This window comes from Engystomops pustulosus, chromosome 5, assembly GCF_040894005.1.
Source record: "Engystomops pustulosus chromosome 5, aEngPut4.maternal, whole genome shotgun sequence".
NCBI classification, from domain to species: domain Eukaryota; kingdom Metazoa; phylum Chordata; class Amphibia; order Anura; family Leptodactylidae; genus Engystomops; species Engystomops pustulosus.
In genome coordinates this window covers 64,200,024-64,257,131 of record NC_092415.1, presented here as the reverse complement: position 1 = coordinate 64,257,131, position 57,108 = coordinate 64,200,024, and the positions used below count along the sequence as shown (strand labels likewise).

Sequence of the window (57,108 nt, the reverse complement as noted above, 5' to 3'; positions counted from 1 at the left end):
CCTGAGCTGGTGCTCGCTACTTACTGCTTACCCCTGCCATTCTAAATGGTAGGTTTCCTTTAATTGTTAATATAGAATAAACAAAAATGGTTAATCATCAAAACTGGTGAGCCAATCTGTATTGCTGAGAGCACTTTCACATTGGCGTTGGTGCTCAGCTTCCGTTGTGCATCCGTTGTGTTTTTGTCTCCGTTGTGTCTCCGTTTTGTCTCTGTTAAGGTTTAAAGGGGTTGTCCACTTTCAGCAAATAATTGAAATTGTTTCTGTAGGGAAGAGGTATACAATTCTCCAATATACTTTCTGTATTGATTCCTCATGATTTTCTAGATCCGTGCTTGCTGCCCTGCTATAGAAAGCTTTTATGTTTACTTCCAGTGGATAGAGATCTGACCATGGTCACACAGGTGCTCGGCTCGTTACTATCATAGAGAGTTATCAGAGCTGTGTGTTATAACGAGACGTGCACCTGCGTGTACATCACAGACCATGGACAGATTTCTGCCAACTGGAAGTAACCATATTAGCTTTTATAGCAGGACAGCAAGCAGAGATCTAAAAAACATGAGGAATCGATACAGAACGTATATTGGAAAATTGTATAATTTTTCCTTATGCAAACAATATCAATTATTTGCTGAAAGTGGACAACCCCTTTAACATTGCTTTGAAAACATCACACCTGGTGTTTCAGCCTCATCAGTGAATAAAAAAAGGGATGTTTTATCCGTTTTTTTTTGCAGACCCATAGACTTCTATTGCCTTTTGTGATCTGCATCTGTGAAAAAATAGGACATGTTATATAATTTTTTCCACAGATAATTGATCAGTGGAAATAGAAGCCAGTGTGAAAACATCCATATAAATATTTATCAGTGCTCCAATAAAATCCCTTTTTTTGTATATGTTAACTGTATATGGGGTTTTATAGTTATAGTTTATACAGTTTTTATAGTTATAGTTTATAGTTTTTGTTTTGTTATCTGTTATGTTTCAGGCCTGGATCAAGTCTAACCATTTATGTTAGATTAACCATTAAACATCACATTTTTAAAGATTAAGAATCAGGAAAAATATCAGACCTGGGACCAACAGAGGTTCGGACCCATCTAACAACTATGCAGAACATGTGCCACTGCACTTTAATTGCATTACAATCCTTATTGTTATTATTATCAGTATGTGTGAATTATTATTTGTGAATTAACCTATGAGATACCACACTGGACTCTAAGTCACTACTAAATGGGTTAGTCTTTTTCCAGAACCTTTTTTACGGTCCAATTTAATAGTCGGGGTACTACTCTGTGGACCAGTCTGTCATGGGTGTCCCCATGACCCACGTTCCCGGGTCGTGGGCACACCCGTGCCTTGCTCTGGTTCCCAGCTCTCCTCCATGCTTCCTTAAATCTCCAACCTCCTGCTCTGAATCCAACAGCCTGGCGCGCACTGGCGCTCGAAGATTTAAAGGGCCACCGCACCGCTAATTGGTGCTGGCCATTCCCAGTAATTTGATAAAAGCCCGCCTCTTCCTGCATTCCCCATTGGATCTTTGTGCTACATGCCTCAGAGAAAGCTTGTTTCGTTGGCTAGTCTGCTGATTTCCCGTTGTGACCCCAGTTCCATTCCTGACTTTGACTCCAAGCTGCCTATCCTAAACCCCTACTTTATTCTTGATGTTGACAATTATTCAAGCCCATTTAGAAGTCACATGGGGACAGACGTCATGGGGACATACAATGGGGAAGCATCTTGGGGACATATAATGGGATCAGGTTTCAACTGGAATCATAAAACTGCCCATGTCCCTATCCTTGACAATGTGGCTTGCAGTCTTATTTCTCCTATCTCTCAGAGATACTAAAGCTGATTCAAAGCCAATTCATCCATTAGCATGCCTTTGGTCTATGTGTATAAACTCCGAAAACTGAAGAAAACCCTTACAAAGATGAGAATGAAAAACTATAAAAAAAAACCAAGCTACATGAAAACACTGGGGGAGATTTATCAGTGCTTGTACGACAGTTTTCTGCGCACTGCAAGACTATGTCCTCTCCACACCATGTGGGCACGGAGAGGTGCAATCAATGGCAGAGGTTTATTCGCAATGACCGATGAGTATCATACACCGGCACATGAATGCTGGGGTATGATAAATTCTCCCCACTGTCTTTATAGCAGCTTAGTTCTAGTAGTTCTTATTAGATGAACAAAAATTGAGAACTATAATAACTAACAGTTATTATACTATTCAGAGTACAGCCGTTAGCCAAGATTCTAAGTTATTTGATTAATTGGTGATGTCATGTTCCCTCTCTCATCTTATTATATAAGAAATATCAGATATGACAGCCATGTATGAAGCGCCAAAATCTTGACAAATAAATAAACAGTCTTGAAGTCTAATCAGAAAGAAATTCTTTCACTATTTATTTTAAAAGGCTGAAGTATGAAGCCATTCTCCAAAATGAACACAAAAGATGAAATTGTTATTGTTAAACTTGTCAAAGTTTGATTTGGGCTGTCAGGAGATTTTATTCATATATAACTTAACCATTTCAAGGCTAACAATTACTGAGAATAAAGACTGCCACCAGGTGGCATTATACAATTTTTTTAGTTTAATCAAAATACTTAGAATTCCTAGACAATTCCCAAAAAGAGAATGGAACCAGTCTTCAGTAAGGTCTTTTTTACCTGAAGACAGGCTCCAATAGTTAATGTCATGTTCATTTAAAAAAAACCTGTATATTCTTCTCCTCCCCTTTCCCCTGTCCCCTTTCTGTCCCTGTACCCCACCTGTTTTATTGTTTTGAATGATACAGTAGCTGGCTAATGTATGAATAAATTAAGTGCTTTTTAATCAATTATTTTATATTACCTGGCTCCCTGCCAGTAGCATGTGGTCAGTCCCGGGGGCAGTTCAAATGGCGCAACTTGTTTTCTCCTCAATCTCCCTTCCATTACTCTTTACTTAAGACCTCCCCCCACTCCCTCCCTCAGCCCCTAAGTAAGGAGGAAGGATTAAGGAGAAGACGACAGGGAGCCAGGTAATGTAAAATAATTGATTGAAAAGCAATGAATTTGTTTACATTGCTGACAAAGGTAATTTTGACATAAACAAGAAGATGACAGACCAGTTTAATGCAGATCACTTCCAAATTAGAAGCGACAGTGACTGTTCTCTGTATATCCATTATATTGTTACTCAATATTTTAATCACTTTAAGCTACAGAACTTTAATTACATATTACCATGCACAATGGGGCACATTTACAGAAGACTGGCTGCACAGGTATTTAAGAAGTGCCTGCGCCACAATTGTGTTGCATGCTACCCTTTTGTGGCGTGGCTGAACTACTCATTATGCAACACAAATTAAGGGCCGTTCCAGCCCTCATGAATCTGGTGCCCCTGCACTGCTCAGGAAGTGTGCATCATTTTTTTGTGCACTTGTTCATGCAGCAGAATTGTGGCGCAGCTTTAGGTGCACATTTTTTCTGTCTTGTCGGACACAGTGCAGCCGCAACACAAAACTGGTGCAGACACTTTATAAATACATGTACAAACGGTTTCCACGTTGTTTCAAGTGCAAAGTCAGAGAGAAAACTGGTGCAAAACTTGACGTTTATGATATCTTCTCAGTAGGTGGCACAATAGAGGCATATTCCTTGATTCAAAAGGAGGTTTTTTTCATATACGTTACTTTTCCAGAGGATTTAATGTATTCATCATAGGTCAACTTTTACCCTGCTTTGCACTGATCAGAGGCAAAAAACTTTGTACATGTTAGACACTACATTGCATACCTCTCTGTATTTCTCTTCCTTCGGGGAATTTCATTTTTATCTGCACTTGGAGAGTTGGTCCTACCATAGATGTGAAAAAGATAGACTGATGTCTATCTCACACTACAGAATATGTTAATTTTATAAGTAACATACCTGAAAATAAAGCGATAACTGTAATTGGAGTCCAGTGTTTGGTTACACCAGGATTACCGTAAACCCTCAAAATGAAAGAGTTAATGTCGTTTCTGCTGTGCACAAATAATGAGTCCCACTGGCAGCTTGACTAAGTTCTCTTGTTGAGATTATGCTAATAAATATTTCCTTGGGCTTTTGATACATGTGAGTGGGAGAATGATGAGGGGCAGAGGTTAATGTTCCTCTGGGGCCCAGAGCAATATACATCCTTGATCTTGTGTTTCCATATACACAATAAAGTCTGACAAAATTATTTCCATGCAGTAGAGTTGTTGCACTGATCATTTCTTCATTCATTTATATCGCAGCCTTCTCTGTGAAAAGGTGACGGCTGTTATATACTGTATGTATTGGTTATATTATGAGTTCCATAGTATATGTAGTACTATTCTGTATAATATTTGCAATATTATTAGGTCTAGTGTGTAAATTGTACAGAACACAGATACTGTGATCTATGTAGGTTAAAGGGATTGTCCGGGAATTGCAAATTTTTATGGGCTTCATGTGGTTAAAAAATTATAAAGATCTAATACTTACCTCTATCTCCGAATATAAGCAAGAAAACTAACTATAGTTTCTATCCAGTTTTTAACTTAAACATTCTGTTTTCAGTATTTTGTTGATGTTTTTAATTAACCATGTTATGAATTAGATTTAAGAATCAAGAATTCCACTAAGCCTAAAATAGTGTCAAACTTCATGTTTCTTGGAGAAAGACGATTCAGACTCTGACTCCAGAACTTGATGTAGCATTCAATAATTATCTAAGTCTCCTAGGTCTCTTAGAAAGGTTTTCCACCAGATTTCACATATCTAAATGTCCTCTCTCTTCAGAATTTCTTTCTACAAAACCACTCTTGATAGTTGCTCTACCTTACGGGCTGTCTCATGAAGACAATCCTTCTCCACGTGGGAGCATATACTTGAGGGCTACTTGAGACCCTCCTTTAATAGCAAAGTGGTGCACTGCTAACAATGAGTGATTCCATCCATGTATTACTGTAATCCAATGCCCAATTTCTTGCACATTTGCACCATATAATAGTTTACCAGATGATCTTCCATGATGCTCCTGCAAGGGCAAAATGGATGCTGCCAAAGGCAAGTGTGAATTCACTACTGTCCACAACTTATTCCCCTTATAGTATCACTAAGCACTTTATGCTGTGCCAGACACTAGTAAGGTACGCCTTCATATATCATTTATATACTGTCATGTACATTTAGGTAGAAAGAGTGTGTCTTATTTACTACCTTTAGATTGTAAACTCTTATGAATAGGGCCTTTTATTTGCTGATTTATAAGAACTTACTAGCTGTAGATCCCAGTGTTGCCCCAGATAGTAAATAACTGCTCTTAGCTGCAAAAATTGAATTAGTTAACAAAAAATATATTATATCTATCTATGTATTTATCTCTCCCAGTGTGTCTCTCTCTCCCTTCCTGTCTCTCACTCTCTCTGCTTGTCTTTCACTCACTCTCTCTACCTGTCTATCACACTCCCTGACTGTCTCTCACTCACTCTCCCTGACGTCTCTCTGTCTATCACCACTCTCTCTGTCTGCCTGTCTCTCACTCTCCCTGCCTGTCTCTCATTTACCCTCCCTGCCTGTCTCTCACTCACTCTTCCTGCCTTCCTCTCCCTGCCTGTCCCTCTGTCACTCATTTATGCTTCCTGCCTGTCTCTCTGTCACTCATTCTTACTTACTGCCTGTCTCTCTGTCACTCATTCTCGCTTCCTGCCTGTAATTCTGAGTGACTCTCCTGCCTGTCTCTCTGTCACTCACTCTCCCTACCTGTCTCTCTGTCACTCACTTCCCTCTCTCTTGTAAGAGTACATAATGCACTCAAAACGAGTAGGCAAAGAACCATAGCCCTCGCTGTGGACGCAGTGCTTGAGCGCATGTGATTGTATATCTGTTACCATTGGAGCCAATAAAAAGTGCTTGAGATTTTTTCACCATCCCGCGCTGGATCGTTGTATCTTTTTTGGATCTTTTCTCTGTCACTCACTCACTTTCCATGCTGTCTCTCTGTCACTCACTCTCCCTGCCTTTCTCTCGCTCTCCCAGCTCTTCTCTCTGTCACTCGCTCATGCTCCCTACCTGTCTGTTTCTATCCCTATCTATCTTACCTCACACATAAGCTGTGTTTTGCTTATTGCCTATTATAACTAATCAAAGCTCACAGCTCACAATAATGACCTGTGGCAAAATGTTAACCAATCACAGTTCAGTATCTAACTGCTACAGCAGCAGACAATGGCTCCTGTATATGGTGTTTAATAAGTGTATTTTGGAAAGCACGGGTGAAAATTTTGATTGAAAATCTAGTCTATGATGATTTTCTGAGTCAGAGAGAGCAGACGTACACTCAGCTTTATATATTAGATTTTGTTGTGTGTTAGGTAATATGCATAGAGTTTATCCTTGTGGTAGAATGTAGACACAGTGAGGGGCATTTATTAATTTTAGTGCAGGGTGTCGCTGGAACCGTGCTATATTTTTCAGTGGGATGTAAGTTTACGGCACAAGGTATTAATGAATTGGTGCACGTACTAAAAGTTTAGAACTCCCTAGACTTGCTTTTAGCTGCTCTCTTTTTGTGCCACAAATTGCACCCCAAAAGCACCAGAAAGCTGGTGGATACACAAGCAGGGCCACAATATTGTGTTTAAGAATAGAATAAGAAGAGAGTTTTGGAAAACAACTACCGTATATACTCGAATATCAGCAGAGTATAAGCCGAGACCTCTTATTTTACCACCAAAAACTGGGAAAACCTATTGACTTGAGTATAAACCGAAGGTAGGAAATACATTGGTCACAATCTCCCAGTAAGAAAAAAAACTTACATACTCACCCTCCGGCACCCCGATGGTCGTCGAGGCTCCTGATTATCATCGCAGCTCCTCTTTGGTCTTCCCTCCTTCGGTCTTCGGTCTGCGATCTGGCGGGCCCAGCACAAACTATGACGTCATCAGCGGTGACACCGCCCATCGTAAGGACGCGTCTCTGTCAGCTAATAGAGCAGAGAGATCGAAGAGGAGCCGTATCGAGCAGGGTACGGCAGGGTGAGTATGTAAGTTTCTTTTTTTTATTGACTCGTGTAGAAGCCGAGGTGAGGTTTTTCAGCACATTTTTTGTTCTTAAAAACTCAGCTTATACACGAGTATATATGGTATATTGTGTTCCCGACACTTCATAAATTAAGGCGCAAAAGGCACAGAAAGTTAAAAAACGTGCTGCTAGTTTTCTGTTTAAAAGGCAATAATAAATGATCCCTGGTCTGCTCAATGCATCATGACCTTGCATAATGGAAGTCAAAAATGGACATGAGCTGGCCATAGTTTGACCAAGACATGACCAAGAAAAACTATTGTGTACACATAGAACTTGAACATGTTATTTATAATTTAATATGAACAATTAATGTTTGCAATATTCTCCATATAAACTAAATGTATATGTTTATAGTCAAAAGCAGAAGAGCCTTAAAGGTCAAAAATCAAGCATGATTAACCAGGGGGACTTACTCATACATTCAGGCACCTATACTGTGGTGATCTTCTTATATTTGTTATCCATGGCTTACGTCCTTCTGAAAATTCAAATTTCAAACTGTAATAATGTGCCTGTCATTAATTATTATTATTTATATATACTTCACCAGAACAAAGCTTAGTATATAATTATAGCACCAGTATGGAGTTCAATACATAAGCAGCCCCCCCCCACAGTATATAGGTAGTGCCAGCACACTGAAGTCCCCCTCAGTATATAGGTAGCCAGCAAATTGCACCCCCCTCAGTAAATAGGGAGCCAGCACACTGCAGGCCCCCTCCACCATAGTATATAGGTATAGTATAATTCAGCCTCCCCACAGTATAGGTAGCCCTTTCAAACTGCAGCTACTCCCCAAAATATAGGTAGACCCAGCACACTGCAGTCACCTCCCCCTCAGTATAGTGGTAGCCCAGCACAATGCAGTTACCCCCCTTCATTATATAGGTTGTCCGAGCACACTGCAGGCACCTCCCCCCTTCAGTATATAAGTAGCCCGAGCACACTGCAGTCATCCTCCCTTCAGTATACAGGTAGCCCCAACGCATTGCCCCCAGCACATAAAAAAAAGTACTCACCTTCCAGCACTCACGGCTAATAGTGTGAGGACCCAGTGCACGTAACTGGGTCGTGCTACTGCTGAAGATAGTAGAGGGGCTGCAAGGAGCGCAGGAAGGTGAGTACTTTTCTTTTTTCTTTACTGGCCCAGTGGAGGGCTGCAGGTGCCTCTTGTTTCTTCCACTGTGTTGCGCTCGGGGCCATCGTCCGCCATGCCCAGTGGAGGAAACAGCCTTGCTCCTAATGTCCTATAGAAGTTTGCTTTAAGTGCCTGACTATTATTTTTCCATACAGCACAGAAACATAATGTGGAGCTCATTTTCATGCATTTCTAGGTTAAAGCTCCAGAAGAAAGTGATTACTGCTTATTGTAAAGGAGCATTGAATTCTGAATGGCAGCTAGCAAAGCACATGTGCAGAGAAATACAGGGGTGGTCTTGAAGGTCACTAGGTAGGGCTAATGCTGAACAGATTTCATGAATGAAGAATCAGCGACAGAGGGTCCATAAGGTATGCATATAAGACTTTTAAAGTGGAAAACAATGTATACTTCAAACAGCTGGGGTATAAATATAAACCTATGGTCAACATTTGGATTTCTTCATTACACTGGTTTTATGATTACATTGAAATGTGTAAATGTATTAACCAACTGTGTTTCATTATTATTGGGTTAAAAAGAAAACCCTAGGTCAGGTTGAACTTTTATTTTTTTTTTCTAGCAGAAGAAAGGCTGACATATTGCTAGTTGGAAAAATACCAGATTGAACCAGATTCCCAAGTGGCAACACAATTATGCATCCAAAAACACTTTGTGAGTGTCGGAAAAGCACCAATATTGTGTTCATAAATAAGGCGCAAAAAAAAATTCTGACTATTGATTGAAAATCAATAATAAATGCCCCCCAGTGTAAAATAACATAAAATGACACTTGTAGGAAAGAGGCCTACAACAAACAACTAGTCAGCTTATCTGTGAATCTATCTGGAAATGTTACTCCAACTGTTACACAACCTCCTTAATGGATTGAAATTGCAACACCTTCCACTTTTCAATACTTAAGTGAGTGGTAAAATAGCATTAGGTGAAACAATCTAAAAGGAAAACGTCTTTCTACAACAAACAGTTAAATTTTAGAGCAGAGTATGTCTAAAATCTACTCTTTGGTTCCTATGAGAGTGGGAGGACAAGTAGCTGTGCACCATGATATACAGGGAAATATAATTTGTAGCAAAGTCTAAAACACAGTACATAGGTAGGTAGTGATAAGGGGGTTGTAAGAACAAAATGAAACTTATGTGGAGTAAGCACACACAATTATTTTACAGGATGATGACATTTGACATTACTCTAGATGTACAGCAGGTATAATAATTTTCTAGTGGGACTGCTGGATCTGTGATGATATTATGTGAGAATAAGGGGATGTGGGGATGCAGACAGTTTGAGAAGGAAGTAGGCATGGAGGTACAGCTTGTCTGCAAAGGTAGATTCACTAAAGGGTAAAGTGAGAGATAATTTTTTTGTATTCTCAATTATATCTCAATTAAAAAGGTTCAATACAGTGCTTAATACTTTACAGAGAAAAAAATTCATGTTGACACTTATACACACGATCAAACAGCCTTGCCTGCCTGAACTTCAGCCTCTTATAATTTCTATAGTGGTAGATAGCTGGTCGAATAGGAAACAGTGGACAATACGGTCTGTTAGATACTTAGGCGCTGGCCATCACACTATTTCCAGCTGCTTAACTTGATCATTACTCACTGACTGGTTCTTTGCTAGCACTAAGGGTGAAGTCATACGGTGCTTTCTTGATCCGCTTTTGGTGTATTTTTAAACGCACTGAAAATGCATGCGTTTTGCACATTTACCATGAAGGCACAGCTTGTTGGGAAGGTGGGGGACATGGGTGTGCATACTATGAGAGAAGGAAGGAGGGTGGCCCGGATGTGCAGGCTATGTCAGCAGAAGTAGAACATGAAGGTGCAGGCTGTGTGAAAATGAGGTTGAGAAGGGGAAGCAGACTACCTGAAAAATATAGAATAAAGGGGTACAGAGGAGATGGATTTGGGGGTGCTGGCTGTGTGATAGGAAAAGGGAGATGGGATAATGGCTGTGTCAGAAGGAGGCGTGGGACATGATAGTTTCCTATACACCCACACTATCCATCCCTCCTCCACAGGCTCCTATTACTTTTGTAGGTCTGGGTCATTGGATTGGAAGGTTGTTTCCTTGAAAATGATGTATCTGACGTTATTGATCTTTAGACACTGATGTTTGGGAATGATTTTTCAGATGCTCCAGGGACAAGAGTCTGCAGTGATTCCATGTACAGCTAACTAGCCACGAGCAATGCTGTCCAGGGATATGCTATAATACTAGATTCAGTGGATCACCATCAATAAAGTCATATTTACAATGTTGTAGATGTTACATTGTCGCATTTATATGACAATGAAATAAAATAAAGTCATAAAGTTATTTTACAAATTAAGGTAAGTATATTTAGTGTTTATGACTAATGAATTGACTATATGTGTGTAGTTTATATCAATCAACTATATCTTTACTTATTAGTATGACTGTGGCCTGAAGGATTCCCAGTACTAGTGTATCTGAAGTATCACTGAGAAAACATCAGCATCAAGTTATCTGAGCTCTGGTGTAGAACAGATCACAAGGCTGAGATGTCAGACAACCCTCCCCCTATACGCCCCCTCCATTTATATAGCAGTGAATAGGAAGGAGCTCAACCAGTGAGTAGAGACAAGCTCATCCCTGCAATAGTCTGCACACAGAAGGGAGTAAGACGCATACAGCCAGTGTATGGGTGGCTGGGAGTGATTCGCACTGAGCACTGGACACTAATTTCGCTCACCAAGGTGATACAATTGCTGGATTATAATCTGCATGCTTGGATTATAAAGTGTACAAGGTTCAGTGAATGTGAGAAGCCATGGAGATCCCATGCCTGTGCCTTGCAGCGATCGCCTGTTTACTCCCAATGCTCATCGCCTCCGGTATGTGTGTGTAATCCTGGCTGCTACAACATTACCTTGTCTTATCTTTTTGTGCATTAGAAATATTGTCTGTTTAATATCCTAAAAATGAACTAGAGAATATATTCAGATGAAAAATATATGCTGGCAGCACTAGAGACCACCATAGATTAAATTAGTAATGCACTGTGTAGCCATCACATTAATATGTATTACTATGTAATTGACACAATTATTCATATTATGACCACATTGCAATCCCTATTATGTATTGCAATATTATAATAAAGCATTGATAGATTTCATATATCGTACCAGATGATTGTATACTTGTTGTCTCTGAGGTTCTAGTCCATTTACACTAAACCCTTAAGAATTGTAGATTTTGGCTATAACATTACTCTTACAATTAATTATTAGTATAACCAAAATCAGAAGTTTTTAAAAAGTAATAATGTGCACATAGTGGATAGTTAAGAATGATAGAAAGATAGTTGCATCTGGGAAAACTATCTCTCTAGTTGTATCCATTATCCATTGCCAAGAATGATATGAAAATACTCCAATTACAGCAGATTTCTCTACAGAATAGATAATAATTGGGACAACTGGGAGTAGTATACTAGTGAAGAAGAGATATTTCTAGAATTGTTACATCTGACCATGCATTGATTTATTCTGTCTGTAAATGTACGTCATGGTCTATAAAGCAGAATATGATGACGCTATATAAGTAAAGATGAATTACTAGATTTATTATTAAATGTTCACCCTTCTATCTTTCCTCTGCCCTCACTGACTTATTTCTCTAGAATGACCTTTTACGACCATCATTAGATCATTGCTGCATGTGCTGCTATTTCAGATTATCAGATCTCTTGAAAGATGATCCATCTGTCAGTGTTCTTAGTACGTTTTACTTGAAATAGATTATACTAGTTATATTAGGATTACTCATGCTGCGGTCATTGGCGCAGGAATGCTTCTTTGAAGTTTCATTTCCAACATATTGGGAATAAGTTGTACTGGATTTAATCATGTACAGGTATAATGGACTGAAATGGTCTCCAACTATTGTTAACATTATTGAACTGAAACAAAATAATATAACCAAGAATGATGGAAAGATAGATAGATATTATGACAATGATTATTATCAGGACCAATAATGATGTGACAAAGAAACACTATGGGGGAGCTTGAGGTAAAACTGTTCTAGTTGCTTATGGCAACCAATCAGAGTTCAGCTTTTATTTTAAAAACTGCTGTGGGAAAATGAAAGCTGAGCTCTGATTGGTTCCTATGAGGAACTAGAACACTTCTGATAAATCTGCTCCATGACCTTAGTCTATGCTTCATTAACTGGTCAAGTAAACATTAAAGAGGTCATCCCATAATGATCATCGATAGTCCCTCCACTCACCCACCAGTTATAAGAACAGGGCCATCATAACCCCCATTGAATTTAAGTTGAACAGTGACACTCCATTCAGTGGGGGACAAAGGGCCCACATTTTAGATGATGTTGTTTGATTAGTAGGTCATTTATTTGGTAAGTATAATTAACCTTCTCTCTACATAATCTAACTTTGAAACATGTAAAACTACCGCTTGTATGACTTTGCAATGTCTTTTTTGTATTATGTCTCAGTTGCTGACATCAGTACTTGGAAGACAGAGTATAAAGATATATTTCATAAAATGTCATCAGGTATCATAAGTGAATGACAAACCTTCACATACATGTCCATAAAGATTTACATATGATTTCAGAACTGGATATAAGTTCAGTGTATCCTTCAGTAATTGTATATTAACAAGACTTGCCACTAAGCCATCTACCTGATTTCTTTCTTGAAAGCTTGATCCAGACTACACTTGCCTGATGAATTGGTATTCCTTATATAAGAGGAGGCTTAGAGACCCTTAACAATGTTTTCTTAGGAATCCCTGAGCTGAGCCGCTGCGATGCTCCCATTGTCCCTCTTCAATTACTTATTTTCCCTCAGTATTTAGTGGGGTGAAAGAAATTTTGTCTCCGTATCTCACAAAACAAGTCAAGCATTTCTCACATAAGTCCAAATGTAAAGTTCCTTGTGTCAGTTTGTTTGCGTTCTTTGCTTTGTAGTCATTGGGTTCAGTCAACACATATTTAGCAGTGTTTGAATGAAGAATATGATTCCAGTGTGAGCCATGAGAATCGCTGCTTGCCAGGAGCGCACTGTTTGACTTCACTTGTGCATTAATCCTGGCTGTTTATTCTCTCCTTTGTGATATCCAATCAATCTCGCTGTAACCTGTTTGCCAGAGACCAGTTCCAAATCTTTTCTGAACTTTGTGAAGTTTTCGGCTGAGGGCTTAGCTTATTCAGGTCACACCATTTGTTTTTCTTTTCCTCTTATGAAAAGTTTTTTTTTTTAAACTGTCTAGAAAGTTGTGTGAAAAAGATCACAGGTGTTTCAAGAAATTGTCAGATTTTTAATTGGGTAATGTCTGCTATGTCCTTGTGCATTAATCTCAGTAGAAGGGCAGCTACTATTATAGGGGAGCTTCGTGCTTAGGGCCAGAAGGGGATATCTGCCTGACTGCTGTACATTCTACAGGTGTCTAATGTGGTTTTTAAAGGAACCTGTTTCCTGTACTGTTGCAATATCGTCCTTCAGAAGTTTGATTGCAGTAAAATGTTCAATTTTATATACACTGTTAAAAAAATTAAAGGGAACACTCAAATAACACACCCTACACCTGAATGAATGAAATAATCTCATTAAATACTATGTTCTGTACAAAGTTTGAAAGTGCTAACAACAAAATTAACAAAAAAATCATCAATGGAAATCAAATTTATGAACCTATGGAGGGCTAGATTTTGAGTCACCCAAAAAAATCAAAGTGGAAAAACACACTACAGGCTGAGTATTGTGTTTGGCCTCCACGTGCCTGTATGATCTCCCTACAACGCCTCAGCATGCTCCTAATGAGGTTGTGGGTGGTCTCATGAGGGATCTCCTCCGAGACCTGGACTAAAGCAGGTGACTTTGGTGGATGGAACACGTAAGGCTACCTTTGGAGTGTATATGGAGGACTGTGCAGTCCTCCAAAAAAAATGCCACCCCACATCATTACTGCCCCGCTGCCACACCGGTTATGCTGGAAGATGTTGCAGGAAGCAGATCGCTCTACGCAGCCTCTACAGACTCTGGGTGCTAGTGGCGAATTAGCCAATCCTGGTGTTCTCTGGCAAATGCAAGGTGTCTTGTGCTGTGCTGTACTGGCCTGCCTCCTGGTAGCCCCTCCGGCCTCAAGACCCTACATTGACAGGCACAGCAAACCTTCTTGCCACAGCTCGCAGTGATGTGCCATTCTGGATGAGCTGCACTACCTGAGCCGCTTGTGTGGGTTGCCAAGGCATTGTAGGGAGGTCATTAAGGCACGTGGAGGCCACACACAACACTGAGCCTCATTTTGTCTTGTTTTACAAACATTACATCAAAGTTGGATCAGCCTGTAGTGTGTTTCTTTCATTTTGGTTCATTTTGGTCCATTGGTTAATAAATGTGATTTCCATTGATGATTTATGTTTTTGATTTTGTTGTCGGCACATTCAACTTTCTAAAGAACAAAGTATTCAATGAGAATATTTCATTTATTCATATCTAGGATGTGTTATTTGAGTGTTCCCTTTATTTTTTTGAGCATATTTGCACTACGGGTGTGTCTACAAGGTCCATTGCACCCTATCTTAAACTGGTACACTTAATTGTGAGTGCCCTGCTATCCTATGAACTACCCCGGAGGTGGTGCACTATATGTTGTAGCCATTCCCATAGTGCACCGAAATGCTTATCTGCATATAAATTATAGAAATCAAGATTTCATTGCAGTCAGGTAATGGATTTTCTCAAGAAAAGTGTGCATATAACACAGAGAATCTGCAAGACGGTATAGATTACCGTATATTAAATCTTGCATGCTGAATTTAGTCTTTAAATAGCATCTACCACCGGAAATACTGATGGTAGAGTCCTATAATGTACTTTCTCATCAAGATGTCCTCTGTCCAATAATGTTTTTATTAAATCTTTGGACATGGCGATTTCCCTAAACAATTGTTTTATAAAATATGCTCATGAGTCGGAGGCGCTCAGGCTTACATCACCTGAGCGTCTTCTTGCTCCGAAGGCTGATAATATATTCACACCCCTATTCTTCTAAACATAACCGGGTGACGTCTTCTGATCACTTGGACTGCTGGTGACTTTTTAAATTTAACTGAAAGAGTAAAAATACAATTTTTTATCATATTCCAGTGTATCCTTATATCACTGTCCATCTCACACTAGACTGAAAGGGTTGTAATAATTTGTGTTTGGGTATCCATAACATATGCCAGACTTAGGCTACATTCACACGAATGTATGGAGGACGTATATACGGCCGACGTATATACGGCCAATATACGTCCCCCATACACTCCTATGGGCGCACGGCACCCTACGGGAGCGGTACGGTGCAGCACACGTGCGGCACCGTACCGTTCCGTACCCGGGAAAAAGATAGGACATGTCCTATCTTTTCCCGTAATACGGCGCCGTGCGCCATAGGTTGCTTTGGAGAGGGGCGGGGGTGAGCTGCGCTCACCTCCTCCTCCTCTCCCCGTACACTGCCGTTGCCCGCTACGGTACGGTACGGGCGGGCAACGGCAGTGTGAATATAGCCTTAATGATTCACCAACTTTTGTTTTGGTGCATGCAGCACAATTCTGTCACACACTGCATGATAAATGCGGCGCACGGCCCAACTGTGCACGGGAACGACCCTTTCAGTGCACAATTTTGTGTCACATTGGGCATAGTTCAGCCAGGACACATTGTCAGACAAAAAACTGGTGCAGGCGCAATAATGCATTCATCAATATTCATTCAACACATGCTACAGAGACTGCGTGGACACTGTTGTTAGAAGAAAACTAACAGGAAATATTAAGTGGCACTTAGTCATACAGAACAGCATATTAAATCCATATTATATTGTATGTTAAATTGACACGTTTTCGTCTGTAAAGAAATAGTAGTCATTAGAAAGGAAGTGATCATCCCACAACCATAGTCCATGTTCCTCTTACTGCTCATCAGATAATTGTAAGGAATATGCACCTTGAAGTGGTTAGTGGGCCTATACAATTTGATCAACTTGTAATCAAGAACCTCCAATTTGATTTGTTAAAATCAAAATTATGCTAATGAGCCTGAAGGACCCCTCAGTGCTTCAGATTCACAGGCTGTTACAATGTTCAGAACATGTCACCCCACCCCCTGTATTCTCTCCCCTCTCTCTTCCTGTGTAATCAAGCAGCAGCAGGAAGTACAGGGGGCAGGAAGACATATCTGCTCTTGTAGCAGCCTGTAAAACTACTGCACTGTGGGGTCCAGGAAACAGAGCGCTTAAGAATTATTGGCGTAATTATAAAAGTTGATTTTAGAAGGAAGTAGGCCATGGATAACAAATATAAGAGGATTACCACAGTCACAGTGCCTGCCTCTTTGGGTACGTGTCCCTGGTTTATCACGCTTGATTTTGACGGTAGATTTCTTTTAAAATACAACTGTATAAAAACTTTTGCCTAGCTGTACACTAAGCTAAAATAATAAAATAAGCAATTATCTAATTAACACTATCTAGCTATCTTCAGCTCTTTGGCAGCTAGTAGGGGTGTTACCTTGTCCTTCTGGCTATCTTTGTTTAGTTGGTTGTAATGGGAATTCGTTTCTAGACAATGTAGAGAGGAGGGTCGGTGGATGTTGTTGGGAGGAGCACCAGCAGAATATCAGTCCAGGCAGCATGTAAAAAAACTCTAGGACCTTGAGTGATGTCATAAGCATGTGACTAATCAGGTCGTCCTTCATTTCATCCAATTACATACCAGGAATGGTGTGTAGCAGAGCTGTTTGTGTTTGAAAGTTTGAATATAGTAGAAATGTGTATGTGTGAAAGTTTAAATGCAAACATAAATACAGAGCTCAGGCTCCCCATCAGTTCTAGTGAATGGATCAGATCCTGCACACACAGCACAGTATATATACAGTGCAACCTACTTGAACAGAACTCTTTGCACAGAAAGGGGTGGTAGGTAGGCTCCATAGAGTATAATGGAAAAAAATGGAAAAAAAAATCAGTGATTGAAAACATTCCTTCATGGAGGGGTCTTCTGAAGAGGGTTCACCTTCTATCCATCCAGATAGATAGATAGATAGATAGATGTACACATACTGTGATGGGCTATTAGTAGATTACTGTATGATGCAGAGATCCAGTGCTCAGTCTTTCCTGCCTTTTTTCTGCACTAGATCTCTGCACCATCAGTAACACTGATTCTGTGTCCTGATTGGCTGGGCTTGTGCTCGTTCACATAGATGCCCTCAATGCTCTGGCACCACTGTCGTTATCTGATGTCACAACCAGGAAGTCCCGCCAACTTCAGGAAAAGCTGAGAGGATATTACAGACAGCCTCATATATCTATTAGCCCTTTATAATAGCATAGGAAGAAGCATTATATAGGTTTGTTGTCAAAGCTGTGCTCCAGCTCTTTCCAGCTGTGCTAAAACTCTTTTTTGTCAAGTAATTTTACAGTTATGCTTTAAGGCTGGTATATGTTTATGTCTGTTTTTTTGATGCTGATATATATTTATGCTTTCGTATATATCTATATGTGAGGCATAGTAGGGGTTATCCATGTGTTTGGTATATTCATTGTGATACAGGCAGACTTAAGAACATGGTAATTTACTGAATTTTGGCCTGAGGCTCTAATGTCAAATATAAGGCCCCTTTCACATAAGCGTTTTTCATGTGCCAGTTATGCATTGTATTCAATGAGTTTTGTCAGACACCACACAAGTCTTTGGAGAAGCAACAAAAAGGCACATTTACAAAAAATAGTGCAAACTTCAATATGTGCAGTTTGGCATGTGTAGTGTGCAGAGGGCGCCGGGTTCATGAATTGTGGAGCACGTTCTTCATCTGGCGTCCTCTGCACTGCTCCAACTTTTTTTTTGGTGCACCTTTAACATGGGCGAGCAACACAATTCTGTCGGACACTGCATGATAAATACGACTGTAATCCGGAACACCCATTTCAGTGATGAAATTTGTGTTGCATGAAGAATAGTGCAGCCGCAACATAAAAGGGTAGCGAGCGCTTCTTAAATACATGTGCAATCAATTTGCAAATCAATGAATGTGGCCCACCGTGTATAGAAGTGCAATGCTTTTTTCTACTGATCAATTGCCAGAGCATAATTATGAGTCTTGGAAATGCATTGCAGACACCAAAAAAAACATAAATTTTGCACTCTGACGTGATATGCAATGCAAGTGTGAAAAAGGCCATAGAGTTATGAAAGGTATCTGCACTTAAGATATATTTTGAATCCTTGTTTCCATGATAGCCCAAAATTATGAAAATCCTATTCTATCCTATTGTCTCAAGGATGAAAAAGTACTTTTGAGTAGAACTTACAAAATAAATCTATTCTGACTTGCATATAAACTCAAAGGTTTTGCTACTATTCTTAGACATGTCTCTACATGAATAAGTACCTTTAGCCTTTCCCTATTCTCACCATAGTGTCCTGTGCATATATACAAAACTTCCAGTTTCTCAATCCTTCAGTCCATCCCAATGGTGTCACCCACTGTGCCTCTTTTTCTTAGAGTCCGACTCACTGACAGACCCGGGGAGGAGCGAGAGCAGGACGAGTCACAACTCTCCAGCTTCAGCTCCTCCTATTCATCAGTGTTGTAAACAAAAAGATCCATTGAGAGTTTGCAAACAGTACAAAAGTAAGTAGCAGGATTGCTGAATCACATTCAGGGATTATTATTAAGGCAGTAAAGGTGCATGGGCAAGTTATGTAAAAAAGTGGTCAACCCCTTAACGATTTGGCCCTTTTTTCTTTTTGTGTTACCATTTTCACTCCGCACCTTCAAATGTCCATGTACACAGCTGTGCGTGGGCTTGTTTTCTGTGCAACAAATTGTACTTAATAGTGACTGTAATTAATATTCCATGCCAAGTACTGGTAAAATACATTCTAAATGCAATGAAATAACACATGTGCGCCATTTTCTTGTGGGCTTGGTTTTTACGGCTTTCACTGTGTGCCTCAAATTACACATCTCCTTTATTCTTTGGGATGGTACGATCACTGGGATACCAAATTTATATAGATTCTATTGTGTTTTAATACATACATTTAAAAAAAATGAAAATCTTGTTTTTTCCATCTTCTGGCACTAATAACTTTTTCATACTTTGGTGTACAGAGCTGTGTGAGGTGTCATTTTTTGTGGCATGAGCTGTCATTTTCATATTTTGAAAGGTTGGGACTTTTGGGATGTGGCTATCCGAACATGTTTCTTTATTTTTACTGTTTATTTTTATATTAGTTCTAGGAAAAGGGAGGTAAGTTGAATGTTTAGGTTTTTTTAACATTTTAATTTTTTTACTATATTTCAGAATCCCTAGGGTACTTTAACCCTAGGCTGTGTGATCGATCCTACCATATACTGCCATAATACAGTTGTTGATGGGCTTACGATCAAACATTTCATGTATATATTTATTGTGTAGTATTTTTGCTGGGGGGACATATTTTTCTATTTGCACTATATTTATTGCTGTGAGGTCTAATTGTAAATGATCCAATAGCAGTTTTAGACCTCATGCACATAACCATTATGGGGGAAGTCATCTGGCTGCAAAATTGGTGGCTTGATCACAGCTCTTATAGAGGTCTATGACATCGGGTCACGGTGCGGTGAGCACTCTATGCCCAACTGCACCATGACCTGGCCAGGCATGTCCTGCATTTTGCTGTTTTGCAGTATGGGCTGTTCTCCTCTCCTGCACCTGGCCGCATACTCACCCATGCCTTACATTTATTTCTTATGATTTTTAATTGGGTGGAGCGATTTAATTTTTCCACTCATAGTGGACTCTAATTCTACCATGTTTTTGCTTCACTTTTACAGCTGGTGGGTGCAACTTTGCTTGTCTGCCGATGGCATCAAAATCTCTTAGTATAGCCCTGGTCCTGACCAACATCATCAGTTCTTTGCAAATTTGATCCGATACTCACATTGTAATTCTAAATCTAGAATGTTTTACCTAGTGACACTGTTTGCCAGTGTGCATGTTTAATGATCTTTAATCGATGCACATTTACTAGTTAAATGTACACCCTTGTAGAGCATAGCCTTCATCAGATAGATAGATGACCTGATTTAATGCGATAAGTCCTAGTCTATACATAGATCCGTTTATCATTTGGAGTGACTACACTCGCTGAAAAAAAAAATTCTGAATAATTAGAATATTTACCAGTTAGAGCAGAAACACAGTAGTCTAGTCTCACCTAGAACTTATTTTCAGTTTTCCAACAGTAAAATAAAGGTTGAAAAGTAAACAAACCAAGTTTTATGGAGTATTACATGTAAAGAGCATCAGTAAGTATTATTCAAGTAGTCAACATTGTGTTACATTTTGATGAATTTGACACTCATATGGTACTTGCAACATTTTCGTCAGCAAGACTGGCTTAAAATTACTGCCCACCATGAATGTTTTGGTATCTGATTTTTATAATTCCCTTTAAATAGAACCTGTCATTGCTATGACCCTTATGGAACACCTTTGACACATTTGACATTGCTCTTCTTAAATTATGGGGTTCAGTTTTTGTTCTATTTTCAGATGTCCTTAAATAGGCTGAAACCTGCTTCCTATACTGGGCATGGAGCTCTCATTGAGACAATGTGGATGTGAGGTCACAGCAAGATGCTGTATTCATTAGTTATCATGCACCATGCTGCTTCAATCCTGTACTTCTCACTCTTGTGTTGGTAGACTGATGTTGATTTTCCTGTCCGACATGCATGTAGTCTCTGCATAGGTGCTGTCTGTCTCACAGGAACAAAGTGTAGTTGCCCCTCCCCCCACCCCCTCATCAGACTGCAGTGTCTACTCCCCTCCCAGAAGTTTTCAAATTTCTTCCCTAGATAATAATAATTCCTTTGTTTATATAGCCTAAACAGAGCTACACAAAGCTTGCCAAATCGGTCCCTTTCCCCAATGGGGCTCACAATCTGATCAACCTACCAGTATGTTTTGGAGCGTGAGAGGAAATCGGAGGACGCAGAGGAAACCCACGCAAACACGGAGAAAGCTCTTTGCAGATGTTGACCCTGAGACTTGAATCCAGGTCCCTCTCTTGTTTAATATGCTAAGAACACCTTGGAGGTGGGTCCAGAAACTTTAGAAGCAAAGGGTTGGAGTTAGATGAATTTATAAGAGATGTAGCCAGGAGATGTGTATCCTATCCACCTACCTAGGAAGTACATTATCTATCTGGTTTGTACTGTCATCATGAGCACCACAGGTCATAACTGCAGTGTAATAGTAATAAATAATGTAGCAACATCTAATCTGACTTATGTCACTCAAGTGAAAGCTGCAGATTGCTTAATCAGTCATTGATCGACTTTCAAGATGCCTAGGTACCTCTGTGATCAAGATGAAGAGTCTGTGGTTGGAGGGTATAAGGAATAATTATAGTTCTGCTCGCATAGACCCATCTGCTAAGAATTACAGAGAAGTTTTAATCCTCAGCATAACCTTGAGACAATTCGGAGCCCGCAGATAGATCAAAACAACAGCTGCCAAATAGATGACATGGGGAAACTATTCAACATTCAGCTAAAATATCTGTTCAAAAGGCATACACTGCCATGGCTGCCTTGTCTGGGATGGTTTCTTCTTTCTGACAAGCACTGATGCAGCTCTTATCATTTTTGTATGCGTTTCATCCAGCCAATGTTCTTAAAGATGGATCTTGGCGTGCATTGCTGCCTGGCATGTAATCTAATCTTATGTTCCACAACACTAGATTATACCCTGATGGAAATGGGACAAAATTCATTCACTTTGAGGCAAGGCATGTAATATCATCAAGCTGTCACATGTGCAGAACATCACATCCAAGGAACATCTGCACCCAGTTCACCTCCAGATAAACATTTTCGTAGTGAATAAGGTCTTAACTCTGAAGTATATTTGCCCAGTGATTTGTGGTATGTTTTTGTTTCCCATCAAATCTCAGCTAAAAGACCAGGACTAGCTTTGGGAATTGGGATATTTTAATGTGGTAGAACTCTACTGTTCTGGAGGCTCTGGGACACCGCACCAAGGAGAGTATACAAATGTAACACCTGCACCATAGTTAATGGTTGTATAAACCTCTATATGAGCACCAGAGGATAATGATTGAATAGACTTGCCTTTACATCCTGATATAGAATATTACATCTTAAAAGGGAAACTGTCAGCAATTCTGACCATGCAACGATACATTGCAAGTATAAGCCCCCAAGGTCTATGTAATCATATCTTTCTGTATGTTGTTAGCAGTAGCAGGACTATGGAAAATTGATGTTTACTTCAGAATGGTAGTTTCTCCGAGTGAATTATGATCATGTCCTTACACTGCTGTGTTTTAGTTGTCTGCATACATTTCTTCAATTGCGTGTTATTAAAATAAATGACCTGTGTGAAGAGAATTTCCCAGAAATGTAGCCATTTGGTCCCTAAGAAACGAGATGGCTGTCCATTGATATGACCAACTCTGCACCCTGGCAGAGGCCCAGACATGCACTTTAGACACATGCCTGATCACCTGGATTCAACATTCACCTGTGGGACATGCAGTAAATAATTTGTTTCTTTGTGCAATAACTTCAGCAGAGGAGGTTGTATCCAAGGACAGCAAACTCATTTCTAAAGGACAAAATGGCTACATTTATGGAAAATTATCTGCACACAGGTGCATTTTTAATGACATTTATCTTTTTCTTATTCTTCTCTCATGCAGAATTCTGCATAAAGTCATGGAGGCTTGAAGCACAACCAGACACACAAGCTCCTTCAACCTCCTTCCATCATGCCAATGCTCATCTTCACTTGCCAGTGTCGACTTCAAAGGTGCACGATGCATGTGCAAGACATTGGAAGATGAGGAGAGTGATGCAGACAGTGAAGGGTCATGTTATGCATGCAGAGTGTCCATGGAGATGCGGAGCTAGCTTGGCTGCATGGTTATTAATCTGCTCAGCTTCTCCTGCTCTATAAAACACTGCCTGTAGATTAGATAAACTTGTCACAGCATGAACATGTTACTTTATTAAGAAGCCATTCTTATCAGGTATACAATTGTGCTTACAGAAAGATAGCTTATTTTTCCCTCCAATACAATAATTTTAGTCCACAAAGCCCACCCAAAAAGTTGGCCTGAGAAGTAAAACAATGATAACTTTTCCTGACCTTTCACTTACATTAGCTATGCCAGCAGGAATTGTTCAGGCTATCCAGACATCTTCAGGGCATGTCTTTATTTTATTAAGTAAACTTACTGTATGTGTTCATACCATGAAATGTAGACCAAGAACACTTGATTGGAAGCAGCTCTCCCCGATCCATGAACCTACCTTTTATGAAAAGCAAACCTCTGTACAATAATGCAGACATCCCCTTAATGTTGAACAAGGTCTCCTTTGGGGAAATGTTTCAAGTAAAAATATTGTAGAGTCTGCATCATGTCAGAAAACTTCAGCTGGAACGTGTCCATTATCACCCATTTCCATTCCTTATGTGAAATTCTATCTCAAAACTCAACCATGAAAATCATTTTTGCTATTTTCCCTGTTGTGCATTTTCATACATTATGTAACACTAGTTAGATATTCGTGCAAGGGTCTTCTTTTGAACATCGCATAACTGCAAGGTCATGTCTATGAATGAAGACTATGAAACTCTATTTCCATTATATGTATCAATGTAATTAGAATAGCTCTCTAATATTATTGTGTCATTCCTATTAAGCCTCTGCTATAGAGAGCCTGGAGCCAGATATGTCAGTAGTGGGGCAGTAAGCTTGACCTAATATTTCTCATTAGCATAATATTAGAAGTTTATTTTAGAATGAAGTCGCCCATGAATAACAAATATGGGAAGATTACCACAGTCACATCAGTCTATGTGTAAATGGCCCTGGTTTATCATGCTATATTTTGATGGTAGATTTTCTTTAAAGATATTATTCTCAGCTCCCAAAATGGATACTGGTTCTGTTTGCTATAGAACCAGAGATTTGCACCTCTCATTACTAACTATGGGGAGATTTATCAGAAATGTATGAGAGCATACAACATGGCAACCAACCAGAGCTCAGCTTTCATTTTCCCACAGCTGTTTATAAAATTAAAGCTGTCATCTGATTGGTTGCCTTGGGCAACTAAAACAGTTTTACCTCGGACACTTCTGATATATCTCCCCCATTATGTGCTTAACTGCCACTATCTATAAGATGCAGAACTACAATTAAGCTCAGTTTACCTCAGACAATTTACCTCAGACACTTCTGATAAATCTCCCCCATTATGTTCTTAACGTCCTGTATTAGAGATGAGCGAGCACTAAAATGCTCGAGTGCTCGTTATTCGAGACAAACTTTTCCAGATGCTCGAGTGCTCGTCTCGAATAACGAGCCCCATTGAAGTCAATGGGAGACTCGAGCATTTTTCAAAGGGACCATGGTTCGGGAATAAAATGTGTTAATTAATTGAAAAAGAATGTCTTCTGATAAGTTAGCAGATGTATGCAAACATCTGCAATCTATTCTTCACTGTTCCGCGCGTATATTATCTCCCGACAGGTTAGCAGATGTGAAGAACAGTGAAGAATAGGATCATTTAAGTGAAAAACACAGTGAAGAATAGATTGCAGATGTTCGGCACATCTGCTTACTTGTCGGGAGATACGCTGTCTCCGTGCCCCGATGTCTCCGTGCCCCGATGTCTCCGTGCCCCGATGTCTCCGTGCCGCTCCGTGCCGCTCCCCGATGTCTCCGTGCAACGATGTCTCCGTGCGGCTCCCCGCCGCTCCCCGATATCTCCGTGCCCCGCTGTCTCCGTGCCCCGCTGTCTCTGTGCCCCGCTGTCTCTGTGCCCCGCTGTCTCCGTGCCCCGCTGTCTCCGTGCCCCGCTGTCTCCGTGCCCCGATGTCTCCGTGCCCCGCTGTCTCCGTGCCCCGCTGTCTCCGTGCCCTGATGTCTCCGTGCCCCGATGTCTCCGTGCCCCGATGTCTCCGTGCCGCTCCGTGCCGCTGCCTGATGTCTCCATGCTGCCGCTGCCCCATGTCTCCGTGCTGCCGCTGCCCCATGTCTTCGTGCTGCCGCTGCCCCATGTCTTCGTGCTGCCGCTGCCCCATGTCTCCGTGCTGCTCCCCGGTGTCTCTGTGCTGCTCCCCGGTGTCTCTGTGCTGCTCCTCGTTGTTTCTGTCCTGCTCACCGTGTTCTGCAATGTGTTCTTCACACATATATATTGTTCTTCACATACTATTTTGTTCGCACCGTTCCGCGCGTATCTCCCGACAAGTAAGCAGATGTGCCGAACATCTGTAATCTATTCTTCACTGTGTTTTTCACTGTGTTTTTCACTTAAATGATCCTGTGGTCACTGTGTTCACTGTTTTTATTCTATTCTTCATTGTTCTTCACTGTGTTTTTTTAATTAAATGCTCGATCTCGAGCAGGAGAAATACTCGTCCGAGCAACGAGCCGTTTCGAGTACCTTAATACTCGAACGAGCATCAAGCTCGGACGAGTATACTCGCTCATCTCTATCCTGTATCTATAAGATACAGTATCACAATCAAGCTCAGTTTATCTCAGACAATTTACCTCAGACACTTCTGATAAATCTCCCTCATTGTGTTCTTAACTACCTGTATCTATAAGATACAGTACCACAATCAAGCTGTGGTTTTCATTTATATAAAGTTAATAGAAACTTTATACTAGGTACTATAGATCAGTGATTTTCAACCTTTTTTGAGCCGCGGCACACTTTTTATACTTAGAAAATCCTGGGGCACACCACCAACCAAAATAGCACAAAATGACACTAAAACAGTCATATTATACATATAGTTAATAATATAGATTCTAAATTTATTTTACTCACTCAATGTGAAACCTGGGCCTGTTTCGATAAACACAAAAGGGATATCCTGGCAGGAATGGTGGAAAGACACACACAAAGCTCTTCCTCAACAGTTCTCAGTTTCTCCCTGTTTTTTGTATATGGTGCTGATTATTATGTGGCTCATATACTGCAAAATAAAGGGGTACAATGAGAAGTACTATGGCCATGAGGCCAGAGTACAAGTGCCAGCTCATATACTCAGCATATGAGCTGGTACGTGTAGTACTCCAGCCTTATGACTATAGTATTTCTCATTTTACATTTCTCATTGTTATATGCAGTATACTGCTGGAGTACTAAAAGTACCAGCTCATATGCTGAGTATTCTGCCAACAGTTCATATACTCAGGCAAAAGCTCATATAGTCAGCATTATTGGTGGGCATTACCTTGGCGGTGGGCAAATGCGAGAGTCTCTCAGCTCTCAGGATGATGCGCCGGCCTCGGTGACGTCCTTTTGTCGCGCGAGGTTCAACACTTGCGCATGTCTTATTGTACACGTCTCCTACGTTGTAAGAAGCCGTGGCTGCACATTGCCGGGAAACAAAACACAGGGGGCACCATAGTTTGGGGAACTTTCCCCACGGCACACCGGACCATGTGTTGCGGCACACTAGTTGAAAATCACTGCTATAGATCATAGGACATGGGATTTTAAAGTGACATTCCTTTCCAGCTTCAAAAAGTGATTTATCGCAGGCAAACTGTTACATTATGCTATATGGTACTTTATTAGTATTTTACTGGTTTAGTCTGTGTCCTCTGTGTAATGTGAGAGCTGTAACATCAATCTATACCGTAACAGGCAATCCCTTAGTAAAAGCAATGCAGGTGTCTAACAGGCCCACATAACATGTATCACTAAATAAGTGGTTTCTGCTTGAAAGCATTTCTGGATGGCACTTGTCCTTGAAGTTCTCCGCCACATTATATGCAGGTCAGTGCAAGACAAAACAATTAACAGCTCTTCAATGTGCCTGTAAATATGTGCTTGCAGTTAGCTGAAGGCAGAAATCTTCTGGGACTAAGGTGCTAAGTGAAACAACCGTTGAAATTCTCTGTATAGAAGATGCAGGTGCAAGACCCACAAGATGCAGTCATGTCAAGTAGTAGAATCCTAGGCAAATTCATTCTGGTTCTTGCAAAACATGTAGTAAAACAACAGTAGTAAAATAATTGTATACTAAAATCTTATATAGTGAGCCATGAAAAAATTCACATTGCACATAGACCAGCAATCATCTCACTTTTTGAAGATCTGAAAAAGAGGCAGGGATACCTGTTATGTTACTATCATTGACATGCTTCATTTTCACATGTTGCACTATCCAGGGCCAGTTTTAGACAAAGTGTGGGTAAAACTAAAAGTGTGGCCCCAAAATAAAACTATTTTATGAACAGTCACATTCAGTAAGTGGCTTCTTTAGCCCTGCACTATAATAACACTTTGTAGAATACAAGCAGTAGTTTGGCAAGGCAATCTGTAATATGGGACTGTAGGAGAACTTTATTGATGATAGAAGATAAATATGAAAGATGATTTAGATTTGTAGATGTAGAAATATAAAGAAGATTATATATAGATAGCTAGATAGATAATAGGAGAAAGAAACAGTACAAGAGAGATAATAGAACCGAGATAGATAGGTAGATAGAAGATATAAAAGATAAATACATAGACAAAAATCTAAATAGATAAAAGGTTCAAGAGACAGATATATAGATATTAAATAGACAAATTATAGGAGATAGATAACTGGACAGATAGAGGATAAACATCTTCTCCCGGCATGCAACCGCGGGGTATAATAGGAGCCCTCCTCTGCCCACTAAAGTTCATCTGTAGGTTTTGATCAGGGAGCCCTGGGCAAATACCTAGTATACTGCCCCTAACACCGGCAAAGGTAGTATCCCTGAAACAGAGTAAACCACAATAGCAATTTTATGCTATGCTTATGGCAGAGCCAATTACAGTGCCAATTTTATAATACCATATGATATAATAAAGCTTGTATTGTTACACTGGTTATTACTACAATCCAACATTTTTAAAATCCAACTGTCACAGAGACTTAAGAACAAACCTACAGAACCTATCTTGTACATAACCCGGCGACCACCTACAATAATCAGATGAAACAACAGGAATGAGGGCCCTGTTTGCCAGGATTGTGAACACTCACAGGAAGGGGCTTTCTTCCACTTGTTCCAGATCTGTTTTTGTACTTTTTGTATTTTTTACTTTCATTTTTTCTCATCTTAATGTAATGTAATGGTAACAATAATGATAATGTTGATTATACTTTTGTCCTCTGTGCCCAGGTGCCTTGAAGACAAACACACATGAGAAATTTATCAAGCCCTTGTTACTTATTTTGGTGGCATTTTGCAAGATCTCGATGGGAGTTAAGTTTAGTGAGAAGATTCTCCAATAGACTAACAGATCTACTATACCTAGAGGCAGACATTGCTCGTGGCAAGCATAGTGTGTGTAGCACAATTATATAAACTTCTTAGTAAATTTTTTATTAATTTCCTCTAACTAGTTTTACATTGTCTAAATAAATCTTCACTATCATTCCCAGCAGGAACTAAATGTAATGCTTTACAAACTAACAATAGAAATATTTGGGAGAATTTATGATGCCACTTTGGCGTGATTTGTGCAGAAAAACAACGTCCTACACATTTCAGGGCTCATTTTTCCCCTTTTTCCAACAATAGGGGCATTGCCAGGCTAAAAATTGTTTGTGAGCCAAAAAATAGGTAGTTAAATATAGGTCTGAAATCAAACCAGACAGTTTTAAACTTTGCCAGAATTCATCATCACAATGATGAATCCGGCGCAGCACTAGACTAGTGTTGTCCAGCTCTGCAGTTTTGGACCATGCAACACATTAATAAATTCCCCCATTGATTTAGACACTATTGATGCATACCCCAATGACCTCTGCCATATCTGCATAAACTCTGAAATACCAAACCAATTTTTGATCAAAATATATCTTTTGAAAAGATGATTTAGAAGAGAAGATGTGATTGTATGGAAAATAGAGCCTGAAAGCATGACTGTTCAAGTAGTATACACTTAGTGCTTTGAAGCTGTTAATCCACACCCTTAGCTGGTATATTCACATTAATAACATGAGAAAGTTTTGCCTCAAGTCATCAGACTGACTTATCCAAGGGGATATAGAATACGCCTATAAGTACTACTGTATCATGACTACAGGACGAGCAAACAAATACTTGCTAGTTCATAAAAGCTTCTCTTAAGATGTCTCCTCTATCACAAGTGCTGAGCTACATGTGGGTCTTCTCCCAGACAAAACACGCCTTTGTTCTTTGTATCAGCAGAAATCTACTTTAGAGAGAACTTGAGACAGAAATGTGCCTTTTATCTTTCACTTCTTGTCATTTTCGAGAAGAGCCAGTTCTTATACTAAACAAGTAACAATCTTCCTCCCTAAAACAAAGCACAAAACCTCAGATCACAAAAAGCGAGATGCGTCTGATAATACCAAGTCTTATTAAGTGGAGGGTTGTCATTTTTATTCATCATTTTTGGTGCAATTTCAGCTACACTTAGCTTTTAATAGATTGTAAAAATAATCTCATTTCAAGAAAAAAAAGACTGGAAACCTACTTAAAGGACCTCTACCACCAGGATGAAGGATTGTAAACCAAGCACACTGACATACTGGTGTGCAAGCCCTTTGGAAGGATTTGCTCTGCTTATGTTGTGTTTTTTTTTACAAAAAAGGCTCTACAAATTATGCAAATGAGTCTGAATTTTTAAAGCCTTTTTTGTATAGACCAGAGCAGTAGAAGCTAAAAAAAGAGCAAATCATGCCAGAGGGATGCACACCAGTATGTCAGTGTGCTTGTTTTACAATCCTTCATCCTGGTGACGAAGTCCTTAAAATCTTTCATGTGTGAATAATGAAATCATCTTGCCATCACATTTCCTCCAAGTGAGTCTGAAGAGTTAACTAATTTGAAATGTCATGTATAAATAGGTAACATTACTAAAGGCTCATGCTAAATTTCCAATGTTTATGTTTAATAAAAGATGCATTTAAACCATTTTCTTTTTTGCTAAAAATTTTTTTATATGATCCCCCTACCCACCCAAAACATGTTGATTAAGAAGCACTTTTGCTGTTTGGCTTGTGTAAATCAGTGAATCATAGAAGACCGGGGTATAACTAGGAGAGGCTGGGCCCCATAGAAAATTTCTGCATGGGGTCCTCCTTTCCTCTTAAAAATATGCATATATATTTGTACACTCATTAATATACACACACAAGTTCCACACTCATAAACACACTTTTTATACACTTTAACATACATAAATACATACATGTATACACTCTTACGCACATATTTATGCGTTCGTATATACATTCATACATAAGGGGTTATTTATCATACGCCGAAGCTCGGGCTCTGTCGCAGTCAGAGACATGAAGAGGCCTCTTGATGCATCTGGCCAGGGCCTGCGGAGAGTGTATATCTCTACACCAGACCCTGCCTGGCGTAGAAATAAATGCAGCCAGCATTTTTCCACATGTGAAAATTCACTGGCTGTGCACACTGGCGTGAAGGTGGTGGATTGGGGAAAATAATTGCAAGTGCTAGCTATAAGCTAGCATTTGCGATTGTTTTATAGCGCAGAAGCCCTGATAAATATCCCCCATAGAGTATATACAGTATGTACAGATCCATACATTTATACACACATACAGTATATACACATCTTATACATACACAGTATATACATATCAAACTGGAAAACATATTCTATAGTACATACACATTATATACATACATGTAGTATATATAAATCATATATTTAGATACACAGTATATATGCATATAAACACACCATATACACACATAGGGCACCTTTATCATACACTGGCGCTATATGACGCTGTCCCAGCCACTTGGCCCTTGCCGGATCTATCAGGATAAATCCAAACAGCCGGCAGCATAGTTGTTGCGCTGTGCCGCCTGGGTTCTCCTGCGACTGGTCTGACCTGGTGTAGAACTGCGTCATAGACTGTGCAGGCTATAGGCAGGAACACACCGCACCGGCCCACTAAATGGCATTGCAACAGTAGAAGTGGCAATTCCCGGCCTCTACATTTGTACAGCCGTATAATAAATAATGGTAATACATACGTATAGCATATAGACATACATACATACAGTATATACGAATCATGCTGTTGAAAAGTGCAAAGTTAAATCTTATACTGCAGCAGTTCATGTTCCTGTTGTCATAAAAGTGTCTGAAAACAGGCTAAAACCATTGATCAATTTGGGGCAAGACAGAATTACAAGGATATTCGAGTAAGGCAGTAAGATTGTATATTTATCTTTTTTTATCCTCTCCATCCGGCGTGTGGCTCCCATGACGGCTGCTCTCCATTTCCTAGGTGATGTTATAGCGATTGCTATAAACTGGTCTCAGTAAACCAGTGTTGAACTAGGCAGTCTGAGAAAACAATTAGATCCGGTGATGATGTTGATTTGATAATGCCATTATACATCATAAGAAGAAACCAAGAAACTAGTTCAGAGGAAAGAATGTTAATAAAGTCATAAATAATAACTCTTCATAGATGTCATAATTGTTTATGAAAGGTTTTTTAGATTTCACCTTCAATTACCATTAATTAATACCAGCAAGTTATCTCAGGATCTTATTGAACATGTCTTGACACAGTTTCTAATAAAATAATGCATAATTCAGATGAAAAGGTCTGTAGAATTGAAAGTGGATATTCCTGGCATGATTTACTGAATCCATTTGTTTCTTTTACATACAGGTTTTGGTGATGGGTCAAATGTACTATTTAGTGACAGTAGGTCGCATCCAAGATCTCTGGAGAAAACAGCATGGAGGACTTACAAAGAGTCACAATGTCACCACATGCTGAAACATCTGCACAATGGAGCCAGAGTCACTGTGCAGATGCCTCCAAACATCGTGGGACATTGGGTTTCCACTGGGTAAAGACATCTCATTACTAATATACATTTTATAAGGTTTATTACTGGTTTTTTACCCCCAATATGAAGCATTCCTTTCACTAGACTATACTTATATTATATATATCTCCTCTACTTTGTTCTGCAGGTGTAACTGTGCTTTTTGATGTAGAAAGTAATGGTTTATTTTGCATTTTTTATTAGTTTCCAAATATGTTTATTAAATAAATGGTCAGTACAAAACATTACAGCTATAGAATCCCCATGCAGGGAGCTAAAGATATTAGCATCTTAAAAGAAATATCATAAGTATTTGTTATAACAATGCAAAATAGGTTATATAAACATAAAGAAAAATGAAGCCTAGCCAAGACCACAGACACAATAGACAATTATCTGTCTTTGTTTATAGGGCTTTTCCTCACACACTACATTTTAATTTTTTTGGGCAGATTATCTTTCCTGGCTTGTTTGAAATTTTGATTAAGAAGCCTTGAACAAAAACACTAAAAACAATTCTAAATCTAATCACATAACATAACATTTTATAATTATAGTATTCTTTATATTATGCATTAAAAAAAGAGCGAGGGCAGCCAGACAATACCATTTTTTTTGTGTCTTTGGTCATGATTGCTGAATATTTAAAATTTCCATTTATCTGAAGAACTCAGGAAATTATAACTTACATAAAAGATTGCAAACCACCTAAGCTTGCCTGTAGCAATACCAAAATGAACATACAGAAACACGTTCTAATAATTCATAATTAGCCAGCTAAGGAGATTAAGAGCTGATGACTCACAATAAAGGGAACGGCTGAATGATATATTGGTATATTTAAGACTATATGGCAACATAATCATCAGGGTTATTTTTGTAATGAAAATGATGCCACTAGAATTTGAGACATTAGGAGCTCCACAGCTTTTGCACTGTACAGGCAACTTAGCGTAACTATCTGCATATATGAGCAGGTTTTTGGCAAATGTGGACAAGTAGTTATTCCCCGTTATCTAAATACAAACTACAGATCAGTCAGAATACTGACTATAACAGTTCAACCCTATGAATGTTAGAATTGACATTGGCATTTAAATAATTTGGGGAATGAAGGAGTTCCTTCACCTTTACCTAGGGCAGTGGTTCCCAACCACCAGGCCTTGGCAAAGGATTGGTGAAAAATTTTGGGAAAAAAAATTGGGTGCAGCCGGTCCCCGAATACAAAAAGGTTGGGAACCACTGCCCTAGGGCAAAGATGGTTGGTTAAATACTAATCATAAATAATAAATGCCTAGTATTACAACTAAACTAAAACTAAAAACTAAACTAAAAGAGAATTAATCTACACATACACCACAGTGACGAATAAATAAACAATTTTATTTCATATACAATGTTTTGTGTTAAAGCGTTGAAAAATAAAGAAATGTACACATAAGTGGTATAAATGTAACAACCAAACTAAAAATAAAATGTTAATTGAACTGTACGGAGAACGTCGTAAAAAAACGCAGAAAATCCATATGAAAATTAGTTTTCTTACAAATAACAGATTTTCCAAAAGTGATCTTACATATAAGCAATACATATGTTCAGTAAAATATTATTTAACCACACTGAATGGCATGACAAACAAAACATGAAAATCATTGGTGTTTTTTGCCATCTTCCAACAAAATAGGTTAATAAAAGTTATCTAATGAGGTATTTCAAGTGACGTTTATGTACCCTAGATAAAGTGCATTCGGAAAGCAGAGTGGTCCTCCAGAAAAGACCACCTCCTATACCGACATCAATATTAAAATTGAAAATTTATGGTCTTAGGATGGCAATGATGAAAAAATAAAAATAGGGTTTGGTACAAAAAGTCACACATAGGCAGGTGATGAAGAAGAGGTAAACATCTAATATGCTTAGATACATGACAATGCTATACCACAAAACTGAACTTTGTTGACCACCAAGCTCAGATGTTGACCACCAAGCTCAGATGTTGACCTGTGTTGCCTCCAGTTCAACCACAACACAACACAGTCTTGCGCTTGCTTTGGTTTGAAGATTCTTGTGTCCCCTCATGAAGTGGTGAAGTCTGGAGCCACAACAAGCTGTCTCCTGTTTCCTTGTGGTCTGGCATAAGACACACTAGGAGAAACCTGTCTATAGAGAGTTTCCTTGCTGTCTGGCCCCAGAAGTACTTGGCAAACCATTGCTGTTTCTTTTACATTTATATTTAGAATCAAGTACATTCATTCCTTATGAGGCTGTAACTCACATGTTTTAATTTTGTTGTCAGAGGGGGCTCTTAGAGAATTTTGGAATGTAGAACCACCCTATTATGCTTTGTGGCTATCAATGTATTTGAGCTTTCATTAAAAGCTACATTCTCCACAATTGACTTACCACTCAGTTTGGATTATGTAAACACTTAGATCTTGTGGTTCTGTAGAAGAATATGAGATTGTGTTAATGTTTTAGTGAGGGAAAAAATTGTTTGGGTTCGATGCAACAAGTCAATATAGAACAACTGGGAAACATCAAAGAATGGGCATAGACTTACAGTAAGCTCTGATGTTTAAGCTGCTATTTCGTAAAATTGCTCAATATATGTCTGTTACATGCTGCTGAAGTGTTTATTATGCGGTAAGTGTATGTTGTGAACGCCATTTTTTTTTCATGTACATCTGCAGAGGAAGTGCAGAGAATAAGCATTTTATTCCCTGCAGCACCACCCCAGGACAATTTCAGTGCCCATCAAAATAACCATGGATGTACATGAAACCCACAAACATGGCTGGACTTTGAGTTAGAGAAACCTGCCTGTTATCTATTGATGGAGGATTTTGGAAATTTGTTTAGCCGCATAAAAAATTAAATTTTTTATTTACTTTTACTTACCTAAAACAAACCTGTGATCAGGAATGTATTTTTTAACTGTTGACAGGTTCCAAAAGTCTATGATATGCTGAATTAAAAATGCCCTTATCAGCATTCTGAAACATTTCAGTTCTTTGTTAAACCTTATTTCACATTACCTGGCTCCCTGCCAGTAGCATGTGTTGAAGGAAGGGGAGTGGCTACTGTAGAAGCCTGTGTCTCTGTGTCTCAGTCTCCTATTATCCACACTCATCCAGCTCCCTCCCCTCCTCACTTCCTGTCATGTGCATTGACTGGCAGGGGAGGGAGGGGGTGGTGTAGGGGAGAGGAAGAGTGAATGAGGAGACATAAGCACTCAGGCTACAGCTGCCCTGAAATGATTCAGAATGCTTACAAAGCTGCTTTTAAAATCAGTATAGAATAGGTTATTGGAACCTGTCACCAGCTAAAAATGACATTCCTGGTGACTGATTTGCTTTACTTTACTGAACATGTACTAAACGCTTGATAACTTACCATTATCTATGGGATTCACCCTACAGAGAGAAGTATTACAAGGTTGTATACTATACTTACACTATACTGACTCTTAAGAGCAGGCAGATCATAAAAACAAAGTATTTTCATTGGCTCTTCTTTTATTTATGATCATTAGATGTACTGTCATCCTATAGTAGCTCCACTTTTAATATTTTCAAAACTTTTTCCAAATTTGCTGAGGTAAGCAAGAGACATATCATTCACAATCTTCCACTGGTGCTGGTTAAAGCATCTCTCCACCAAGAAAATAAATCCACTTTATGTCCTTGGTGTCCTCCTGCTTCTAGAAGAAAGCTGTGACTTTAGTATATACCAGGGGACTAAGTTTGATGAATACTTATACCCAATGTATTGTCAAATTTTGTTTTGTTGAGGGTTGATTTATGAACATCATTTATTTTTTCTGTTTAGAGATAACACTCTAATTGGATGATTTGTCTATTATTTAAATTTGTGACTAATGTAAGAAAAAAAATATTCTAATTTGTCCATTTATATTCATCACCAAAGAGCAAAATACATTGTTTATTAAATCTAAATTGTTTCCACTATTTAGATGTGAAGTTCGCTCCGGGCCTGAGTTTCTCACAAGATCCTACAAGTTTTATAACAACAACACATTCAAAGCCTATCAGTTCTATTATGGAGACAACCACTGTACGAATCCTACCTACACCATAGTTATTCGTGGAAAGATCCGTCTTCAGAAGGCATCAGTAATTGTTCTTGGTGGGACTGAAGCGGATTACCAACTTCATCATGTGCAAGTAGTACCTCACAGTGAAAGTGTAGCTGAAAACCTGAGATGGTTGGTAAACCAGGCGTGTCCTGGCATCATCCCTGCTGACAAAACCTGGAAATCAGATGTCACTTATAATCTGTGGAAAGAAAACAGCAGTTTCAAATGTCTAGAGGCTCTCAATTTTGCAATGCATGAACTTCAACTTATCCGTGTGGAAAAGCAGTACTTGCACCATAACCTGGATCATATAGTGGAGGAATTATTCCTTGGAGATATTCACACAGACGTCACCCATAGAATGTACTACAGACCATCAGGTTATCAATCAGCTCTGCAACATGCCAAGGTATTCCTATTTTATCTCAAAAACACCAGCCTTTTTGATATGTCATTTTTGTGTCATCTCCTAAATGGAAACTCAATACTGATAACATATTCGTAGAATCAGTCACTAAAATCCGATTGGGACAACAGGCATAACCCTCACAGATTAGTTGTTATAAGCAGATGATAAAGACAGCATATAGCTCCAGATCGCCTCACATTCACGTTTACCAAGGCCTTTGCGCCAGTGTTCTGTCAGACTTGCACTTTATTTCTAGTGGAAACTGATTGCACAAGTATTTAAGAAGTGTCTGAGACATTTATGTGTCACCCATTTGTCGCGGTGCTGCACTAGACATCATGTGGCACAAATTAGGGTTTGTCTTGCAAACATAATTGTGTTGCACGTCCTATGTTAAAGGTGCACCACAAAAAAGTTGGTGAACTCTGTTGGACCAGTGCAGGGAGCACCAGATTCACGATTTCTGTTGCCCGGTCTTCATGAATCCGTCGCACTGAGAATTATACATGAGCAAACCGCATTTACCACTTAGTGAATGTGCCCCATTGAGATTAGAGCTGTCTGTATCATGGTTCCATTCTCTGTTTCTGAGCTGGTGAGAACAGCTGCTCTTCAGATGTGCTGAGTTTTGCACACATATTGATAGGTCATCATTGCTTTTGGGCAGAAAATCTCTTTAAGTAGCAAAACTTCAGTGATTCACTTGTCTAAACTTTTTTGATTTTGGCCAAACTGTTCCATTGTTTAGAGGGATCTGTAATGGAACAAATTTTATTGACATAGAAGGTATATGTTTGATTCCTTTTTGACCCCAGAGCATGATATTGGTGCCATAAGGTTGTGCATGTCATATCAACTTGAAAAGAGTCATTGCTAAGATGATGTGATCCATACCAGCGGATCATTCAATAGGAACGTACTTCATATAGCCCTTAAAGGAAACCTACCACTTGTAGTGGCAGGTTTCTGATGTAAATACCGGGCACCAGCTCAGGGCGAGCTGGTGCCGGAGCTTATTTTCGTTAGTGTTTTAAACCGCGATATCGCGGTTTAAAACACTTTTTAAACTTTATAGCTGGCGCAGGCAGGTACGCGCTCGGCGCTTACCGTGCGCGCGGCTACATAGGAAGTGAATGAGAGCCGCGCGCATGGTAAGCGCCGAGCGCGTACCTGCCTGCGCCGGCTATAACGTTTAAAAAGTGTTTTAAACCGCGATACCGCGGTTTAAAACGCTAACGAAAATAAGCTCCGGCACCAGCTCACCCTGAGCTGGTTCCCGGTATTTCCATCAGAAACCTGCCACTACAAGTGGTAGGTTTCCTTTAAATTAGAAGTTAAACAACAAGGGCTGATCCAGTGTTACACATAGATAATCAAATATAAAGAATAGACAGTAGCTTCGAACCTCGACTACCAATAGGGAAGAATCACAGTAACATAGTTAAAGAAAGAAATAAACATAACCTTTTCTAGGGGAAAAAAAAGAACTTTTTTCTTATGTAAGGCTGCTACTTAAAGCTATATTGTCTATTTATTTATGTCTATCTATTGCCTGATGTCTGACAAGGTCCGGAGGACTTTCTAACATAGAAGAAGATATCAGTATTTTGAATGACACAAAGTGGTTGTTTAAGGTTAAAAACACACGAATGTGGTTGGTCCATGTATTACGGAGCACACACTGCCCAGATTTTACAGACACTATTCATGAACACTGTGCTGGGGATGGCCCTCTGAGTATCATAGCGATATATGATGCAAGGAGTCCCTTCTTTTCCACTGAACAGCATCACTGAGTGATTACCATGATTCACAGACCTAATGCAATCATGTGTTTTGAGCCTAAAATTTAATGAACTTTGAGGATCATGAACAATTATGAAGTTATTCTTTTTACCATAGGAATATTTGATGACCAAGGGTGAATGTAGGACATTTAAAGACAGCAAAAGCAGATGAGACAAAGCCTCATTCCTACAAGTAGTATCCTTTAATTTGGTCTAATTGTTACTCCTCTGGGACTACACATAGTAACTGGACACTTAGCTTACTACCAGTACATACAAGTGTCCCTGAGCTTTACAGGGTGTAATGTGAGGTGCACAGTTGCCTTTTTACTGCTTTTAATTTATTACATTTAATAAAATAAAATAATATTTCTTGTGAAAATAATCAGTGGGAGAAATAAAACAACAAGCACTCCAGAAGACCAAACATTTACAAAGCTGAGCTAAGTAATGATCACTGGTGTCTTACTCAGTACTTACTTGTGGCTTCACTTGTGGCTTCAAATGGGAGATAATGAAAGGTCCAGGCTTGTCATGATGTGGAAAGCTGCCATAACCACAAAGTCAGCCTCAGGAAAACTGGCCACATTCCAGGTCCCTGTAGTCCTGATGTGACTTCAAGGTGATAAATTCACCTCTCAACCCTAAACATACAGCAGGTTATATTACTATTACAATATGACTGTATTATTATATGTTTTTTTAAATAATTATTAAAGTAAATCAGATTCAACACTGACTCTTATGATTGACTTTTGTAATTGATTTAACTTCCTGGAAGATCTGCAAATATACAGTAAAATGATTATTAAAATGGTAAAATTATGTTCTTAAAGAAAGGGTTAGGAGTCATAATTAATTGCCAATCCTTAAGATAGGTCATTCATTGTCAGTCGGTGATGGTCTGGGACCCTTTTGGAAAAAATTCGTCTGGGACCCCTGGGCCCTGAATTAATGAGTTGACTGTAAACAATATGGAAATGCAAGCAGACAGCTTTGTGTACTGTGTTAAGCCCCATGCACATGACCACATGAGGACCTGATGTCACACGCTGTCTCACCACACCATGACTGAGCCGGACAGCTGCTCAGCTTTCAATGGAGAGGGCAGAGGGTGAGGAGCTTTCACCCCTCCTGCACCCAGCTGTACGCAGCTCGGGCTGCATGATGTCCTAGAGTGTTCAGGGTTTTCATCATCTGATCACCTTGTTCCAAGGTGCCTGAACCGTGTGATATACAATTAATCACCTGTCCTCCTATCTTAAGGGTAACCCATTCACTGTCAATTGTTGATGGTCTGGGCTCTTGCATCTTGATGAGCTGTTATATTGTGCTGTAATCATCTGATGGGTGCAGGTTCTAGGTACCAGACCTCAACGATATGCAAAATATCACCTATTCTAAGAATAGACCATAAATTGTAAGTCTTGGAGAACCTCTTACCCATAAAAACACCAAATTCTTGAGAATGTCATTTATTCTACCTATGTAGTTAGTACATCCTCTCCTAGTACAAACCTTCAGTCAAACGTTAGATTTCTACCAACCATTTTCTGTACTTTTTAGCTCTATGCTTTCCATTACTACTCGGTCCCCTCATTTTCTCTGTGGCGAATATGAGAAATAGCAAAAAGTCCAGCTAGCGGAACTCCCACTCGTATATGTAAAAGCAATAACAGACTTTATTTCTTCAGCATTTAAAACATCAATACAAGAGAACAGAGGGAAACGCATGGCCACAGTTCATAGGTCATAGCTCATAGATCCCTCTTTTCTCATACCCTTATGGAGAAGTCCACTATGGTTAGTGGGGTACAGAGTATGACTCCAACATAGGCCGGTGGGTAAGCATAGTGGTACAAGCCCAGATAGAAATCACACATAATACACGTTAGTGATACCATTTTGGAAACCCCATTGTAATAGAAGATGAAATTGTACATTTTTGTGTATATTATCCTTGGACAATGACATCACTGTTTGTATGTTTGAAAACAGAGCATATCTACAAAAAATCCCTTATTGGGGATTTTTTCCCCTGTCTCTAAGGGTTAACCTTATATTCCCAGAATGCCAACACTTATAGTTTATTCAACTCCCACTACTGGTTATCTCAAGAGTCACATGACTATTATAATTGTGGTGAGGTTTTTTATCCACACGATACCATCCATAACTAGGTCAAGGATAATTTTTTTATAAATTGATTGAGATTCCTATAATAGTAGAGGCTTTCTTTTATGTGAAGGATATAAATTATGTTGTTTGATCTCAGAGCTCTCAGCAATGTGGAAGTCAGTTGGGTTCACAGATCTACACATTTTAATGATTTTATAGTCCTTGCTAGTTACAACAGGAACCTTTCAGGCCAAGATAACTTGTATGTTGCATTGAAGTTTCCCTTTCAAAGCAAAAAAAAAGAAAATTAGACACTTTTGTTGTTTTTTCTTTTATATGAGGAAATATGAAATTTAGTTTATGCTATAAGATTCTGGATCAAAATCAAGGTTAAAGCACTTCTGTCAAAATTGCAGAAGTTTTCAGTGATATTGATGAACTAAAAATCTTGAAAGGAATTATTATAAATGAGGAGTGACATACTGGAAACAGTTTGAAATGTACCCAGGTATTGAAAATACGTAGGTCTAAAATTAATTTGGATTGACAAGGAAACAAGGATAAACAATAGAGATTCATTGGGGTCCATTTGTAACTGGGGGTCCTCAGTAAGTTTGGTGTCCTTAAGTCGGGGACTGCCTGTATTTACCCTGCTCTCACTTCCTTTTCCTATGGTACTGCTGGTGTAATGGGAAGTCTCCTTTCCATTTCGCTAGAGTGCTGTAATCGACTGAAATCACAAGACGAAATTGGGCTAGCAGCATCAGTGGAAGTAGATTGCTTAACAAACAATGAGATTTGTGTCATCTGACACCAGGTGAGAGTCCATTTGTGAGATTTCACACATTTTACATACATATATATACAAATATATAAATACACACACACATATATATATATATGGTCTATATATAAATAATTAAACCGCTCCCCTTAATTTAAGTACGTATTCCGTTTCTGTCCTCTCTCCTTTAAATGGGAAATATGTGGCCGCAGATGAGCCAATTTTTCCAGGTTGCATCTTTCCTCTATTTAGAAAATGTATATCAAATCCTATGGTATGGGAAGCTAATGGTTACATATTCCATAGCTGTAGTAGTTAGAATTTTTTATATGACCAACAGCTACAGTTTCTTTCCCCAAATCCTCAAAAATATGCATACCAGGCACAAAATTATTTCATATCTGTGAACTACTAATTTACTATATTGAACTCAATAGTAACAAATCAATAAGACAATAATTTGAGTTTATACACTCATATGATCACTACCCCTTAGGAAGGTCTCCCCTTAATCTCTCAATCTACATTTATTAACTTTCAGCCAGGAATAGATCTGCCCATCTGTCCTCTTTTTATTTGACTTCCTCTAACAGTTTTGTCTCTAAAGGATACAGGATATCCTCAGTGATACTATTCTCATTAGTGAACATCAAAAGCTCTTATATTGGCACTTCTTTATTTAAATTGTATTTATATTATCTGCTGCTGCCAAAACATTGTCATTTTCCGCTAGTCACACAAAGAGATTGTTGAACTGCTAAAAGCAACCAAGCCAAGAGATACAGAACTGACCTGCTTAACTGGTTTACTGTGCAACACTTCATATCACATTATGTACAGAGCTGACATCTGCATTCATGCATCGTAGGGGAGTACAGAGCGCACACAGCACAGTACATTCATGTTCTGAGACTGCTATAGCCGTATGAATAAAATATATCATTCCTATTCATCTAGATTAGTATTTGACCTGGGACCTCTTTAAAGGACATGTCCAGTGACATTCAGATATTAATCCGTTGCAATGACAATTTAAATAATCTTAATAATGAACTTATATTATAAATGCTGCACTGATGTCCCAATTTCAGTGTCCCTGAGTGCATGAAACTGCACTTCCAAATAGTGAGAGTCATGTGCAATGGGGTCAGACCCTTCTCCATCACAACTGATCCAGAGAATCGCTAAAGAACCGAGCCACATAGCCTGCCCTCTTCATTATGTCACTGACACAGGGGAAGAGATATTTGTGCTAAATGTCTATGTTTGTAAATGTTCTAAATGTTATGTTTGTAAACTAGTCGTATTATTGATATACACAGATATATATGGGTCGCAAAAGTACTACACTGCTCATTATATTATCATATTAGGAGCCACATCAATCAAGGCTTGTATGTAGTCTTGTAGTCTCAATCTGTAAACCACAGCTCAATCACTGGCCAAGCAATATAACACTATTCAAGACACACAGATATCAGCAGGTTGTGACATATGCTTAGAGAAATCTTTTATTGATATAGTTGGCCACAAAATAGGACATCTAATCATAAAGTATCACATATGTTGCAGAAAGTCTATAACCAGTTTAATGAATTAATTCCACCCTAAATATATAGAATAGGTGGTAAGCTTAATGTTTATTATAGGCGCTTTTTTTATTGTATATTATGTAGTAGTACTGTGTGTGACTAATGTATAAGGTATGCATGAAAATGTTTTTTAGGTTGAAGCTAGAACATGTTCGCCTCTTGCCATTTACAAAGGACTATAAAAAGCGCTACATGTGACAATTTCTAGTGATACAGATCTTGCAGACAAACATTTCCTTTATGGGAAAGCAGCACAATATTCTAATCAAGATCAAAGAGGGCTTTGATATAACATCAAACACTGCCTTTTCCTTAATCTTAACCTCCTCAGCACTCAAGTGCCCTGGCAAACACATGCCAAGCTGTAGTATCTGGCCACACAAAGCTTAACCATGTTGTTGCTGTTTTCATTCAGAACATGGGTAGAATACTGATGGGTGAGGGCTTTAAAGAATTACCCAAAACTGATAAATTACTGTTTCGGAAGATTTATAGCAATACCCTGTGTGGTGCCATAAAGTTTTTTCATGAAGGCTAAAATAATTAGGAGAATGATAAACACAATTTAATTTTTTAAGTGATGTGAAAATGTTTCTTATATAGACAAGAGTCTTATTGCTTTCATCTCATTCAAGGTCCAGCAAAATAAATCCATAGTATAAAGACTCCTTGTTCCCTCACACTATATATTTCCGACTATGATATATATACACACACACATATTATTTTTTTTACATATTTTAAATGTTAAGAATTTGAAATTAATAACATGTCAATGCTTTTTTTCAGAACCACGACCAATCCTGCATTGCCTGTAGAATCATCTACCGGTCAGACGAGCATAATCCTCCAATATTACCTCCCAAAGCAGACCTGAGTATTGGTTTGAATGGGGAATGGGTCAGTCAACGTTGTGAAGTGCGTCCAGAAGTCCTTTTTCTAACCAGGCACTTTATCTTCCATGACAAGAATCACACATGGGAAGGTTATTACTATCACTACATTGACCCAATATGCAAACATCCTACATTCACTATCTATGCCAAAGGCCGCTATAGCAGAGGAGTTCCTTCAACTAAAGTCATGGGAGGAACTGAATTTGTCTTCAAAGGTAAGGAATCAATCACAGAAAATATTTTTTTTCAATTATTTATTCTGTTACGTTTTGATATATAACAAAACAGAAAAAGAAACAAAAAATTTTAGGTCCCCATAGTAAAATAAGGAGCCATATCTTAAAAGAGAAACTTTTTTTAAAACCATAATAACATATTTTAGGAATGAAAGAAAAATTATTTCACTTTACTATATCCTACAATTTTCACCACTAGGCCTGATGATAGACTGATACTTGATAATCCTGTAAGGGTTTTCTGTGCAGAAGTCGCCTGTTTTACATCACAGACAACAGGAAAATATTACATACGCGGTAGAATTGAAACTATTAAAATATAGTAGCCCCCACAAAAACCATTGTTATATGAGCTCTGTTTTTATGGCTTTCACTGTGCCCTCCAAATGACAGCTCCCCTTTTTCCTTTTGGTCACTACGATCATTTCTATTTTTTTTTTATCAAAACCTTCTACCAAAACCTTAAAAAAGCAAACAACCCCAAAGTTTATTAACATTGTACACAAAAACATTGAGGAAGCAGGATTGTAAATATGGAGATCACTTCTTTCCGCATTTCTTTATTCCACCTTTGGTGTACAGAGTTTGGTATGATGTAACTTACTGATGTTTGCATTGATGGCATTTTGTGAAACGTATAACCGTTTTATCACTTTTTCTTCATAAATTGGGAGGTATGATATTATAGTGGTCTCCTACACAGAGAAATAGGTAGTTATATAAATAAGTGTGCATTACATTTCAGATTAGTATCTTTCCATGTGAGAGCTAGTTCTCCAGCCCACTCTAATTTTGTATATATTTACTTTAACCAACTATCCCATGGCTCAAATGCCCCCCACTACCCTATAGATTGTCTAAAATGCATATTTTCTATCATTTCAACACATCAATATATGAAATATATGAAGAAAAAGTGATCAAAAGGTTATATGTTTCACAAAATGGTATCAATGCAAACATCAGCTCATCCCACAAAAAGTTCCACTTTATCCTTTAGGCCCAGGACAGACATCTACTATGTTGTTAATATAAATCGCTGCCGATTAGTTGTAGGAGCTTTTGCTGTGGCTATCCTGCACATACTTTGTCACCAGCCCTGGATCTCATGCACACAAACTTTGTGCACTTTGCAGACTGCTAGCAGGGGCTACTGGCTCTGCAGCAAAGACAGCAGGAATAGAAACTGGGGTGCGAACAGTCAGCTCGACCACCACACTGACAGAGCCCAATAGAAAGTAATGAAGCTCTGAGTTTGCCTGCTAAAAAGAACCTAGCTCAGGTCCCCATTACACGGTCATGTGTATGAGACCTTACTCTGCGTCTGTCACCTGAATGCCAGGAGACTACAGGCATGCTAGTAACTTCCAGATGCTTTTTCCAAAAAAATAAACGATATACTTTATGTTGCTGCCTATCAAAGGCCTGACAGCTTCAGCACCATTGATCTGACATGTAAACAGCTCTACATGTGTGCACATACTTACTGAAACTTTTTTCCAAGGACGGGGTTGGGACCCTTACCATGGTCCCTGGAGAAAAAAAATTGTGTGCCTGAAAATTCCCCATACCTAACACCAGCAAATATAATGTTCCATTTCCTGCAGTCCCTGACCTAAAATGCCTCCTTTCCTGCAGCTTCCCCCTTTTATGTTGCCCCACGTTATAGTGCCCCTTTCACTGTAACCCCCACGCTTTTCTGTAGGCCCTCTTTATTGCGCCCCTTTTCTGTTGTGTATCTTTATAAAAAGGGGGCTACAGACATTATAATACCCTTTTTCTATAGCCCTTTTTATACTATATATATATATATATCTATATCTATATATATATATATATATGTATATATATATATACATATATATATATAGATATATACACACTGTATAATCAAGTGTAAGCCAAACCGGGTATAAGCCAAGGCACCAAATTATACCACAAAAAACTGGGAAAACGTATTGACTCAAGTATAAGACTAAGGTGGGCCACTACTCTTTAATAAAATATAGCAGCAGCAGCCTCCCTTCACTAGTAAAATGACCAGCAGAAGCCGCCCCTGACTAATAAAATGTCCAGCAGCTGCCTCCACTCAAAAATGAAATGTCCCCAGCAGCACACCCTCAAAAATAAAGTTTTCCAGCAGAAACTCCTCCGTAAAAATAATATGTCCCCAGCAGAGCCCCCGTAATAATGTAATGTCTCCAGCAGAGTCTCCATAATAATGAAAGGTCCACAGCAGTGCCCCCCTAATAATGTAATGTCCCCATAATAATGCAAGGTCCACAGTAGTGCCCCCCCTAAATAATTTAATGTCTCCAGTATAGCCACTATAATAATGAAATGTCCACAGCAGAGCCACCATAATAATCAAATGTCCACAGCAGAGTCCCCATAAAAATAGTAAAAGCTAAACTTACCCCCGACTTCTGCTCCTTGCGGATTCCTGACGAGATGTCACATGCGCACAGGGAGAGCATAAAGAAGGGGGAACTGTGGGAAACGAGAAAGATAAGTATCAAGGTTTTTTCTTAAGTTGAAGTTATTTGTCCGTGGATGGGAAGTGGGCGCTCCACGGCCCAGTCTAGATATTTGCCTATTCCGTGAGGCTGCTGTAAAGCATATGCTGTTACTAGAGCTCAGTAAGAAGGCAGCTCCCATAATCATATGGAAAATAGGTGGGGGGGGATTGGAAAGTAAAAGCGGAAAAATTAATGATCAAGAACATTTTTTCATTCTTCTCATAGATTTTTTTTTATATACTTAATATATAAATGCCCATTTCAAAAACGTGAGTCTCCAATCCTGTCATTGCAATTATCCTTCTCCATATTTCACATATTTTAATCCAGTATTTGCCAAATTTAGGACAACTCCAGAACATATGGAGATTATAGGAATTTCGGTCCTCACATTTTTTTTGTTTTTGTTTATATAATTCTACCTACTGAATCAGCCCCTTCCTATGAATCACTAACATTATGAGTTACTTCAACATGAGTAATTATATTCTTCTTTTTTATACAGTAAATCACTTGAAGGTGACCCCTATGGAACATACTACAACGTCTATGCTTAACATATTCAAAGGGAATGAATGTGGAGCAGAAAAATCATGGAAAGTTGGAGTGGAACAAGATGTTACTCATACCAATGGTTGTTCTGCTTTAGGAATCAAACTTCCTCACACAGAATATGAACTCTTTAAAGTGGAACAAGATTCACAAGGAAGATATCTTCTTTTTAATGGCCAAAGACCAAGCGATGGTAAAAGCCCAGATGAACCTGAAAAAAGACCAACATCATACCAGGTGCCACTGGTCAAGTGTAGGTCTTCGATCTTAAGACCGGAAAGTTCAATTGAGGGGAGCCAGAAAATGAGATCGGGCGCATCCATTACATCTTTTTCTTTCTTTCTTAGTATTTCTATGCATTTTTGGTGCTTAGTTTCTTTAATTTATATTTTGACTAGATGAACTGAAGGTAAAAGGAATACCCTTTGTGTTTATAACATGGGACCAAGGACCTTTTGTTGTTTGAAGACAACATCTGTTTACTTGATGCACTTGGATGCCGGAGAACTAATGCCCTGATACCTACACATTCCCTCTATAGTCTACGGCACCACCTTCTGAACATCAGAAAAATGATTGAAACTTAGTCTCAGAACTTCACCAAGCCTTACCCTGCCTTATATGATTGTACAACAGTACAACAGATTGTACAACTACTTGCACTTTATGCCAGTAGACATGTATTAATATATTCTAGAGAAAAACTATTTTAAGCGCCACAGAAGTCTCTGTCTCGGATGTGCTATATTTCTGTTGTGACTTTTTTGCATTCCCTTTTTTTACAGTGTTGACAAATCAGGACATACTTTATGCAGTATTGTGTTGCCAGTCTATGGACTGCTTGGGGCAGACGGGCTTAGGTACCCTCTCTGAGTTCAAAATTTGTTGTATATATCTGTGTAATGTACATAACTGTATATGAAAGATACTTTGATCTATATTAACATATTACACATTTTACACCAAAGAATAAAGTTTTGACAAATTTGAAATAAAAATAGTCGTTTTTGGTACTTCATAGGCCCCAAATTAAAATTTTTGAAATGGCAATGCACTATAATTATATTACATACACTCACCGGCCACTTTATTTGGTACACCATGCTAGTAACGGGTTGGACCCCCTTTTGCCTTCAGAACTGCCTCAATTCTTCATGGCATAGATTCAACAAGGTGCAGGAAGCATTCCTCTGAGATATTGGTCCATATTGACATGATGGCATCACACAGTTGCCGCAGATTTGTCGGCTGCACATCCATGATGCGAATCTCCCGTTCCACCACATCCCAAAGATGCTCTATTGGATTGAGATCTGGTGACTGTGGAGGCCATTTGAGTACAGTGAACTCATTGTCATGTTCAAGAAACCAGTCTGAGATGATTCCAGCTTTATGACATGGCGCACTATCCTGCTGAAAGTAGCCATCAGATGTTGGGTACATTGTGGTCATAAAGGGATGGACATGGTTAGCAACAATACTCAGGTAGGCTGTGGCGTTGCAACGATGCTCAATTGGTACCAAGGGGCCCAAAGAGTGCCAAGAAAATATTCCCTTGACACCACCACCACCAGCCTGAACCGTTGATACAAGGCAGGATGGATCCATGCTTTCATGTTGTTGACGCCAAATTCTGACCCTAGCATCTGAATGTTGCAGCAGAAATCGAGACTCATCAGACCAGGCAACGTTTTTCCAATCTTCTACTGTCCAATTACGATGAGCTTGTGCAAATTGTAGCCTCAGTTTCCTGTTCTTAGCTGAAAGGAGTGGCACCCGGTGTGGTCTTCTGCTGCTGTAGCCCATCTGCCTCAAAGTTCGATGTACTGTGCGTTGAGAGATGCTCTTCTGCCTACCTTGGTTGTAATGGGTGGCGATTTGAGTCACTGTTGCCTTTCTATCGGCTCGAACCAGTCTGCCCATTCTCCTCTGACCTCTGGCATCAACAAGGCATTTCCGCCCACAGAACTGCCACTCACTGGATGTTTTTCCTTTTTCGGACCATTCTCTGTAAACCCTAGAGATGGTGGTGCATGAAAATCCCAGTAGATCAGCAGTTTCTGAAATACTCAGACCAGCCCTTCTGGCACCAACAACCATGCCACGTTCAAAGGCACTCACATCACCTTTCTTCCCCATACTGATGCTCAGTTTGAACTGCAGGAGATTGTCTTGACCATGTCTACATGCCTAAATGCACTGAGTTGCCACCATGTGATTGGCTGATTAGAAATTAAGTGTTAACGAGCAGTTGGACAGGTGTACCTAATAAAGTGGCCGGTGAGTGTATATACATATGTATGAAAAAGTCTTACCTTATCTTTATACATAGGGGGATTTTATCATAATGGAATCTACTGAAGTCTGTTTTGCTGGGGACTGCATTGACTTACACACAAGTTATGGACCATATGATTAGTTTTGCACATTTGTACGTCAGTGCTGAGACTATTTTCTACAACCCCCCCCCCCCCCCTTATACTGTAGTCAAATTTTAACTAATTGTGTTGCTCCTTCATTGTAAGCATTGGTGATACCTAGTATTCACCTCGATCAATTAGACAAGGAGAACATATGTTACTGATAAGATCTCTTTATAAGCAGTTTAACATTTCATATCATTTTGACAATATTAGATCATGTTTTTATAAATATAACCAAGTTCAGGTATTTAGAGTTGACCACTACAAGGGAATCTTATTGAAATGACTATAAAAGTAGTATGCAAATACGGTTTCCATGATGGGATAAGGAAAACATTCACTTATTTGGCTACCTTGCAACCTTCTTATCATCAAGCATAACTTTCATGAAGCCTTTTGACACGATGTGGGATTAAAACCAAACCACTATATCTATTCCAAACTGTAGACAGCACTGCTTCAATGTGGTTGCATTTCTTCAGTACAGTGTAGGGAACTGGTTTAGCTTTTGATTAGGGTCGGGAAATAAGATCCTTACTTATGGAGACTTTGCCAATTAAGGCCGGTCACCTTGCTGTTGTGTGTTGAGGCTTACTGTATATCCATTGACGCTCCACTAGGGGATTCTTGGAAAATATGAAAGTTAGCTTTCCAGAATGGGATAAGGAAAACCACACAGCTTTCAGCTACCATATAAGGCAGCCCCCATAACGTGAAGCATGACTTTCAGGAAGCCTAATGACATGATGTGGGATTAAAACCAAACCACTATATCTATTCCAAACCGTAGACAGCACTGTTTCAATGTGGTTGCATTTTCTCAGTACAGTGTAGGGAACAGGTTTAGCTGAGTTACAGGCTTTTGACTAGCGTTGGGAAATAAGTAGTAAACATCATATAAAAATGTATACAAATGCAATAGGAATCATTCAAGATCACTGAAATTGCTCAAAAAACCCATAAAACACTGAATAAGGGGACTATAGCTATAACTAACCAGATGCCATATTTTATCTATCTAGTGTTATTAATGGAAAAGTAGGACCTCCACTTTTAGACTCCACTGGTTTTAATGAATGAGCTTTGTAGTAAACTGTGTGTTCCATACTGAATACAAGATGACATATAATACACTTGAGGCAGCAATCTGGTACATATTACATACCATATCCATTGTCTGTTTTTCATTATGACAACATTTCTGTGCAATGTCTCTTCTGTCTATGGGTTTGTCCCACACATTTAAGATGTCTTTAGCATAATCTAGCAGAAACATAAACTTGTTCGTTAAAAGTCATGTCCTGCAACTGAAAAATACAATTTTTCGGGAGAGGGCAACTTATTGTAGTGTTGTGTTCCAGTCTGGGATCTGTTTTATGTGAAGCTGTTATTTCAATGGCATTTTATTATAAACAACTTGTTTTGCTTTTGTTGCTATGACTATAACACCATGTTTACACTGCCAACTACAACAGATATAGTAAACTAACACTTCATGTTTTCTGCAACTTTGCTGTGTGGCCTGGGACAGAGCTAGCAGATGGCCAGTATTCTATAACTCTTGCTAAGGGAGGGTAACAGAAAATATGTGTTATATACATTTCCTATGTCACTCCCTGATCTCTGAGCGAGAGGACTAGAGTCTACTACTTACTAAAGAATCTATAACATTCTGTTTTTCTCATTTCAGATCTCATAAAGCACACACATCCAACAATACTGTCTATACCAGGATATGGCTCAAATATGGCCAACACAGTTAGTAGCAATGGGGCTACTACTAGGCATATGCCAAGTCTTTCATCAGCTCAGCATCTTTATGTAATATAATATATGGGGAGGGTGAAGCAAGTTTGAGGCCTATCACTGTGCCTATGTAATAGTAAATATGCCACTGTTTCCTAAGGTACCCCAGGCTCAGGTGAAATAGGCATAGATAATTTTTGCCACTGTTCCATGCCATGTATAACTTTACATAAATGTGTTTTTGGTTACCCACTCTCGCTAGTGGCTATAAAGGTTGTGTCTCCTTCACGTGTTTATGTATTGTGTTGCTAGAAAGGACACTTGCTACTACAATTATTGGTCTTAACAGAAATCATTTACAATACTTACTGAATGCTGAATGGATACTACATAGACAACCCGCTTAATAAACTATATCATGATATATTGCTACTGGATTTAGTTTAGAGAGGCTACTATCAGTAGTTTACCACAGGCAGCAGAAGTTAGGCTCCCCCTGGAGATCACTCCTTAATGGGGTTGTCCACTTTTCAATAAATCTGTTCCATTAGACATGTCTCTGCATGTATATGTACCTGTGTCTTTGCCTCCTGTGAGAGCCTCAGCCTTTCCGTGTTCTCCCCATGCTGCACTATGCATCCCTACACAACTTCATGATTCTCACTCCTTCAGTACATCTGTCATGGCAGCCTCCAGTGTCTATTTTTTCTCCATCCATCTCATTGATAGACACAAGGAGGTGGGAGGGGGAAGCAGCAGGATGAGTCATAATCTCCTGCTGCAGGTCCCTCCTATTTATCAGTGTAAGGTCTTTGTTTACGTGTCTATGCAGAGTGCACACAGCAATAAAGGAAGCATCAGGGATCATTAATGAATTGGTGAGCATTCATTGAATATTATTACACCTAAAATAAATACTTCATTAAACATAGCCTTTATCCCTAAATGGTTCGTCTTCATGGCTGCTATGTTAAAAAAAATCAGTTTGTAAACTTATACACAACTTACCTGATGTGAGTCCATTAAAAACCCTGCATATTCAGTGGTTACTGCATTGCCCTGCCGCCTTATTCCTGATAAACAGCTCTAGATGCTACAGAATATGCCCCTGTATGGACTATTGAGAGCTCTATTACATAATGGCCACTTCATGTCATGTGACCAGGATGATGTCATCTGTTACATTTGCACAGTCTACCCCAAGTATGTATCTGATTACATGAAATCACAGCAGCAGGGACGATTAGAAGTCCATGGAGGCTGTGATCATGGCATGATACTGCCATGTGATGAGATACATAGATGGGGTAGACATTGCAAACAACTGGGTAAAGGACCGTAGGTGATATAACCATGGTCACATGACATGATGAGAAGAGGCATGGGACATGGGATGGAGAAGAAGGAAGGGGTCGGCCGAGCAGGACACCCCCCTCTGATGTAAGACACCCCCTCTGATGCATTTTTAGCTAAAAGAAGGGTGTCAGTGGGTGTCAGTTAGTCAGAGCTTTATGGGAACCTGTCTCTAGCTGTATTTGTGAAAATGTGGTGACAGGTTCCCTTTAAGTTAAGCCATTTACATTCTACATAAAAAGCGCAAGAAGCACATTTGATAAAATAGCAGCATTTGTGGATATATATTTCTCAAAGTTTTTTTGTGATCAGAAACACACCTGCAACCTGGAAAGCAAAGGTTAGTGAAGGTTCCCAAACACAGTTTGCTTCCCAACTTTCCTTGCTTAATGTAGTCATTCACATGAGGCTGCCAGTCTTTCACTCACACAACAGTCTCATTTATACAGTACCTGACACAGACAGACAGCTTCTGTCTTCATCACACCAGAAGTCTCTTAGGTCTACCCGGTCCTAACAGGCAGCACAGCGTATCATAGAGATGCCCATCGCAGCAGGAAGAAAACTAGTAAATTGACAGCACATTAATCACCAGAGCTCATACACAGATAAATTAATGGTTTATTCAACATCATCCATAAAAAATCAAAGGAAATGTGGAAATGTCACATATTAATTAGTCATTAGATCACTTTATTCCATTTGGAATCCAATGTGAATGTAAATCAGCTGCTTAGAAGAGTTTGGATGGGGGGGGGATCAACATCAAGAGAAGCGTTTTTTTTTTAACTTTTCCAAAGTGGTAGATTTTTTTAAAAGTGTAAAGAACAAAAACTTCCAGTGCAACTAGTTACTACGTGGAGCAGATGTATAACACTGACACAATATTTTTTAAAACTTCTTATTAGTTTCAAAGCTAAAAAAAGCGTAGTAACTAACCAGTAATAGTCCATAACTCCTCTCAACGATGTGCAGACACAAGCGGCTTTCAACAAGGAAATAGCATACTGAGCAATGTTTCGGAGACGGAGCCAGAGCTCTTCAATGCTGTAGCTTTTCAAGCTGTTCAGGAGCACTTCCCCCACCCATTTAGTGCTAAAACTTCCTGCTGCAGTGAGAGTAGAGCAGGGGAGGGGGGAGGCGGAGACTATGTAACAGCATGTGCAGACAGAGCAGATGGGCTCTTGTAACACCCCCAAAGCCCTTCTGGCTTACAAGCATAATTTATCATAATTTAGATCTAAGAGGAAGTGTCCCTGGTTTATCATGCTTTATTTTGATGGTAAATTTCCTTTAAGTATATTGTGCACTTTACTCCAAGCTGAATGCACAGAGAAAAGCTTTTTAGCTAACAGCATAGTTGAGTTTTTATTTTAGGAAAGGTTAATTTGTTAATTGCAAATCATCAGCATGAGCTTTGCTTTATCGATTCAGCAAGGAATACTGGAAAGGTTCAGCTATAATGTCTGCAATGTTGTGATTAGAGCTCTGTAGTATAGTTATTGTTATTGTTAGCATTATAAAAAGTTATACAATTTCCCATTATACTTTCTGTGATTGCTGTCATTCCATAGAAAGCTTCGTTGTTTATTTACAGTGGACAGAAATCTGACCATGGTCATACAGGTGCACAGCTCACAGCTCTGATTACTCTCTAATAATAACAAGCTGTGCACCTGTGTGACCATGGTCAGATCTCTGTCCACTGGAAGGAAACATAGAAGCTTCCTATAGAATGACAGCAAGCAGAGATCTAGAAAACAGTGAGGAATTTCTACAGAGAGTATATTGGAAAATTGTATTACTTATTACCATTAAAACGTCAACATTAAGTTGCTAGAATGGGAATACCCCTTTAATTAAAAAAATAATAATTAAAGGAAAGCTTGCAATTATCATCAAACTACAGACAGGTAGCAGTCCTGGAGAGATTTGTGTACAGTATGTTGTAAGTAGTGACAGAGCTGTGAAAAGTGATAATCCAGGTCTACAGGTCTTGCAAGAGCTCTGGGCAAAGTTATTACATAGCTCTCCAGGGCCTATACCTAGAACTGTGTGCAATTTGTTATACTACTGACTGATTCCCTTTAAATAGGTAAATAGATTCTCTACAAATTGGGTAAAATGTTCTCATAGCATTACTTAATGCTTTTTGAAAGATGCCAGGGCTAATTTTGAATATGGGTCTAATTGTAGTCAATTAAGCCAGCCTTGTATGAGAAACTTATCAAACAGACTGTGCTTAAAAAGGACTTGTCACCAGATTTTGACGACTAACAATGTCTGCTGATAAAGGGTTACAAGACCTCCCTATATCACCTAAAATTAGCTGCCAGTGGGGCCCTGTACCTTAATTACAGAGGTTTTTCTGAATTAGCTTTTCTGACTCATGTCTGGTGTTTGTGACTCTTCTCTCTCTCAGACTGGCTCTCAGGTGGTTCTAATGAACCACGCCCCATTATTGTAAATGACAGCTCTGTGTCTCTTCGAATCACTGTCCTGCCTCCTTGTACTTAGGGGCTGTCTGCAAATATTCAACTACTGACATATAAAGCTCTATGTACAGATGGGAAATATTGTGTCAATTTTTTTACACAGTGCCTTGTGTTACATTCATGAGACGTGACCAGAGTGACATCATCACAGGTCCTTAAGCCTTTTAATAATAGCAAATTGTACCCCATGTATGTGATCACATGAAATCACAGCAGCCTCCATGGACTTCTACTGCTATCCATCCTCCATGGAGGCTGCTGTGACTTCATGTGGTCAGATTCATGCATGGGGTACAGTTTGCTATTGTTAAGAGGCTAAAAAACCTGAGATGATGTCACTCTGGTCACATGACATGAACTGTGACCAGTAAGGAGACATAAGGCAGATGCCTTAGATTGGAGGGGCCGGATAAGCAGGACACACCCTCTTTGATGCCAGATAATATCAGATAAAAGAGTGACAATTAGTTAATAGATCTCTATAGGAAACTGTCACTGGCTATATATGTGCAAATATGGTGACAGGTTCCCATTAAGACATGTGGGGGGCTGGGATGCTAGTGGAGTCTTTAATGCTGTAATATTTGTGAAGCAGGGGCCATGGATGCTGTATTAGCAGATGCTTGTGTCACAGCAGATGAGGTGGTTCTGTGCCACAGAAATGCTGATGGGCCCCTACACAACCTGAACAAAGCCTAACAACAATAGTCTAAGCCCCATCCCCAACTCTGCCCCTATTGGCATTGAATCCCTTCTAGTTACATTGTAGCACAGGTTTCTCACCCAGGACAGTACTTGCAGCCATTTTGTTTATGACAAACAAAAATTAGCATCTTAAATAGACTGCATTCAGACGAAACGTATGCCAGCACGGCTACGGCCGGGCAAGCATATGTCCGCCTTGATGGAGAGGGGTGACCCCACTCCATAGAGATGCATGACCGCAACACGGGGAAAGATAGGACATGTCCATGCGGTCATTGCCATCTATGGGGGACAAGCTTGCTAAAAAGTGGCTGCGTCTTATAGACCGGAGGTCAGGAGGATCCAGCACTGCCAGACCCTCCTGACCGCTGTAAGGGAGATCGGGTGATGCCATGATATAGAGCTGCACCCGATCTCCCAGATAGGAGAGGCTCCATACTACTCTCACCTCTCCCCGATGTCCTACAAGTCCAGGACCTGCGGTGATCACCACAGGTCTCATCCTGCCATGCTGCACTGGGACAGAGTAAGAAGGGAAATGGGGGAAGTATGTGTGTGTATGTGTATACAGGGCCGATTCTAGCATATTTGCTGCCTGAGGCGAATATTAAAATGCTGCCCCCCCTCCCCCCCCGCTCCCTGTTAAGTAAATCCTTAAACTTTACTAACAATTAACAATCCTACAGACAGCTCCCTGACACTGTGTGACTGACTACAGGATCTGAGAGGCATTAGTGGCATCTAGTACCTTATAGATGACAATCTCTTCCATCAGTAGAACTTTATTCCGGGTTCTCCAATCCATGAAGTATCACTGCTGAGGTCACAGCCGGATATCTTCAGCTCCGTGCAGCATCTCCACCCGGCGTCCCTAAAAATACCACAGTCACTTACAGTATAAAGTCTCCTGGAAAACAACACTGTGCTCCTAAATAATATATACCCCTCACAACACAACTGACCGTACTCTCCCCACATATAACACATCCCTTCATATATATATATATATATATATATATATATATATATATATATATATATATATATATATTAGTCTACTGGAATTATAGCATGCTAAGCACCAATCAATATAGAACACCCCCAATTTATTATTACAGACCCCCCCCCAACATTTGGTTTACATGATGCAAAGTAATCTGTATCCTATAACTAATAAATATATAG

The 57,108-nt window shown here is 39.3% G+C and overlaps 1 protein-coding gene across 2 annotated transcripts; it reads left to right on the top strand.

Moving 5' to 3' along the window:
* The first annotated feature begins 10,863 nt into the window (after positions 1-10,863).
* On the top strand, positions 10,864-48,308 carry APCDD1 (APC down-regulated 1). Of its 2 annotated transcripts, none has more exons than XM_072152243.1 (5): positions 10,864-11,136; positions 32,050-32,233; positions 36,186-36,717; positions 43,788-44,109; positions 47,155-48,308. In XM_072152243.1, exons 1-5 carry the CDS (start codon positions 11,073-11,075, stop codon positions 47,601-47,603), a joined length of 1,551 nt encoding a protein of 516 aa, XP_072008344.1. In that variant the 5' UTR covers positions 10,864-11,072; the 3' UTR covers positions 47,604-48,308. The 2 variants fall into 2 exon arrangements, with proteins under 2 accessions (XP_072008344.1, XP_072008345.1); XM_072152244.1 differs by having other exon boundaries at positions 10,868-10,998.
* Positions 48,309-57,108: the final 8,800 nt, after the last annotated feature.

What these genes read in the sequence shown, in the direction of transcription:
- APCDD1 (XM_072152243.1), top strand. Translation starts at nt 11,073, where the DNA reads ATGGAGATCCCATGCCTGTGCCTTGCAGCGATCGCCTGTTTACTCCCA. An exon ending in CAGCTCTGCAACATGCCAAG is followed by an intron (nt 36,718 to 43,787) that starts GTATTCCTATTT and finishes GCTTTTTTTCAG; the next exon opens with AACCACGACCAATCCTGCAT. An exon ending in AACTGAATTTGTCTTCAAAG is followed by an intron (nt 44,110 to 47,154) that starts GTAAGGAATCAA and finishes TTTTTTATACAG; the next exon opens with TAAATCACTTGAAGGTGACC.